A 72089-nucleotide genomic window follows, 5' to 3' on the forward strand; every position below is an offset into this window, starting at 1 on the left:
AAACTATTTAACATTTACATACGATGTAAAGAAATCAATAATTTCATCGCGGCTTAGAGGGTGGCCCAATGAGAAAGTTAGGAACATTGTCCGAGAATCTTCAGGGGCCTGTCCAGGATTAAATTCACTGGCATCAGGATTCAAGCTTGATTGCCTAGATTTCTCACCAATTACTTGACCACTAGCCCTACTAGAAGTCCCTGCAGCATACATTGCTATACCTTCATGTCCAGTACCAGACCCTTCTCCAAAGGGGTTAATTGCTGGCCTCAAACTTGACTCGTCAACTTCTACAGCCTTGGTCTCGCCAAAGATTTGATCACAAACCGTTTCCATGATGTGCATGTAGCGCTTGAACATGAATTCTCTGTTGTAGTAAAAGAACCTCGGGTTCATAGGCTCGTCAAAAAGGCCTGTAAAAATTGGAGTTTCATCTGATTCAAATGGTTGGGCCGAATTCGGGTGTATGCATAATAAGCACTGCAATGCCTCATAAAATAAGGATTCAATGGTGGTGTTATCGAAGGAGTTTATGGTTCGGATTAGATCATGGTAGCCAATTTCCTCGAGCATTAGCCAAAGGGCAATTGCTTTCTTGACTTGCTGGGAGTTTTGGCCCAGTGAGCATACCATTCTATTGTAAAGAATTCTCTCGAGTGTGTAGAAAAGTAATAGATCAACAAGACTACCAATTCCAGCCATGTTTTAAAGCATGTGCACAGCTTGTGTGATGAGAAGCAACAGATTGAAGAAAGCAGCGTAGGAGAGGGCTTTGAGGAGCTGTGCAGGGCTTGGCATTACATTTGAGGAATGAAGAGAAATGCAAGTGACTCTTGGCATTGGAATGCAACTCTTTGGGAAAGAAATGCGTTTGCATAGGAAGTGATGCCGAAGACCGGAGTCCTAGTGAATTGGTCAAGTTTTAATATCTAAAACTCTGCTGGTTTTCAACTTCCATAGTGAGATTTATTGAAGCGGCAAAACCCAGAAAGAAAAGGAAAGAATTCATGAAACAATGCGGTGCATTACATAGTGCAGTACACATAGAAAAAAAGGTAAATTAAACAAAATCATTTATTGCTTCGAATTAAATAGGAATACATAACTGTATACATTGTTGAAAACTAATAGCGCACCATTTTGAGATTGTTTTAATATGATAATGTTAAAAATAAATTTTAAAAAATAAAAAAATATATTATTTTGATGTATTTTCAAATAAAATTTATTTTAAAAAATAATAATTATTAAAATATCAATCGGACTTTAAAAAATGGATTGTTTTTGTATTTAAACTATATTTGGATGCGCTTCAAAAGAATATTTGACTTGAAAATGTATCAAATTAATTTATTATATTTATATTTTTTTGATAATTTTAGTATAATAATAATAAAAATAAATAAAAATTATTTTAATATATTTTTAAACTAAAAAAACTATTAAAAATATGCGAAACACCCAAATTTTTTTTTTCATTATTCTAGAATAATACCCATCGCTTCAGACTTCATCTATTTAAATTAGACTCATTTACTTACAGACGGTCATCATTAATGTTGATAGGATTTTCAGTTCCCTTTCCACTTTCCTAAATCACCTAAACAATATCGCCTTTTTTATTATTATTATTTGTTAACTGTAGATATTCGGATCGGTTTATATGTACATTGACTAATCCTTAAAACCTTAAAGTTAAATTTAATATATACTAAAATGGTAGTTTGAGTTACTTTGCAAGCTCGGCTAAATTTTTTTCATTTGTGTAAAAAGGATGTTAAGGTAATGTGAGAATTTCCAAAGAAGAAAAAAAAAATCAAGAATCGGGTCATTAACTTGGCTGGATTTAATAAACTTATATAATTTCAATAATTTTAATAAAAAAAAATACAATGACAAAAAAAAAAAACTGACAAAAAAAATCATGCAGAGAAAAAGGGTAAAAACCCAACTTGAGCCCATCCAAGCCAGCGTGCTAAATCTGTGACTTAATCGTGATACCAGCGTAACTCCATCGAAAGCTAATTGAATAAACCAATAAAACTCAATTATCAAACAAACCAATGTCAAAAGGCAAAAACAAAAAGAAAATTAATTTTTACAAAAAAAAACATGAAGATCAATTTTCAATAAATCAAATATTGAAAGATGAGATCATAAAAAAATCAAATTTAATAAAGAACCTAAAAAAACTGAAGTTAACCCGTGTAATATTTGGAACTTGTTACTATGGTCATGAGCCAGAGACTAACTTCATAGAAAGTAAAACCTAAAAATTAACAAGGTAAAATCTTCAATCACAAAATAATAAAGGATGAAATTAGAAGAAAAAAAAACAACCAAAAAAGGATTCAAAACAAAACAAAACACACAGTAATAAAAAGAAATGGGACAAAATTTGACATAAAAATAAATTGAAATCAAATGTTAAGGGATAAAATTGAAAACAAATTCATTTAGAAAAGGGATAAAAAAACACAATTAAAAAAATAAGGACTAAATTTAATATAAAAATTAAATGAAATTAAATAATGAGGAGCAAAATTGAAGAAGAAAAGAAGGAGATAAATTTGACATAAAAATAAATTGAAATCAAATATTGAGGGATGAGATTAAAAACAAAGTTAAATTAAGAAAATGATAAAATAAATAGCAATTAAAAGAATAGAGATCAAATTTGAAAAAAAAAATAAAATCAAATGATGAGGGGTGAAATTAAAAAAAAATTAACTTACAAAAAATAAAAGAAAAATAATAACAACAATAAGTAGTAATAAAAAAAATAAAGACTAAATTGTATAAAAAAATAAAATTTTTGTATTTTACCAATGAAAAAAGAGAGAAAAAAGAGATAAAGAGAAAAACAAATCCATTGAAGTCACACTGCTGGATGCCAACATGCTCCCCACCACCGGTAAGCCCTCATTGTATCGCTCCTAACACCACTATGGAAGGCAACATTTATACAACAAAAAAAGTGCATGTGTCATTCAAAAAGCATGGACTCTTCCACGTACTAGCATTGCATACGTTAACTATTTTTTTAAAAAAATATATTTTATATGTGTTAGAAGTCAATTGCACCCGTTCCATTTGATAATTACATAAAATCCATAATAAAATGATAAAAAAAAGACCTTGGAAGAAAGTTAAAAATGAAATAAAATCTAGTTAAGTAATTACATGGTGCAGAAGAAGACGAAAAGTAAAACAACTCCCTTGATTCCGGTTTATGTTTATTTTTTTAATGGGTAATTTAGTAATTTTAATGTGTAATAAAAATATGAAAAATCTAATTATCTCATTCAATTTTATAATGTCAATTCAATTATATGAAAAGACTATTTTGCCAATTATTTTGCTTTTATTTTACTTGCGCTGCGAAGAGCAAAAACATTCATTTTACCAAGGCCCGTCAGTGTTTTTATATATATATATATATACACACAGTAGTAGTTGTCAATTTGTACATGTCGTTCAAGTTAAGTGGATGGTGATCAGCTTAGTAAAACACATGGCATGTCAAAGTTGATAATAAGTTTAAAACTGTTAGATAGTGATGATAGCCATCTTAGTTAGTACCCTTATAAATTGTTGGCTGATGCTACTAATATTTATTCTTTTATATTAAACCTTAACTTTGTAGATTCACTTTTCATCCATCAATATCTGCAAATTACATACAAATTATGTTAAATCTTTAGTTGACTTATTGGGTTATGTTCGAAATTACAGAAACAAGGACTCATAGAGCTAACTAATTTGTGTTTCTCGTGCGTGCAAAACTATTATTAAGGGTTACCCTTTATTATTAAGGGTTACCCTTTATTATTCCTCCCTACTTATTTATTTATTTTTATAAGTATCCTTCAGGCTTCAATATTGTGAGCCTCCCCAGATTATGACTTGTATCAAATTGAACACCAAGGGACGTCCTATCAGTTAAAGATAGAGGTGAGTTAAGACTTGAGGGGTAATAGACTTGCACTAGATTTTTTTTGGTCTGTGTATGGTGGGGTTAATTTTTTTAATTTAAAGGATAATAACTGAATAATCTCGAGTTAACTTAATTAACCCACTATTCAGGATAACCTCATAAAATAAATAAATAAAAAGCTAAAAACTCAATAGCCTAAAATTAAATGATGAAATAAAAAAAATTAAAAAATAATAATTAAAGTTAAATCGGACCAATCTTCGAAACCATAAACTTTGGTTATGAAACTGAGATGACCATACAGAAGACCAAAAAACAAACCTTGAACAAAATTATTAACCATCAAAAAATTAAAAAAATAAATAGCAATCAAAACAATAATAATTAAATCTTATATAAAAATTAATGAAAAAAATAATTAGAAACTTAATCAGAAAATAAAATAAAAAATAACAATGATTAAAAAAAGAGTAATTAGAAGAATAGTAAGCAAAATTGGATTAAAACTGAAATAAAATGCTGAGAGACAAAATTAAAAGAAAAAAACAAATAAAAAAATAAGAATTAAATCCAAGAAAAAAATTAATGAAATGAAAAAACAAAGAAAAAAAAAAATTCAAGAGAATGAGTACTATATTTAACATAAATACAAAATCAAATCAAATAAAAAAGGATAAGACTTAAAAAAAACAATCTAAAAAAATTAAAACAAAGAAAGATTAATAAAAAAAAGGATTATAATTGATTTTTTATCAAAATAATATTAATTTTATTTTTTAACTAAATAAAAAATCAAGTAGTTAGTTATGAATGGATAGACAATTAGAGGAAGAAATTTGAATTCAACTCTATTAAATGTCCACTTCATTATACTCTTTAATTATGAAATGTGTGAATAGATTATCAAATGTCTCTTGATTTTGAAGTTGGCGCTCACGCGATTGGCGGCTCCTAAGATTTTCAAGTCTAGCATTTTTCAAATAAACAGAAGTCTATGATTCTCTAAATAAATCCCGAATTAATAACAAATACTAGTTTTTATCTAATATCAAAAATATTTATAATTTAATTTTCAACTCACGTAAACCAAGCTACCACACATATGTTGCCACACAATCTACAGTGGCTAACCTATATGCACCCACACGGTTCATATTTTGGTGGTAACTCAGCCCACACACTAACACAATATGTTTTTGAAAACACACATGACACTAGTATTTAAGAAAGAAAAAAAACTAAATACATCTAAAGCAAGACCAAGCTAGGAATAATGACAAGTCCTGTATCAAGTAGGAAACCAACACCTTCTAAAATATCAAATCATCGTAAGAAGATCAATACCTATTTGGTATATTTTCAAAAAGTGGCAATAAAAATTAAAGAATGCCTACAGGTTTACAGCAATATAATAGTAATCTGCTACACTAATGCATTAAATAAATAAATAAATAAAATCCTTGCAACCTCTTATAAACTCAGACTTCAGACAATAATGTAGTAAATAAACTTACTTGTAACCCACATCAAGCCTCCAGTCCAATAGATTTTCCGAGGTATTCCTTTGTTCGAATTTGCACTAGCAGTTAAAAAAAAAAAAACGAAACAGCAGCAGCAGTAAGAATGAAAGAACGTACAGTAAAATGTTCTCAAAAAAATAATGGGGCAGCTTTCAATAAAATGTTCAGCGATTTCTCTCATGGACTACTCCTCAATTTGGTAGTCCAAACCGAAGTAGGCAAAAGGCCGCTAATTCTTTCTTTTTTATGCGAGGAATTGCATCCTCTCTAGACCTGGGACGAGCTGCCGTCGTGAAATCCTACTTCGACGAAAACGCAAAATTTTCATTAAGTTATGTTTTCATTCATTAGGCCTATTCATCAAGAAGTTTGAATTCCGGCCTACAACACACGATTGGGAGAAACAAGTGTAAATCATGTCGTCCACGCACCATTCTCCCTCAAACCACTACAACAATGAGAGCAGCAAATACAAAGGAAAGAGGAAAGCTTGACCAGATTTGCTTGATCTGTAAACGGAAATTAACTATACTTTCTGATGGGGGAGTGATGAATCGTAATTTTAAAATTTAAAAGAGGGAAGAAGAGGCCAAGGAAAAAATGATGCGGAATGATAAAAGATGACAAGATCAACAAATCTTGCTAATATCCACGGCTCATTTGTCACAACCAGGAGCCGGAGAAAAATAAATATACCAACCATATTTTCTGTTGGATGATACAAATACAATAGCTTCTGACTAAGAAAATAAAGCCCAACCTTGACCTTCCTGGTGGTTACGGTCTAAGTAACCTTATTAGCTCTATCATTCATAACTTCAAAGCGTATGGAGCCAACAGCACAGCACTCACTTTTCAGAGTCTTGCATTACGGAGCTGTTGCTTCAGCATAGGGTGAACATATTCATGGTAGCCATCAGGCACAACCGAGTCATTCAGAGGATCCTTCCACGCTTCTTCATAAAGTTTGGGATACACATTTCCATCATAGCGGCCGAGAACCGAACCAAGGTAGTGATCAGTGTAATTAAATGCGTCGACAAGTGCAATTGCATTGGGACGGATCTAATCCATGACATCACTAATCAGAAATAGAGCTTAGAAAAAGGATAAATTGAATAAATCACTGGAAAATAACCTGGGAATACAAAGATCTCAGCTGATCATTTGCGAGTGAAGCCTGCTTTGGGGTAATGCAGCCAGTGGAGAGGAAATCACCCAGATATTTGTTAAGAAGGTTTAAAGCATAGATGTAGCATAGATTCTGCAACTGTTGATTCACCCCCTTTCCTGGTATATCTTGCTGTAATTTGTCAATGAACCTGGAAGAGAAGGAAAATGGAGAAAATATAAAGAATCAGGAAAAACCAAATCACCAAAAATTGCAGAAAGTAAAATATCATGGATTATATCAAGATTGGACTTCTCAGATCACGCTTTGCAGACAATATGATACAGAGAGCTCGCTAATTTGCTCAAAAATCAGAGCCATACATGCATCACTTTCTCAAACACCAGATATTGATACAGCACAAATGGTTAACAATGTATAGGCCTTTGGATCCATGGTAGTGGCCTCTTGGTATGTACCAAGAGGTCATGGGTTCAATTCCTAGGAGGAAACGAACTTGTTACACCCCATGCAAGAGGTGGTGGCCACGCTACCCCTCATCTTTGTTGTGGTGGTCAGATTCATCCCTTGCCATGGCAGGTGTTAAGTCAGGTTCCTCCTTCCTCCTACCACTAACAACCAACCACTGATGCATATTTGCTTGTTAAAAAAATGGTTAGGAAGGTAAATTCAGTAACAAGCTTCAGTTCTATTCATGTGTACCAGAGAGCCAAATGCCTATCGTCCATGGTTTGTTAAATCTGACATGACAAGTTTTAAGTGGCACATGAAGATGAATGAACTTACTTGGAAACAACAATTAATTGGCAATGAGCAACAGCAGCCTCAACTAGATCAGCGGAGAGTTCAGCAAAACCTGAAGCAAAAGGATGAATAAGGTTAAAGGTATGTAATCCATCAAAAAACATGTGACCTTGAAAGAACCAAAAAACTACTCTTTTGGTGCATGAGGGGAACATATAACCAGTAGAATGCAGCAATTTCAATTTCATAATCAAACTCCAGTATTTCTATCAGCTCAATCTAACACCAAAAATTGCAGGCCAAAAAATCTGTCGAATTAGCCGCCAGTAGGGGTTGATAAAATGTTGTCATGGACTCAAAAAAAAATTCCCTTTGTTCCAAACATCTTCAAGTGCTCATCTCACATATTTGGTAGAAACAAAGTAATAAATGAAGAGAAGAGAGTTGACAGGAAAATACTTCTACCTAAATCAAGGAATAGAAAACATACCATCTTCAGGATTTTCAAATTTGCTAAGATTTTGAGCACGAGCAACGCACATCCTGGCAGACCTGGCTTCAAATGCCTCCAGCACTACACTAGGCTTTAACCAATCCTCAGCTGCATTTATGGAATAAATAACACGTACTTCAGCACATGCATATAAGATTCCAAGAGAACTGCTCACTGGCCATCCAGTGAGTTGATATTTTGGAGAAAAATAGGTTGGATAAAATTGTGATCAAAGAGCAAGTCTATTTGGAAACCAACAAGCACCATCTAATCAAATATGTCCAAGAATTTAGATTCATTAAGCCTAAACTCCTATTGATTTAATATAATTAACTTATCGTTCAAAATAAAGAAAGCACAAGGAAACACATAATATAAAAGAAACTAATAAGACATTACCCGTTTGAACATCACAACAACACTGTAAGAGATCCTGGACTCGTCCCAAATAAGCTGTTGTTCCAACGGGCTTTTTTCCAGAACCAAGCTGAGAAACAGTCTTCATAAGAAACCTTGCAACCTACAGAAAATGTTTTTTTAAGTAGAATGTCAAAAACAGATCAAATTATTTTAGATGAATTACATATTTGAATATGTGAAGGCATGGCAGGAAAACTAAATTAGCCTAGAATATCATCTTTCAGAAAAGATGAATGACAAAGTCCAGCCACCAGTTCTCCATGTATCATGTTACAAACTTACAGCCCATCCTCTACTATCTCAGTATGGATGTGCATCATAAGCCTCCTAAATCAAATGTGTTAGATTCCCTGCATTTTATGAGTGGTAAGGGCCAAGTAATTTGGTCAGCAGTTTTGAGGGGTTTCAATTTGGCTGCCTTTCACTCAGAGAGTCTGGTGCTCAGTATCCAATTCAAGTTTCCTAGGCAAGCTTTTTAGTCGATAGTCCAGACCTAATTTCTTCTCTTCTTTTTTTTCCTGTATCCTATACAAGGATCTTTTCCTATCTGCTATGTGCTAGGACACAGAAAAGGATTCAGAGACAGTTCCCTGGGTGTATGGAGATTTTTAAGTGCAGCCATTGTTAATTCCCATCCTGGCTGTGAAATCTTCCCTTTCTATGCCCATGAACGTGCAGAGGTCAAATCATGTACATTATTACACGGGCGATTGATCTGTAATTTTTATTCTCCCATGTTTGTATATCAAGCTCAATCCAGGGTTTTATCATAAGAAAATAAATGGAATTAAAGCATAATCTGCCTTCTTCTATCAAAGAAATACTTTAACCATTACCTGTTGCCATATCTAAAATGAAAACACAGATATTATTAAATACGAGAATGATGATACCCCAGGTTCCATATACCTGTAAAAGGAGCACAACATTGTCTCCTTCATATGTACAGGCAGGGGCATACACTGCAAACAATTCAGGAAGCCCACTGGCACAAAGATAACCATGGCCACCACAAAGTTTCCTACATTCTTCAATAGCATCCTGCAGCCAAAGAGAACTTAAGTCTTAAAAAATTGGTGTGTAAGAGCAATCATAACAAATAAGAAACAGACAAAAAAGTGTCATGCTTGAAGCTAATACTAGGGAACTCTACCATCTGGACCTAGTTCAAGCACACACAAGAGTTTTGTGTGTACGAGGATAAAATAATTAAGCGCAAGAGCATAATTGAATAAGCAAGATAGAATAGCTAGAACAATGCAGGCCATCCTTCCAGAATAGTGTTATTCTGGGGAAACAATTCAACGAAGTATGCGGAAACAGCTAAAAATTGGGAGTCAAGTATGCTCAGAAGAGCATTGGGCCATGGGTTTAGTTTTAAATTAAGATTGCCAAGTTTAAACTCAATGAAAGGTCAAAAGCACATTAACTGCTTGGCTTGTGAAACCTCAGTATTGCCAATCCTTCAGAGAGCAACACCCAACCAAGTTTGAAGAAAAGGGAAACCAACTGATAGATTTTAGTAGAAAAATGCCAGTGATAGTTACATACAGCAGTGGCAGTAGTAGTCAAAGATTTCAAACCCGCAGTACATGCATGAGCCTCGGGTAATGTAGAAAAATCATTAGCTTGCAATCTCTGGGTCACATCCGTATAAAGCCATTTCAACCATTCACCAACGAATCTGAATGCATAAGCAGAAGCCAGCAAAGGAAATAGTCTACTTTGCTGAGTTTTGTAATCAATCACCTAAAACAAAGTAGATAGCAAGACAATTAGAAACATTCTCTGGGGGCAACTAAATACCAATATCCAATGAATAGTGGTGAGAGAGGGGGGCATGAACACTTTCTAACACAGTTTTCAAGATTATACTTTTTAGTTTGGATCATAGAAACAAAAGATACAGACACATTACCAAAATAGTCATTTCAACATAAGTTGTAACAGGGTATATACAGCCATTTCAACCTGTAAAAATAGAGAAACATGGACACCTTGTATTGGTTACATGCATATGTCATGAAATCTATATCCATGGCAGTCTTCACAATTGGGTATATCATCTAACAAATTTCTATTCTAACTAGGATACCAAAAGATCTGGGCAGGGGGTTTTTGCCTTCACTGCTTCACCCTCAATAGTGGCAGGTTCTATACCCTCAAATATGCATTTGTTTTCCTTTTTTGACATTTATTAATATATCAGTGCACAAATTTTGCGAGTAATGAAACATTGTAAATTAATAACATACATGGACATTATTAAAAAAAAAAGTTATGATAAATAGTTATTAAGGGGTTTGGGAGCTTGGCGGGTTGTGAGAAGACCTCCACGTCCCCCATCCCATGTCAGGTTGGTTTGGATTAAATAGCCAACCCCACTGCCAACTGGGCAGAGGTACTAAGATCTTCTCAGTAGCAATCTTCCAGCAATTACCAGCTTACCCTAAATTGAGCAAACAATAAATTAAATGGTACTCACCAACTACCAGTAAATTTATTGGAACAAAGTTGCCTCTGAGATATTTAACAAAAGCGTCCCAAGATGATGATAGCAACTAATAAAGAAAGGTTTTGAAGTATACCTGAGTCTCCATACCACCATCCTGTGAACCAAATTGTCTGCGAACAGCGCTATACCTTGTAGCAATACAAACTGCCCTAGATAAAGCAGTAGAAGCATCAGCTACAATTGTCTGCCGCACAAACACCATGGTGCCATAAATCAACTGCCGTGGAACATTGGATTGCGCACATTTCCCTTCCCTTGTGACCTGCAGCACTCTGCATTGTTCAAAGCAAACTTCAGAAGAAAAAAATCACAACATGTAAAATTCTGGTGTTATGAAAGATCATGATCTGAAACTCTCTTACACCTTTTAGAAAAGTGTCAAATTTCACTATTAATTAATGCAGAACAAAAAGAAGCCACCGATCATTTCGATGCAAATTCTAGAAGAGGGGTCGGTTCAAGATGGCCAATTATGATCCTACAAGAACCTTATGACATCTCAAAGCTCTATGAGGAAAGAGAGAAAGGGGAGAGGCATGTGAAGTACCAACCTCATCAGCATCTGGTTCCTTGGGATGCGTATGTGATCAAATTTCAATACACCGTTATCCATGGTGTTGTATGCCCCATTTCCGAATTTCATTCCAATATCACCAATGGTTATGCCTGGAAGAGGCATGTGATCATCCAGGCTCCTAAGCTGGACAATAAAACCTGAAATTTACATTTTAATACAACTAATTAATACTTTGTGGACCCTTTTCAGAAAGGGATTTAGAAAAAATGGTTTGGTGCTTACCATGCACTCCATGTTCTTGACCATTGGTTATAAGGCGTGCATAAACAATAGCATGTGTGGAAACTTTACCCAATCCTCCAGGCCACCACTGCAAAACAGGGTGAAGTAAGGATAGGATCCTTCTCAAATAAGAAGAATGAAAAATCTCAATCCTGTTTCAATTCAATATTTCACACTTGCAGCAAATTGATTTCCATGCATCACATGAATGTGCAACCACATTAGCATGAAAATATGAACACTTCTCTCCAGTCTCCATACATGATATTAGATCAGTCTCATACATAATCGATTAATCTATCTCAATGAAATTAAGTAGGCTCTTAATGACCAATTTACTTACTTTGGATGAAGTTAATGTAGGACTATGAATGACAAACTCATCCGTCTCAGGATCGAAGGTTGCAGTTGTTTCAAGCCCTTGAACATTGGATCCGTGACCAAGTTCAGTTTGTGCATAGCAGCCAATTATCTGCATCTTATATGCCAATGGCAACCACTTCTGTTGCTGCTCATCAGTGCCTTGTCCTTTAATAGCAGGTATAAACATTCCCTGCCCACAACACACACACACACACAAGGGAAAATAGAAAAGAAAAGAACTCAGAGACCTTGTTTATAATCATCAAGAAATGAGCATGGAAAAGAGCACCTTCAACTTTAATTATCAAATTAGCAAACATATCGAGAAAGCAACAATTGATGCAAAACAAGGTGTAGACTAGACTGTAAAGCTTACCCAATGAAGATCCGTAAAAGAAGGTTCATCCACAAAACTCCTTAGCCACCCAGCCTCTTCTTCTGTAATAACACAGCTTCCAAAGTTGGACCATAAGCCAAAAGATGAAATATAACAAAGAATTTAAGGGAGGGGAGGAGCAGCATTGCAAAACAATGTCAGCTCCCCAGTAAAAGACGGACGGACCAGTAAGGCGAAGCTCAAGGATACGTTTCCAAGCATGAGCTGCTTTTCTCAAAGTGTTTTTGAACAATTCCTTCCTCCCTAGCCGAGTTCTGCCATCCTTTTGAAACGCCTACAAACCCTCAACATAGTAAACTAATTAAATCATATCAGAGGAAAAAAATTTTATCACTATTAAATGAGCCTGAACAATATAATAATAATAATAATAATTGATCACTTGCAGCTGAAATAATTAATGCTAAAAATTAGTGTGAAGAAGCTTCAGTGAAACTCCAATTAGTCCAGCAGAGATCAACTCAAAAGGAGGGGGAAGAAGAATACCGGATCGGAGGCGACCAGACGAGCCATGCGGTCTGAGAGTTCAAAGGCGTGGCGAGAACCAGCCCACACGATCTTCATCGCATCCACATCGAACTCAGCCTTGTTCCTCTCGTGAGCCAAGTGATCCACTCCTTTCATTTTCTTTTGTTAAAACTACCAGACTCTACAAAATAGCAAAGAGAAAGGGAGAGGGCTGGACTTGGATGTTCTTCTGGTAAATAGATCGATAGGGATGCAGTTTGTTGAAGCTATAAAAGGGAAGGGAAGGAAATTAAGTTTGGTTTGGTGGTGGCTAGCAGCTTGCATACACGTAATAACAGGTAAGTGAGGTAGCGACATGGACATTTATAACTTCAATGGTTTTGTGCTTTTCAAGACGCTTTTCTCACGACTTTTTTTTATTTGGATTTTGAAAAGTCGTTCACATTGATTAAAGTGTTTTTTATTTATAAGTTTTTTAAAATAATATTTTTTAAATATAAAAACATTTAAAAATAATTTAAAATAAAAAAATGTTTTTTAACTGAAAAAAATAAATCAGTCTAAAATTATTTATATGCGTGTTCCGAATAATGACTTTTAAAGTATTTTTTAATTAGAAATATAATAAAATAATATTTTTTTTTGTTTTTTAAAATTTATTTTTATATTATCATATCAAAATAATTTAAAATTAAAAAAAAAATAAAAACATTTTATTACTGTATCCTCCGACGTGGGAATTTTCCAGATAATTTTGACTTAGCTTTTTCGGTGGGAGAGAAGTGAAATTATTCTTATTCGTTGTTTTTAATTTTAATTACAGGAGCTCTTTTTTTTTTGGGTAAATAAAAGGTATGGTTAAGAAATTAGCCAGAATTTAAAATTTTCTACTACTGTAATTCCCATTACATTAAATTAATGTGGTCAATATTTTAAACATTAAATTAGTTTTCAAATTATTTTATACACTGTGATTTGCGATTGCATGAATTTCCACCAAGGAAAAGTCTGCTGTGGCAATCTTTTGTTTCCTAACATTCCATTGGCCTGACGCAGGTAGTGGGCCCGATAAAATGTTAACGCTCTTCTTTATCAAGCAAATCGATTTCCTCGAACATCCAATTTGTAGAAGAATCAGAAACAAATCAAACAATGATAAGATAAGATAGAGAATATCCTTTTTCTTGTTGCATTTGACCCTGTTTGCGAGTAAAGTCACTTTTATCTATATAAGCTTTTTTTAAATGTGTTTGTTTTGAAAAAATATAGATTTATTTTTTTAATTAATTTGATGTACACGTATAAGAATAAAAAAAATATTTTAATATATTTTTAAATTAAAAATATTTTTAAAAAATATCATATATCTCAATATCAAACAAACATTTAATACTAATGAATATTACATCTATATAATGAATTTCTTGTTTGTTCCACGAATGAAGTATGACTTAGTGAAGATTAAAGAGGTTTGTTATAGGTGAGTTTTTTAAGAAAAAAATAAAAATAAATACATACATACATGTATATATATATATATATATATATAATTATAAGAAGATATTTAAGATTTAAGATTTGTATTTATTAAAATCTACTTGTTAAAAAACTATTGTAATAGATTAATCAAAAATATATTTAAGATATTATTTTATTAAATGCTATTTAGTTTTTACTTTTTTAATAAGATTATAGCATTTTATATATATATTAGCAAGCTCTTCTTTGCAAAGCCTTTCATAATTTTATTTTTTATATATAAAAGGCTTATCTACCTCCACTCCATATGCCTTCGCACGTGAGTTGTTTGTTCATTTCCTTCCATGGTCCCCGTTATATGATTACTTCTGCCATTGATGATTAAGTTTCATGGATTTCCTTTCTGTTTTAACTAGTTACATGACCCACGATTGCCGTGGAGTATTTTTTTTATATAAAATATATCAAAAAAAAATCTAAAAATATTAGGTCTTTCTGCAACGCTATACTCCAAGAATCTTGGGTTCGGCTGCAACGCCTAACCCAAAAGTAATATTAATAATATTAAAAATAACATTAAACTTGTATGACTCAAGTTTAAGTGGGTCTGGCTGTAATACCAAACTCAATAGCCTTGAATGTGGTTGTGGCTGCAAGGTCGTGTTATAAAAGTGTGATAATTAAATAGATTAATTAAAAAGAAAAAAACAAAGAAAAAAAACAACAGGAAAAAAAAACTAATGAAAAAAAGGAAAAAAAATCTGAATTAACTGGGTTAGCCCTTTAAATCAGGTTAACCCTTCAAACCTTGGATTCGTGTCGTGAAAGTTTGATAACTAAATAGGAAAAAAAATCGACGGGTTAACCCAGAATTAACTGGGTTAACCCGTCAAACCCGGGATCCGTGTCATGAATATTTGATAACTAAATAAAAAAAATTTAACATTAACAAACTAAATTAAACGAAAAAATTAATTAAAAAGGAAAAAAATAAAAATAAAAACAAACAAAATGCATCAGTCTTTTCACTGTGGACTACACTGTGAAGAAAAAGAAAACAAATCTGAATTAACTGGGTTAATCCTTCAAACCAGGTTAACCCGTCAAACCTAGGATTCGCATCATGAAAATTTGATAACTAAATAGAAAAAAAAAATCGACGGGTTAACCCAGAATTAATTGGGTTAACCCGTCAAACCCGAGATACATGTCATGAAGGTCTGATAATTAAATAGAAAGAAATTTAACATTAACAAACTAAAATAAACTAAAACAATTAATTAAAATAAAAAAAATTCCGGGTTAACTCGTCAAACTCGGGATTTGTGTCATGAAAGTCTGATAACTAAATAAAAAAAATTAACATTAACAAACTAAATTTAACCAAAAAAATTCACTAAAAGAAAAAAAAAGAAAAAAGCTAAAGAAAAAACCAAGAAAAAAAAACAAAGAAAAAAGCAAAAAAAAACCTGAAAGACATAAAAAATGAAATAAAAAAATGGGAAAAAAAAAAGAAAAAAAAAAAGACAGCTCAGCCTTCGGACTGTAGACTGCACTGTGCAGTCCAAAACCAGGTCAACCCATCAAACCCGGGATATGTGTCATAAAAGTCTTATAGTTAAATAGAAAGAAATTCAACATTAACAAACTAAACGAAAAAAATTAATTAAAATGAAAAAAAGCAAAATAAAAAATTAAAGTTAACTCGTCAAATCAGGTTAACCCGTTAAACCCGGGATCCATGTCTTGAGAGTCTTATAACTAAATAAAAAAATTTAACATTAACAAAAAAAAAATTAAAATAAAATCATTAAAATAAAAAATACAAAGGAAAAAAAACTCGAAAGACATTAAAAATGAAAAAAAAAAACAGAAATTTTTTTTTAAAAAAAACTAAAGACATAAGTGTAAAAAAAAACGAAAAAAAGAAGAAGAAGGCATCAGTGTTTTACTGTGCACTGCACTGTGCAATCCACAGTAAAACACTGATGTGTTTTAGTATATTTTATAATTTTTAATATTAGATAAGTCAAAGTGTGATTTTATAAAAATATTTTATTTTTTTATTAATTTATTTGTATCTTATAATCTAAATCATGAATTTAATACTTTAATCAAGGTTTTTAGATTGCGTTTTCCAATTAATTTTTTTTTTAATTTCATCATTCAATATTAGGTTGGTTGAAAATTGAGTTTCATAATTTTTTTATTTATTTTTTATAGAGTTATTCCGATCTCATGATCCAAATCACGAGTTTGGCAGGTTAGCCTCAGTGCCAGATTAAAAAAAATAAGAACCCCAATACATTGGCTCTTTTCAAATGGGATACTTTCCAAACATGCGACCTGGATTCTAAGGTCAGGATTGCACCATAAAAGACAAATAAAAAAAATTAAACCTTTCTAAGAACAATTTTTTTTTTATTGAATTCAGTGTTGCATTATGGCAGATATGAAAGGAGAGAAACCAACAAATTTTTGGTTCTATTGCTAATTCTTCCAATGGCACTATTCAGGTAATCAAGAGGCTAGTTGATGATATTGAACAATTTATGTCTTGTGCATCTGGAAATAGAAATAATATCAAGCATATGGAGTTTACAGGATGGAGATACCCTCCAACAGGTTGGGTGAAGATTGATGTGGATGGTTATAGCAAAGAAAACCCAATGATGGCTGGTGTAGGTGGAGTCATAAGGGATGATATGAGAATATGGATTGTTGGTTTTACTCTTAATATTGGGATCTGCACGTTAGTATGTGTAGAACTGTGGGCAGTTACTGATGGTTTGAATTTAGCTTGGTCTAGAGTGTAAATCCCAGAAAATAAATGTTTATGAAAATTACAAACTAAATAATAAAAAATAAAAACAAAGAAATTCATGTACAGATTTAAATAAAAACAGGACTTCAAAAATTTTCGGATATAAATTTTTGGATGAAATATTTTGAGACATTATAAATTAACCTGAAAATAGTAAGGGTTGGATTAAATTAAAGAAAATGAACTTAACTAAAAAGTTGAGGGGTGGAATTATAATAAATGAAAAGAGGTATAGCTTAATTATAAAAAGAAAAGAATGTGGGGGTAAAAGTAGTACACTTAAAGAAAATGGAGCCTAAGTGCAAATAAGAGAAATTATGGAGTATAAATATCCCTTTCCTTTGCTTATCAAAAATTTGCAACAATATTAAGAGAAAATGAGGGAGTTTTGAATTTATTCTTGTCAAATCAAGAGAAAAACACCAAAATTTTAAGAACTCATCCAAGATTAAGGGTTTATAAATAGAATAAACACTTATGTGCAAGAGATTAACAAGAAAATTTGAACAACGAAAGATGAAGGAGGGTCGGCTGCCGTTGAAAAAAAGGGGAGTCAAAAAATTTTGATTGGTTGAAGATCGAGACCTTGATTCTTACCAAGTAAGGAGTTCTAGACGTGGTCCTATAAGTCGTTTCAAATTCAATTATGAATTAATGCCTTAATGTTGAATTTTAGATTAGGGTTCATAGATTTGAATTAGGGGAAATGTATTAATTGTTAAAATTACGTTAATTTATGTGTTGTATGTGATTGGGGGTATGAAATCATGATGATTTATCAAAGAAAATGTACGAGTAATTAAGTAAAGGGTGGGCGGTCATATGAAGAGAAAAGAGGGGAATTGTGGTTTTTCCTTATTGAATCTATTATAATATATTGTTTTGTGAAGTGAATATGTGTGGAATCGAATGAAATAAGCATGAAAGAAATAAGGGAGCTCTTGGTTTCTTAAGGTCATGCTTTCAGCCAATTATGCATCAAAGAGGGAAGATGTTTAATTCGATATATTTAGCTTGATGACGTGTGTTTAATTATGCCGAAATAAGGAAAGATACATGTTGAAATAGCAGGGATTGTGTTTAAAAGAACATTATTTGGAAAGTTAGTAAATCAATGAAAATATTATATTTTAAGATAAGAGGGAAGATTGCAATAAATAGAGTAAATTGGCTCCTAAAAGATATTTTTAACACTCTTATATCGTATGTGATATGGTTAAGGGTCGAGATAAAAGAGAGGAGGTTGAATTATGGATGTTATGTGTAAATGAAAAGGTTGACGAATCTGGACATATTCGTCTCCAGACTTTTAGAGAGAATTTGAGTAGAAGGATAAGGAAAGTAGGTTCAGGTTCCTTCATAGAAATTGTGGTTTTGAATGTTGAATAATTTAGAAAATTGACCTTGCTCAATTTAGAGCTAAAGAACTCCAGTTATGGGTCACCAAACAAGACTGGGTCATGCTAGACCCTATAGAGTAGTATGTATGATTCATTGATGAGTAATTTTAAGTGTCATGGAGGTAGAACTGGATTCTCCTCCTTTCATGGGACTTGTAGCGCCATGTTTTAGTTTTCCAAAGAGACCAGTCTCACTTGAAACGGAGTCTTGAGCTTCGGATATAGTTAAAAATCTGAGGAGATGTCGGAATGTGACCTCTACTGGCAGATTTGAAAAGTCACTAAAACGACTATCTAGACGCATTAAGGGTGAAAATTGGGTCCTTCCACCTCGGGGAACATGTGATATTACATTTTAATTTCCAAAAGAAATGAGCCATATTCAAAATGGAAATTTGTAATAATAATTATGGTCGGAAAAGAATGACGATATTAATAGATGAATAGATAACATAAAATATAAAGAAATGAATAATTGAAAGAAAGACTTGTATTGGCAGTTAATATGGTTATTATGAAATGTATCCTTGAATGAGTATAATTTATGAGATATGCCTATGATTACATGAAGGATCTCAGGCGTGGTGCAGCAGAGGAGCACAAGTAGAGCTTCTTCTGCGTGTAGGTGATCCGCATCTATGCTTTTAAGATAAATTTCATGATTTAATATGTTATTGAGGTGAAATATGAATTAGAAAATGTTAGATATTATATAAAAAGATGAAAGTTTGCGTAAAGATATTATTATTTCGGATAATATCCCGAATGTATATGTCAAGGTGAATGATTTTTTTTCGTGTAAATTATCAAGTGATGGAAGTATCGCTGACATAGAAAATATGAGAAGTGTGATATAAGGCATGAACTAGTATACATTTAGTGTATATTAGAATCTCAGGTAAGGGGATCATAATGCATCGATGCTTATAGGGCATGGACTAGCATACATTTAGTGTATGTTAGGATCCCAAGTAAGGGGATCACTGTGCATCGATGCTTATGGGGCATAGACCATCATACATTTAGTGTATATTAGGATCCCGGGTAAGGGGATCACCATGTATCGACTATTATATATTTAGTGTATGTTAGGGTCCTGGGTAAGGAGATAACTATGCATTTACGCCTATAGGGTGATGATGATACCGGTGAAATTGATATCGATAATGAATGTGTTAAGTGGAAATAGATGTGGTTGATTTTATGGAATCTTAAATGGAAATTGGAAATAAAATATGAAACAATTTAGTAGTTGAATGGGAAAGAGTTCCCATGGAAACAAAAATGAAGAAGTGAATAGAATAAGAATATATGCCCACCTTTTTAAATTATTGGATATTTATGTTACTATGTTTATTGCAACATTCATGTTTCAATAATATGTATTTTATTTCAGGACCATCACATGCACGACATGAGTAGATTCTAGCTTTTGTTCACTTTTTATTATGTAGTCTAGGGAGTATAACCTTGTATTTTGTAAATATTGAAATATTTGATTAACTTATTTTGTATAATTAACGTTTAAACTTGAATAGATAAACTCCACTCTGTAATTCATATAATCATGTTCCCTATACGCGTGTTTATGTCATTCATCCCTCTATAATGATATTTGTTGTTCAATGTATGTTATAAATATTATAGTTGAGATGATGATGATGTTTGTGGGAATAAAACCCAAGATGATTGGATCATGATTGAGTTATGAGATGCAGGATATTAGAAGTGTAAACATGTTATATGTCGATAACTTGGGACTTCCTGGCATAGGAAAGACTCTGCTGAAATGTCGATAGATTTTTATATGAAAACTGTATGAAAAAAATAAAAATTGTCTAGTTTGCTTATGTGTTTGGAGGTGATTTCCGGAAAAATTAGGATTGTTACACAGAGGATTCCGGAAAAATGTTTTGAATTTTATCACTAAAGATAATTTTTGCATTGACAAGAATTCTAGTTTAACCATGCAGTTTAGAGATTTATTGTCAAGAGACAGGGAGGTGCAGGTGCTTCATGTCTATAAGGAAGCTAATTCAGTGGCTAATTGCTTGTCCAAAAAGTCAAATGAAAAGAATTAAAATTAGATTCAGGGACAGAAAGAGTTGAAAAGTTGGCGTTCAACAGTGTAATTATACAGAAAGAGTTGAAATTCGGTCACTGCTTTTGCGTCAAGCAGAAAGGCAGAATATGGATAAGGTGAAGCTAAAAATTTCATGGCAGGAAGTATTCAGTAATATTTTAATAGTTATTTTTTAGATTTATTTTAAAGAAAAAAACAAGAATTAAAAAAGTTAAAATTTATGATCCATAAAATATAATAAGAATATTTATATTTATAATTTTTCTTTTCTAGTTACATTATTTTTTAAAATAAATTCGTGAAATAAATATTACTGATTATTTTCTAATAACTATAAAATTTATTTGGTGATGCTGCCATTAGATGACCACTCGCAATCATTTTTCTTTTAACGGTTCAGATCGATTATAATGATCGAGTGGTTTTTTAACTAACCATTGACATGGTGACATGGTGGCACAGAAGAGGAAAATGGCTTTACCCTCTTTGTTTAAAATATCTGAATAACAGTTGTTTAAAATATCTGAATAACAGTGGTGTACTGTTTGAAAATATGGTTGTGATTGTTTTTAAAAATATTTTTTATACTGAAATATATTAAAATAATATTTTTTTTTATTTTTAAAAAATTATTTTTAAGATTAATACAACAAAATAATTTAAAATACATAAAAAAAAATTATTTTTTAACAAAACAAATTAAATTTTCGGTACATCATCATTTTACGGAAAATATACTTCTACTTATAATCAAAATATTGAAATAAAATTAAATGTATGTTTGGTGCAGGATGTCCTCAAATTTTGAATTTTTGTTTTTGCTGCAAGCTAATTTATTTTTTGTAATCTGAATTGTTTTTGTACATTAATATTAAAAATAAATTTTTAAAAATAAAAAATACTTTAAAAAGCAAATTTTATAACTATCCTAGACACCCATATAAAAAGAGCTTATAGGAAGAATAATGATAAATATTAAATAAAAAAATTAAAAATATATTTGAACGATTAGATTATTAGGATTTAGATTCAGCAGTGAATGTATATATTCTTGAATTATTTTTTAATTCTTACAAATATATTTTAATTTCAAGATTTTTTTCCTTTTCTTTTAAGTGACCTTTCTAGAAAAAAATATATTTATTTGTTAAATTTTTTAATTTACCTCTAAACAAAATTGTCATGTATTACCATTTTTAAGTAGTGAATCCATTATAAAAGACGTTTTTCGTGATTGTTTTTCTCCTGTTGAGTGACTAAAATGCTTCTTAATCATATAAAAAAAATCACAACCACATTTCTAAATAACAACTTTTAAAAAATATAAATACTATTGATTGCTTTTAAAATATTTTTAGTTTAAAAATATATAAAAATAATATTTTTTTATTTTTTTAAAATTATTTTTAACATTAATATATCATAATAATTTTAAAAAATAAAATAAAAATTATTTTTTTTCAAAGATATTTTAAAACACATCAAGCTAGAAAAAAAAAATCCACGGATTGCATAACGCTACAAGTGGAATGTGGGACCTAGCACAACGAAAAAGAGTGTAGGATAACTTTCTCAGAGCACCGAGGTCGTATAGGATTTTTATGCACGTTTTTGTAATTGCTGAGCTGCTTTTTTGTTGTGGTTAGAAACAAAAGAAGATCCATCCCGGTGTGTCATTTCCACCATTCTTTTCACCTTTTATTGATGGCTTTCCTGATCTTCTTTTTTAATAGTGCTATTTCACCAGAAAAAAAAAAAAACACGCAAGATATATTGAGAGCTATCCAATCACGTGAACAATATGGAAGCTAGGCTATTTTTCTTATTAGTACGATTTTTAAAACAAATTGTACATGTGATTAAAAAATATGAAATTCCAGCTTGGAACTATTTAGAAATACTGCATTTCAAATGATGTATCACAGATTACAATGAAAAAAAAAAAAAAAGAAAAAATTATTGACAAGATATCAAAGTTATGATTATAATATCATAGCATAATTAGAAAAACTTCAATAAGAAAAACTTCAATAAAATAAATTTAATAACACTAAAAAATGTCGTTAGTGATGATCAAGTGTGCTCCACTTGTCACCCAAAGATGTTTGGTGGCTCACTTGCTTTCTGTATATCGTTAAATTTATCTTTTTAAATTTTTTTTGATAGTATTAGTGATGTCATAATTAAAACTTTAATGCATATTTAATGTCTTTTTTATTTTATTTTTTTCTCTCCTCATTGTAAGTTGTGAAGAGAGAGGTGAGAAAAAAGAAAGAAAGAAAAAAAAGACTTTAAAAACACATCGAAGCTTTAGTTACAACACCACTGATATCATCAAAAAAATCTCGGCAACACGAATCCAAAGATACTAAAAAAAATCATCAATAATAAACAAAATATGTTACACTTGTCACCTAAAGCGAGTGAGTCATCTTTGCATGTCAAAAGTGACACACTCAAGTCACCATCGGTGATTTTTCTTTGATTGAATTTGTCCCATCAAGATCTTTTTAATAGTATTAATAGTATTATAATCGGAATTTCAATAAACCTTTAGGGGGCATTTGTTTGATGGAAAATGGTTTCTAGGAAACCATTTTCCAAACTTTCATATGTTTGTTTTTAATTATGAAAGTTGGTTAACGGAAAACACTTTCCAGTCAAAGAAAAATTTGGCTTGGTTTTCAGGGAAGTGTTTTCCTTTTATTTTGAGCGAAAAACACTTTCCAGAAGTTGTGAAAAATTAAAAATATCATATTATTTGCTGATTATATCTATTTGGTCCTCAAACTTTTGATTGCTATATATATTTTGTTTTGAATATTTTTTTTCAATTTCTTCCCTTAGAATTTAATTTTTATATTAACTTTGACCCTCATTTTTATAATTATTATTTGTTTTTCCCTTATCATTTTTTAATTGAAATTTTTTATCTAACAAATTTGGTCCTCATTCTTTTGATTGTTACTTATTTTATTTGAAATAATTTATGAAATGATAATTATTATTATTTTAATTTCTTCATCTTTCATTTTTTTATTTGTTTAGATTTGATCTCTATTATTTTGATTATTATTTATTTTATTTGAGATAATTTATGAAATTATATTTTTTTTCAATTTTATTCCTATTCAACTTTTTAATTTTTAAGATTTGTTCCTCATTATTTTAATAAACTTGAAAAAAATAAAACATTAAAAAGTTATTTTTCAGCTCATTTTCCATGACATAACCAAACACTGGAAAGTGTTTTCAACTTATTTACATTATACTATCAAATATCAAAAAATAATTCACTTTAAAAAAAAAAAAACTACTTTTCAGCAAATAAACAGGGTATGATCTTTTTTTCTCCCCACCCTCTTCATTGAAATTTATACCACCTCATTTAATTTATTTTTTTTAATAACAACAAGCTTGAATTTTACATTTCCCAATAATAAATACAAGCTATGTTATTTCACCCTTTCTTTTTAAAACTATTATTTTGCCATTTTTTTATATAAAAAAACATGCTATTTTTTTTTATAAACAAATCGGTTTTTTATCAGTTCAAAATAGGAGGGATCTTCTTCATCTAAACTGGTCAGGACTGTTTGCTCGACCATTTTCAACCATCATAGAGAACAGCGCACTGCGCTGGGTAATATTGAAATTGGACACCCAACTAATCCAACTTGCTCTCTTAAGTTACAACGACAAAGGATGACTTCATAGTCCAAAACTTTTACCAAAAGAAGCATATCAGTTCTCAACGCAGTAAAACTACCTGTCAAAATTTTCAAGCACCCCCTTTCCTTCTTGAATGACTCTCTTTTCTGAAAGCAATCAAACCAGCATAATTGAAACGCGATGCAGAAAAACCCTTCCCAAATAGGATGTTGAATCTCCATAGAAAAAGGTTTCTATTCCTGCGTGCACTCTGGATCGTTGAGAATCACAGGATAGAAGAAGGCTGCACAAGATTGGCACCAACACTTGTTTTGCTAAAAGTATACGAAGTGGAATCTCAGACTCATCAAGCTTGCGACACCGGGATCAAAACAAACTCGTCCTAGGCTTACATCAATGTAACGAGACCAGGACCAACTTTCATGTTGCAGTCAGACTATGACTTGAAACATGCAGCAGATTTCCTCATCAGTTCTATACTCTCGGCAATAGTTGACCCAGCAGTACCAACAAAACCAAAGGAAGCACAACTGCAAACACTTTCCTCTATGTACAGAAGTGTGTCAAGTAATCTCTGATGTGGACAATCCATCTTCATCTTCATCTTCCTCTCCCCATTAAGACTCCTCTGAACAGATCCAAACCGCAGGCCATGCCCAGCAACTGCAAGATTCATGGCTGTTTTCTTGACCAGTCCATCTTCTTCTCTCAGAAAGTCAGCTTAAAATGGTCCGAGTCACTAGCCAGGTCCCCCAAGAAACTTCCAGTTCAATTACGTCGAGGAAGATCAGTCATTTCAAAAATATGTACAAGTTGAGATCCACTCTGCTTTAAAACTTGTAACTATTTCTTTAAGCTCAGAAATGTGGCCTTCCAGTGGTTCTTAAACTGTCCGTCCAACAACCTGAGCTGGCACAAAGAAAAGGAGCCTTTATGGTCTCTAAAGTAAAGTTCTTTCCTGCACTTAGGATTTCAGGAACAAAGGGAAGAAATTCACTGTTTCCAATCAAAGATTGTATCCTTTGATCGCTTCGTTCTTTGTGGATATTATTATGTAGCTCTGAACCTTTGTAAGGAGCAGTGAAAAGGCTTCCAAATGTGAAGACAGTGGCTGATTGAGCTTCAGAACCAGGTCCAAGGGCCTTGTATACATCCTGGCGTCTCCTAACATATGAAATTTTCTTTTTGTTTTTAGTTGTTCATCAGGCTGGAATGAATCTAACACTCTGTCCTCATCACCATTCTTGTAAATCCAAACAGTGGTTCTGCAATCTTCATCTTAAGCATATAAACATTTATTAATATTACCATCAATCCCGGACAGTATAGATTCACACAGTTTGAGGCTATCAAACAAAGAAGATTTATCATTCAAATAATTTATACAGGTGAAATCCATATTCACATTGCACCATAGTGATGCAAAAACCCTGAAGTCTATAGCTCAAATAGAAGAAGGTACCGGCGACGAAATATTGATGACGTCGGCCATAGAGATGCACATGCTAAATAAAGAGTGAGTATTCAATGGAAGAAATATGATACACCTATTCTCCAAAACAACCAAAGGCAAGGCATATTAAAAAAAAAATTAAGCAATTTGGTATCCTTTATTAATTGATGTTAAAAAGCAGAGAGACATTAAAGCTCGTTAGGTATATTCTCCAATGCCCTGGCACTCAAAAAACAGCATGAAAATGATTTAAAAAATATCATGCAAGCTTACGTTTCTCAACAATTGAGATGAAAAAATAAGGCTATTACTCAACCTTAGCTGGTCTTCCATTGGGAATTATCTTTGCAAGTCTCAGAAATCTCAATTTGGGATTCTACTGAAATCTATCACAGTTTTAACAGTATTAGCTGAGCTAGACATTCCAATCCTCACAAGTCCAATAAATCCAATGTCCTTTCTGGTTTCTCCTACTACAGTTTTCTCACCAACCGAGAAAAATCATCAAATACCAGAGGAATTTATCTTCTTGGTTTGGTTTAGGGTTTAGAATTTAACTCAGGTTATTTTTTTAAGGGTTTTGGCAAGAAGTGAATTTGGGGTTACCTTAATAAAAAAAAAAAAAGGGAATGAATAGGAAAATAGTGAGGGGATGAGAGAGAGACAGAGCGAGAGAATACTATAAAGCAGAGATTTATGAGGGGCTGTGTGTTTTTTCTTGATCCATGATGATTTTGTTTTTTTTTTTTTTCTTGCCTGCCTTTCTTTTGCTGGAGGATGTTTGTTTCTAGCTTGTTTTTAATGTTGGAAGAGAGACCGTGGAAGGTATGGTAGTTGACCCATCGGGCCGATTAGTTTTTTTTATTTATTGCTTCGTTTTTTTTTTTTATGAAAACTACAGTGAGCAACAGAAATTATTTATTTAGAAGGATTAAAAATTCAAGAACTGCATTCTGTCATGCATGTAGATGGAGGCACATTCTGGACTTGTATTTTGATGTTGCATAGATTTTGCTGTCTGTCATCTTCAAGCAGCAGTGAAAAAATTGAGGAAGGTGCAGCAAACATAATAAAAATGGGCAGAGTGTGTTAAAAGATTCAATTAACTTTAGACAAGATGCTACAGCCTACAAAAATACTAGCTTGAACAAGTTGATCCTAATACTTAAAATAATGCTAATACTTATTACAATACTCCCACGAACGAATTTATACTGGAACCCAAACCAGCCTCCACATTATTAGTCTCGTATAGACAGTAAGCTGTGAAGCTCATCAGCACTTGGATAACCTACATTTTCAATCTCAGCAAAGCTACCTTTAAACTGCGTGGATCGGGCTGCTGCTTCTGTTGATGCCTGAACTGTTAGAGGCTGGATTAGCATGGAAAGCAGATTGTCTGGATGACCCTTCAAGTAATTTTAAGGAAAGAGAAGAGGAGCCATCATCGCCAATAGATTCTCCTAAACTCAGCTTTGACATGCCAACCAGCTCATCTACATTGATTGGGCTTTTTGAATGCACTGCCGTTGGCTTCAGAACCTCGTGTGTCTCTGTCTTTGAGGGTTCCGCACTGCATCCCGACCAAAATGGAAAAGAACATGGGAAGAACGGTGAGAGATAAGCTGGGTATACTACTGGATAAGCAGGCTGTGAGCTATCTGGCTTTGGAGGGAGGGGTTCTCCCTCGTTGGAGTTGGTAGAATCCATTGACTCGCATTCTTCATCCAATGGAGGAGGAGCAGGCAGTGGATTATCAGTTTGTGTATCAACCCTTGGATGGTTGGTAGACAAGAAGTCCTGTGATACCATTGGAGTGTCTAGCTGCTGCAAATACATAACATACATCAGACAACTTTGAGAGGAAGAATAAAAAAAAAGTTGTAAACTTGAATGCATGAAAAAAATGATCACATGGAAATAGGAGACGCATGGAGATTAATCGTGATTAAGTGTAAAGAAATAATTTGAATGTGGCATGGAGTATGAAACTGCACTAAAATGTGATTCATTACTCAGATATACAATAAAGAAAACACGGTGCTCACTTCATCAGCAACTATATCAAACAGGCTGGAGCGTCTCTTCCTCCTTGACACATTGCTTTGCCTGATGAAATATTTCTGCGCATGACTAGCCACCTGAGTAGGAGACCTCGATATAACATAATTACGAGCAATTCCTCGCCAGTCACCTTTACCAAGCTTCTGCAGACCAAGTAGAAACATCCTATGTTCCTCTTCAGTCCATGGAACACCTGCACCGCTTATTATTAGTCATTCAGGATTAAAAAGTGCATATGCCAATACAAGAAACATATAAATCTGACACCATACTTTCCTCAGAAACCTGCACGATTATTTGGCACAACAAACATCATTTATAGTTTGAAAAGCACACTGTTAATCAAAGCATTTCCTGTACGGAAATATTCATCCGTACTACCAGTGTATGGGGGGTTATGGGACTCCCATACTACCAGGGGAAGTTCAGGGTTTATTTTTATTTCAGCATTTTGAATGGCAGGGCTTTATTTTCTAAAGATTAATGTTTTTTTTCTTAAAAGAGGCAGACATTCTTACAAGAAACAAAACAATCAGTCAACTATTGCGACTTTAAATAACTAATCACTCCATGAGAGCCTAGCTAAAAACAAAATAGCAAAAACTTTAGAAGTTCTCATACTTCTATGTTCTTTTACGATAAGGCCTCGAAGGATTATAGTAATCTCAGTGAAAGATCCCACTCCAGTAAGGTTTCTTCCACATACATGGGGAATGGGACACAGAACAAATAAAGCAACACTAGAATGTGCCCAAGAACACTAGTTGCTTATTTACGCGAAGCCCATCACTTTCTGAAAAACATAGTAAAAAAGAAGCATCATATTCCAAGCATTATTTTCTTTCCTTGTCCTCGGCTATCCCAGCAACCAGACAAATGACTACAGACAATAATAACAAGCATAACACTAAACTAAAAAGATTCAACATCTCAACCTCTAATTTGTTTCCAGTAAACAAAACAAAATCCTAAAATCTCTTAAACAGAATAAGACTTTATTTCTCCGAAACTTCAATGAACTAAATTCTCTTTTTATACATAAAGCCTGCGTGTCTATATAAAATAATAATTAAAAAAAAAACCCTTGTTGCACATGTTTATCTCAACAAAATAAATAAAGAAAGGATGGTATTCTGTTTTTTTTTTTCATCTCATTTTGTACAGATCACTTGCTAGTGCTAAGGAGCTACTCTAATTATTCACTAAGTACCACCAGTTAAAAACCAACAGTAATTATGAAACGAAATTCAAATGTAAGCATAAAAGAACACAATTTTAAACATTTAAAATTAGAAAAACAATCTCATAAATCATAACCAGGTTCTAAACTAATTATCACAAAATCAAATCATGAAAAAAAAGAAACAATTAATTAGCCAAACAACTACTTCAAAAAATTAAAATAGAACCTTTCTTTCTCTCACGACTTGAAGAAGACCCAGGAACGAAATCCTCAGAAGCATAACCGTCGGCGGCGGCGGCGGCGCCGTGATCAGGAGTATCACCAGGGGATCCGGGATTGTTGGACCCGGAAGCATGGGGTCCACCCATATTAGAAGAACCTGTATAAAGACTTAAATTCCCCATACTGGCACTTTTCCTGATCGACCCGTCAGTCAATCGGACCCCAAACAACTTGACCACTCTGTTGGGGCAGGTCCGGGAGTTGTGCCCGTTGTGACTGCAATGCGAGCACCGTCTCGTCATCTATGAATCTGGTTCAGGTTATTAGAAATTGGTTTTATCCGGATCTAATAGGATTCGAATAGCATGACCCGAATAGAAAAGAGTGTTTTTTGTTTTTGTTTTTCCAGACTGTAGAGAGAGAGCGGGGATAAAAGAGAGGGAGAGAGACAATATCCTTAATATCCATAGTTTAGGTCTTCACTATTTTTAGATATAGGAGCACAAAGTTATTCCCTGCTTCGCAGGATGTTTTTGATTTTATGTTATTGGCCGTTGATCTGGTCAATAACTGGGACTTATTAGTTTACTTTGACCATGGTCTTTTCAGTGTAGTAGTTGTTTCTTTCTTTCTTGTAACTTGTAAGGGAGGATTTGTGAGTGGTGGTCAAAGAAGACTTAGCTAAAGTTGAATGGAGATATTTAGAATAATTATAAATGATATTTTTAAAAATATGTTTTTATTATTTTTTTGGATTTTGAGCAATTTTTATTTTTTATTTGTGTTTTTTTATTAAATGAGGATAATTTTAATTTTATAAAATATAATTAACAAATATATCTTACTTATTTTTATAGTTTTTTATTAAATGAAGATCTCGGGTCATTGTACAAGTTAACCATATATTCCAGCAGGTTCTCGATCAAAGAAAAGGGATGTAAACTACAAACGGCAAAAAAGGAGAAAAAAAAAGAATAGCAAATTCCGAATTTAATTGCGTGTTATTAAGTAGTAATCAATGATAGTAATGGACAATTAAAGACACACGTAAATAATTAAAATATATTTTATTGTTTGATGGTGAAAATTTTTCAGGATTTTTTTATTATTATTATTAACATGGATATTTGAATTAATTTGTCTATATCTCGATCAATTTTATAAATTTTAAAATTAATAATGATATAACCTTCCAATGGTACTGAGATTTATAAGATTCAAACAGGTAATTTTTAAAAAATAAACTCAAAATCTAACTAATTGAATTCCATCCTATAATATTGTAATTATTTGTGTATAAATTGAGAACATTTACTTTTTTTACCTTATACACTCTTAGTGTTGAGAAATTTTGTTTTCGATGGCTTGGGTTAAAATAATGCTTATTGTATTTATTTTGACGTTTTTCAATGGTTTTATTTTTCTAAATTTGTTATTTTATTAGAAGAAAAAACAAAAAAAAATCAGTTAAAAAGGATGAAAAATAAGAGCGACGAACATGACAATAGGTTCTATATATTGTGTTGGAATACGTTATATCTATATTATATTTATCAATTTCAAATAATTTTTTATTGATATGATAATCAACATGTTAAACATGTTAACAAATCAACCAAAAAACCATCAGCGAGGCACACTGACTTGATTGTTAATATTGTAATTAATTAATGAACACGTTAATCCATATTTAAAAACTTTAATTACAGCTTTTCATTCGATATATCCAATGTAGGTCAGCTAATATGAACGATGACGATCGATCCTATTCCGTGGTGATTTGTGCTGATCAAGATGGTTCGATGTATGAATAAAAAGAGAAAACTATGTTTAATTTTTTAATAAAAAATATTAAAAGAAAAAAAAAAGAATACTCCTAGAATATATGCTATGGTGAGAGTGTCAGTCCGCTAAAAGTTTTCTCTAAATGCTAGGATGATAGTATTTATTAGCGTGATAATATTATTTTTTAAAAATATTTTTTATTTAAAAATATATTAAAATAATATTTATTTTTTAAAATTTATTTTTAATACTAACCCGTTAAAAACATTAAAAATAATAAATGTTTTTTTAAAACAGGTGGACCATGTAAGCAATCCACACCCATTATCCGGGAGTCAACCTTGAATCAAAGCTAATGAAATGAAACGTCCGCGTGTTGCTACTGGCTTATAAAATAAATATATTTGATAGTGTTATAATTGTGAACCAGTGCTAGATAAGTAATAAAAATTAAAGGTATGATGGAGCAAATATTTCATGACGGAAAAAAAATTGTGTTGGTGATCAAAAACTTAGACACTGAACAAAATAATTTGTAACAATCTACAGTGTTTTGTGAGGAAAGATACAGTGCTTTAACCACATGATTTAGCTTTTCAGTTAATAAAAAGCAAAAAAAATTACAAAGCTAAATTCTCTACCAACTTAATATTAAAAAAACCAACAAAGATAATTTTGGAAGGAAAAAAATCCATGAGAAAAAACGTTGCAACAGTTGACAATGTTTTGTGAGGAAAACTATAGCGCTTTTTTCAATAAAATAAAATAAAAAACCATTTAGAGAAATATTGTAGCAATCCACAGTGTTTTGTGAGTAAAACTACAGCGTTTTCCTCATATGATTTAAAAAAAAATTGACAAATATAATTTTAAAAAATAAAGAAATAAATTAGAAAAACTATGTGGAAAAGCATTGCAGCAATCCACAGTATTTTAAAAAAAAATTACAAAGTAAAAATTTTAACCAGATCAATATTTAAAAAGTAAAATCAACAAAAATAATTTTGAAACAAAAAAAAGGAAAAAGTTTGCAAAAAAAAAATACTGTGAATTACTGTTATGATCTACGGTGAATTATGTGTGAGGAACAGTGATTCTCCCACACGATTTAGATATTGTTGTAATGTATTAAAATCTACCTATTATGTCTTCATAAAATATATTCAAAAAGACATCAGCTCTCATTTTTCTTCTCACTAGCTGGCTTTTTCGTAGAGTTTTTTTTTCTCAAAGAAGGAAGACCGTGTTCATCGATTTCCTTTTCCAGTTTTCCCTCTAGTAATTTCCGTCAATATATATATATATATATATATATATATATATATATATATATATATATATATATATATATGGGAGCTTCCAAAGAATTATCGTTGCCTAATAAACTACAAACCTGTTTGGCAACTAGGTGGTGGTCGTTGAAAAAATAAATTATTTTTAAAAAAAAATTATTTTTAAATTATTTTGATGTGTTAATATTAAAAATAAAATTTAAAAAATATATATATTTATAAATTAAAAATATTTTGAAAAACAATGAGTGATATCTACATGCTACGACTATTATTGCCGACACCAAAAAGGCAAAAGGCTAATCTCAAAATTATGTCAAGGTAGACGTGAAAGAACACGCCGTGGACCAATGTATTTTACATCTGCGCAGTGCCTTTTTGGTATAAAACTTGGAATATTATTCAAAGTCCCATGCGTAAATGGTTAAATAAAAGTGATTGAGTAAATAAAAAGAAATCTTGAATTATAGTTATATATTTTAAAAGGGATAATTGTGGTTTTGAACGCATTATCTTATATGATTTCATAGCTGAATATCTAATCTTTTTGTTTGTTCAGTTTTTAAATTCCGTACGATAAAGTGTCTGAATAAGTAAATGTGTTGGTCAAATATTAATATGCTTATGCTCATTAAGTAATCATATATATACACCGACCGACATCTAAGATCATATTTAAAATTAATGTCATTAATGAGATGCCATGTTAGTAAATAAATAAAATAAGAATACAAATTTCATTAAAAAAACAAAACCTTATTATTATTATTATTATATCAAATCCATACCAGAAGGGCTAAAAAATCTCGAGAAATTGTGAGCAAATAAAAATAAAAGGGACTGGTGTTATTTTAGAAGATAACAAAGTGACACGAATCACACGATTAACACGCGATTAAATATTGGGATTAGTGGCATTTAGCGGAAACTACATTATTTTTATTTAAATATTTAAATATTAAAATAATAATATATTAGATTAGTTTAAATTATAAAATTTACTATGGACTAAAATAGTTTTTTAAAAAATTATTTTTCAAATAATTTTTTATTTAATTATAAAATAATATAAATAAATTATTATGAAAATTAAGTGCCAATTAAATATTGGGATTTATTTGAGACCAAGATAGTTTTATAAAAAAAAATTAAAAGATCGATATAAAATTAATAAAATAATAAAAAATAAAACTGAAAGAAAATATTCGGAGGTAGAATTTTTAAAAAAAGAAAGGGAAAAGAGTTTGAATATTTTTTAAAAAATTTAATCACCATAATGGCATAATGTTTTCCATTTCTCTAGCAGAGAGGGTGATACACATGGACTTTAATTCAAGCCCGTTGTAATCTGCACCGCAAACACGAGGGGCGGATCTGGATGTACACGTGTGCAGAGAAGGATCGATCGTAAGATCCTAAAGTGATCTCAGTATCCCACGTGGACGTGGTAATTAAAGTGGGTTTGGGTACGGCATATTCTAGCGTGGAATCGCATATATAATATCTAAGATTAGGATCTTAATATAATAGAGTATTGTAATGCCTATCCATCACCTCCGTCCCTCCGTCCCTCCCTTATCCGCGGCCGCCGGCTTCTTTTGACCTGTGGGTCTCCACCCAAATTAAAACCTAAGGATATCCACACCACAGTGTGTTTTTCATGTTTTTTTATTGCAACTACTGAAACCATCCGGATTAGATTTTCTTTTTTTTTTCGAAATACAGCGGAGCAAGAATGGTATGACCAAACATAAAGCATTTTCTTAATCACAAACCAAGACCAAAACCAAAGACTCTTGCTTCGGTTTTGTGGGATCTAATCTCCATCATGGACTTGCTGTGCTGCTAGAACATTCCAAATGAATAAAATTCCTACCAGCAAAACAAACCGCTGCGTGATGGAAGTTAATCGCAGCACACCCAGATGACAGAATATCTGTCCCTCTCGAAATAAAAGATGCGGTTGTCTACAAGCAAGCTTAGGGTTTTGTCGGATTGCATTTAATTCCCTGGAACTATTCTTGTTACTCTGACACTGTTGTAGTAATTTCCTGCCAGACGCAAACACAAGCAAAATACCCTTTTCTGGTACAGAAGCCCCACTTGGAACAGAACATCCCCCCAAGGTGTATTTGTAGGCTAAATTCTCTTTCAAGTTTCACTCAGCAGCATGCACACTTAACATTATTTCACTTAAATCCCAGAACAAATTCAGAAGATTCTTCTAATATAATATTATTAAACTAATCTATGATCTCAGAAAATAAAAATAAAAACATCTAAATCGATCTGAAATAAAATTAAGTTTTTAAAAATTAAAGTGATAATTAATACAAGAGCAAAAAGAAAATGAGGGACAACAATAAACATTTAAAATAAATTTTAAAGTCATCATTTATTTCATCCGCTTTTTCACTCCAACTCTTTATTTTTCAATTCAACTATCCTTTCAAAAAACTATATGTACTTAAGTGCTAATTTGAATTCAAAATAATTAAATCATGCCAAATAAAAGTTTAAGGATAAAATTAATTTTTTAAAAAAATTCTTGAATTTAATCCACGATAATATGTAATATGATTAACATGTTAAGGAGAATTATTTTAAAAATAAGAATAAACTTAATATACATATTGATACAAACTCTTCTTGTTCATATCCATCCATATCAGTGTGAATATATGGGGTGTTTGACATAATTTTTGGTTTTTTAGATATTTTTTAAAAGTATTTTTAACTTGAAAAGTCAATTAATTTATACTTTTTTAATGTTTTTGAGACCACTATAAAAAATAAACTATTTTAAAAAGTATACATCACCGCAATCTTAAATATCCCAAAAAATAAGTTGCAGGGAATTCTCTCGTTAATTGTGACCTTCAGAGCACGTTTATTTATTTTTGTGTTTAAAAAAAACTTGATAAAATTTAAATTTTTTAAATTTTTTTATTTACTTTAAATTATTTTATTTTTGGTACGTAGGATCCTGAACCTCTATATTTATCCGTAGAGTTCCATCAGAAATCAAACGTATACAAAAATTTATTTCAAATTTTCATTAGACATAAAAAAAAAAATCGATTCTTGTGCTTTTCTGTTTCATGGGATATAAATCAAATAAGAGACCATTTTGAAGAAGTTTTTTACAAATATTTCTTTTTCAATAATAAAGAAATTCTTGGGTCACTTTTTTTTAGATTAAGTTTTTTCTCAAATAGTTTTAAGAACTATCACATTGGTTTAATATATTAAAATTTTTAATAAATTATCATGAATATTGATCTCAAAATTTAAACCCATAAAATTTAATAGAGTATGTTGCATTGATAACAAAATAAAAAATAAAATGACAAGAATAATTTGGAGGCAACTATACTATTTGGTTCATTAATTTTGAAAATAGTGTTTTTGAACAGTGAGTTTACGGTAAAAAAAAGTGACGTTTTTCGTGAATTTTCCATTTGCCGGTGGCTCTGGTAATGTGGCATTTTTTGTAATTTATTATTTTTTTATTTTTTAAAATTTTATTTTTTTTCAATTTCATTATACATTAATATGATTTTCATAAAGGAACCGAGGCAAATTTCACTCCAAACCTTGCCTCGTCAGAAACTCTTCTATTTTATTAATAAGATTTACCCAATCTGGTCCCTGTAATTTTTTTATTGAAACATCCTATTATTCCCTCTACTCTTTATTTTACCATGTAATGGTTCTTCAGCCATTAATTAATAAATCCTTTATAAATATTTTTTATTAATGGTTGGGTCCTCTGTCCTCTCTCCCCTGCTTCACCATAAATTTCCTTTATAAATCCGAGCATAGTCATGATTTATGAATCGCAAGAATACCTAAAACTCTTGACTACAGGGGCACAAATATTGCATATCTCAAAAAAGGAAAAAACAAGAGAGAGAGAGAGAGAGAGAGAGAGAGAGAGAGAGAGAGAGTATCACTTTTTAGAATGCACTATTTCCCGGGTACAAAAGGCTTTATGAAATATTGATAGTTTTCAAGGAAGGAAAGGAGGGAAGGAATGCCTCAAATTAAAGGAATATTAAATTAAGGGGCCAGTATATAGTAACAAGAGGGTGTTTGTAAGAGCTTAGGTTGTTTTTTTTTTAATATTTTTAACTTGAAAATATATAAAAATATTTTTTTATTATTTTATAAAATTTATTTTTGATATCAACATATCAAAATAATTCAAAAATATAAAATAAATTAATTTGAAGCAAAAAAATCAATTTTTTTTAAAACTAACATAATTTCTAAATAATTAAGAGAAAATGACACAGTTTTAAAAATTTTCAGGGAAATAACATAGTTTTTACGTACTCGTTATTTTGAATCATGGTTATTAAAGAGCCGTTATCCATAAAAATAGTTTAAATAAAAAATAATATTCTGAATCGCGATTTCATAAGAAAACTACAATTCTGAATCGTAATTATGATATATATATATATAAACACAACTTTTTTTTTTCATGGTCGCCACTCCTAATATAATAAAACCCTAGAACCCGAAAAAAAAAACCATGAGAAAACAACCTCTAAATCCCCCAAAACATTGTCTAATCCTTCATTAAAACACCAAAATCACCCTCCTCGTCTCTACCAGTATTTCTACCGTTAAAACACCAAAATCACCCCCCCAGAACATTCTTAAATGACACCAGAGGCATGTCATTTAAAGATACTAAAAGAGTTATACGTGAAAAACTTGAGTTGAATTATAATGATGTTAAAATAGATATAACTAGAAGATGTCTTATTGAGGAACATTAATATCTTTTAATACCGATTGTTTATGATGTTGATTTTAGAAATATGATAGAAACATTCATCCAAAATGGAATGAAGATTACGAAGTTGTATGTGAGTAGCCTTTTCATGGATCTTAGTTGGATGCATGTATCCTTGTTCCACCTACCATTACTAGAAGGTTTCTAGTCTATTCTACTATTTAGTTGGGGTTTAGGCTTCTTTACATATTTGTATAGGTATTTATGTCAAGTTAGATCGAAGAAATCAAAGCAAATTGAAGGATATTTTTTTATATAAGTAAAATAAATATAATAAGTCTGTTATTTTTATATTACATTAAAACGTGGCAAAAATAGAAAATAAGAGTTGTGAGAGAAAGGAGAGGAAATGAAGACCTGAGTCACCTGACGGATTGAAATGGCTGCAGATATGCGATCGGGTGAGGAGAGGTCTCGTGCCGCCGTCTCTCTCTTGCTCTCCTGCTTTGACCAAACGCCTTTTCTTGCAGGGCCAAAATGATAGCAGAATCCATTATAGCGCAAGAGTCAGAGAGCCTTTACCACATCATATAAATATAACTAAACAATTTTGAATTTTAACCATCTAATTTAATAGTTTTGCAAAAACCACACAGAATTCAATCATGGTATGAGAGCGATAGCTAAGAAAAAGGTGAAATTGCTTCCTTTTATTTTTGGCAGAATTCAGTGAAATCTTTGCAAAAATCACACTGCATTCTGCAAAAGGTGAAGAGAAAAAGAAGTAAATCTTCCCTTCTTGAAAGACTCTAGTTTGTAAAAGCCACCTGTAAAATTGAGTGTTTTTCAAAATCTAAGAGTAACTGTCAGAGATATCTCCCTTGACATTTTGAGTACATGAAGCAGAACCTGAATTACTTCTCAAGATACAAAAATGTGGCCAACACCAAAAAATCATACTTGATCAACACAACAGAAAGAAGCAAAGAAGATGGCATGAATCTCATACTCCATGTCCAAAAACTATGAATCAGTATACTGTAGGCTTATATACCTCATCAAAACCAGGAAATCTTAGCAGTGCAGCCCCTCAAAATAAAAAAATAAAATTCATGGCTTCATTTCACTGCTACTTCTTGCACTTCCTGCTTATCCCATATCCTGAGATGCCACCATATAAGGTTGGGGGCACCTGTACGTTACAAAAAGAAAGAACAACAATGTTCATCTTCTGGAAAATCTACTTTTTCTAACTCTCCTTGCAGTTGCTGTATAAGAACCAACTCCAACAACTCTCTCTGGAACATGCTCTTCTTCCTCGTCACTGGTTTCATCAGTTCTCCATCTCAGCCCATCATTCACCTCCCTTTCATCAACAATGAACTCCTCTCTACCACTGAAATATAAGGGAAACATAGATACAGCAGAATGAGAACAGAGCATTGCACTGCAATTAAATAAAGCTTTTTAAGGATGAGAATGGGTATTTTTGAACTAGAATAATTTCACAAGGAAGCATTAGAAGAGAGTAAGAAGAGGCAAAGGGAAAAAAAATTGTTTACCTCCAAGCTATGTCCATCAGATCATCTTTAGAGCTCTTAGTTCTAGGTCCACCGTTTGTATCATTAGGTAAACCATTATTGCTGCCAAACAAAGGCACTGGATTAGCTGTAATCCTATGGGAATATGGAGGACTGGTATTTCGTAATTGCTTAACGAACCCATTTTGTTCCCTCTCTGGTGACATTTTGTCGAATAAATTGTGAAGCAGGTTACTGTTTGGAAGCACTTCTAATGAAGTTCTGCTGGTCTCTTTTAATGGTGTGGTATTCATGTGACTACCATGATGCATCATAGGAGTTGAGATGCCATCAAATTTGAAATTTTTGTTGACACTAACTCGACGCTTCTGAGTTCTTTCTGGACTGCTAGATAACCTTTGATGGAGAACTGATGAGGAGCCATGGTTACCCAGTTCCATGTGAGGATTCTTGATAGATGCACCAAATCTTGGTGGAGTTTCAAGAGATGATGGTTTGAGCATAATGTTATGATTTGTCAGCGAAACAAAAGAAGAACTCGCAGGCAATGAAACCAATAAACTGCTTGACTTTGGCTCTTGCACCAGGGGAAGATCAGCCCTTTCTTGAATTTCAACTTCTTCTCTAGATGTCCTATGGACCTCAGGTGGCAATTTTCCAGTCTTAACTTGTTCCTGTTGAACTTTTGGCAGCAACTGAATGGATTGGACCTGTTTAATGAATGTATCATGGTCAATTACTTTAAAGGGTGTTTGAGGTTGTAGTAGTGGTTACTTTTCAAATTATTTTTTTATTTTATTTTTTAAAATTCATTTTTGACATACAGTACATCAAAACAATTCAAAAACAGTAAAAAAATATTATTTTGAAGCAAAAAAAAAAAAAAACAAATTCAAATTTTGACGAAATACAGGTTGAAACTCACTCCCAAACACCCCCTAATATGATTTCTTCCCAGACAATAGTAATGCAGGTAAGTTATATTACAATTTGCATTAATAGACAATGATTTCACTCTAAGAAACCTAGTATCAGTTAGGCACTCCTAGCTGGTCCAACACCGCAGCACCTAAAACTTAGCCCTTAAGAGTTCCCATAGAGTTGCTTTAATTTTGTGCTTCTGAGTGAGTGCTTTTGGAAAAATTAATTGACCGCTATTCTGGTTTTGAAGATTAGATTAAAAAAAATAAGACTTGAAATCAATAACAACCTCATATTTAACGCTCCTTTCAACAGAATAAACCTGAACCGATCAAAAGCATACTTCTTTTTGGCAAAAATACAGAAGGCACACATAATTTCTACATGATTTTAACCACTTACAACAAGTTCTTCTCTGCGATGACTAGCTGATCTTATTCTGGATAAAGCTTCTCCACTGACAGAATTTTGTGAAATGAACTCCTGCTCCATGCTCTCAAGTTTAGAATGAACATGGTATGCCTCTGCATATCTGTATCGCTGGAACAGAGAAATATATATGTGATAGCAGGTTGTCGAGTAGTCTAGAAGTAATAAGAAATTGGATAAATAGAAGTGGAACTTTATAGCAAAATCATTCACAAAATTACAAGTTACAGCATCAATTTATTTGATATAGCATTCCCTGTGGAGGATTGCTCTAGAGCACTAACCACTAGCATTCCAGGTTTTAAAATCCAGATCTTAAAACAAACATTAGATGAGATATAATTGTCTTCCATCAGTATTCATTTAATTTTCAACCTTACTCCTGCTTTCATTTCAGTACCAGAGGTCAAGAAACGCTAACAGTTGGTAATAGATAGTAGGGGCATTTTGCAAATAATTTTATTTATGTAAAGTCATCATTTTCAAAAATAAAAGGATATTGAGATGAATTTGTCAAATCATTTGCAGCAAGTGACTTCGCTTGGTTGATGAGCTGTAGGAGGAACTTTGCTTTCAATTTATAACCAAAATTTCTCCGTGAGAACATTTTGATTAAACATGAACACATGAAAAGGAAAATGATAACTTTTGAATTGTACCTGATATGGAGTTTGGTGAGCCAGTGCCAATACTAGGACTATATAGCACACATGATTGCAATACAACAACTCAGTAACATACAGTTAAATCTCTCATCAACAGTTCGACCAAACAAAAATATCATTGATCCTAGAATAGTCTCCAACCTAAAAATCCATTATTGTTAAGCAAGAGTAAAAGCAAAGTTAAGGGAACATTGAAAATTAACCAAGTTGGTCACAAAACTAAACATATCAAACATTCAGTTCAACATCTTCTTTTCTTTTCCCTTTTTAAGTGACAAATTCATCAACAAAAGAGCCAATCTTGTTTCAAACCCTGACTCAAAGTTGATTAAGATCGGTGAAGTTACCTGAAGATAAAATACAACAAGAAGGCTTCCAATAGTAGTTGAAGGGTCATGGAAAGCATAATCCAAGAGACACTTATGAAGATATTTCTCTTCATCCAAATTCCATGGCAACCCTATCATTCGATCTACCAGATTATTCTTGATACAGAGACAACAAATTTCTGTCACCAATATCTCCACCCAGTTTTCCCAGGTCCTGCATTCACCTTTAAGATCATCGGAAGCATCTCGAGGTGGTCCAGCCTTGAACTTATTTTCCCTGACTTTGGTGCAGAGCATTCTCTGATGCATAAATGCTTCAGTCAACAGTCCACACTCCACCCTAACCTGAATTGCAGTAACAGCATCACTAAGTGAAACCATTTGAGATCCATCATGCCCAGACCATCTTAAGACCATCAATGCTGTTTCAGGATTCTCCCTTTCCAATAGCACTTGAGCAATCTTAGGATGAGTTGATGGGCCTGAAATCTCAGGAAGAAGGTTGCAAGCTTCCTGAGGAACATAAATCAATGAGCAGCTGTCAGCATCTAAAAAAGAACTTGGAAAGCACATATTTCATTTCATGAGAGGATTAGAAAAAGTGCTGCAGTCATTCCCAAAATGTAGCTACAACACACAAGTATAACAATACAGAATATCTGCCACCACAAGTTATTGAATATGAAGAGTTTTATGCATTTTAAGCAATAGCATAAAGAATGCACTGATGGATCTCAATAGGACATTTTCAAACACAGAGTATAATTTTCTTGTAACAGAGTTTTACCTGTTACCAATGAAATCTCTGAATCTTTTACTTTAGAAGAATACAAAATAAAAACTTTGAATAATGTAGGAATTAAATAGAGCCTCATTCAGATACTTGTAGCTTCAACAAGCTGTATTATTAACAACACATTAAGTGAAAAATATATATACTTGTGAACTTAAATTAAAAGATTTCACTTGTTTGTTATATTTCTGTATCCTTAAACTGTCAGACTCCATAATTCATATACAAATAACAAGAACTCCTAACAAGAATTGTAGCCTGATGCAGTTTTTCAATGCTATATCCATTGTCTTGATCAGAAATAAAACAGATGATTAGATTAATTCAATAATTCAGTATCAGAATAAGTAGACATTCAATTACTTGCAGAGCTTCTTCGTTGTTATCGTCCAGAAGATAGAAGGTAAGTGATTCCAATAATGAATGCCTGGTTATACCAAATGTAGCTGAAAAGTCATCTACAATGTGTCGCCAACTTTCATCTGGCATCGTCCAATGTCGATCAAAAAGATAATATAGAAACTGTTTTTTATGTTAAGAAAACAAAGGATGACATTACGTTCCGCAAGATGAGAATATATAATTGTCAGAAACATATTTAAGAAGGATCAAAGAGATAAAGGATACAATCGCTTGCTTTGCAAGCACCAAATCTGAACTCCCATGTAAAAAGAGTACATCAACAGCAGCTCGAAGATTTTCAAATGGATAGCATGCTTCCAAACCCTCTAGCTTAGACTTGCAAAACAACCCTCCATCCTTCTGCAATGGTGCAAGTTCTGACTCTTCTCCCATCTCCTGCGTATGATTCTGCTCTATCTTGAGATTGGCCAGAGCATCTTCAATGAACAAAGAACCAGCTAGCATGCTGGACTTGGCAGATTGATTTGCTACATCAGGCCATGAACGCTTAATTGCAGCTGATTTCCTTTGATGGACAACAGAACGCCATGACGATAAATTGGTATAACGAGACCTCACATTCTCCAGAAAGTGATGTCTTGCACACCATGCTATAATCTCCATATGCTGAAAATCAAGAATCAGCAGATAAAATGGGTTAAGAATCGCATGCAGCAATAGAAGACATGAAATGGCATGTTATGGTTTCTATAACACTTGTGGAAGAAGAAGAAAAGCTATTCTCAGTTCAATAGAAATCATCAAGTCAGTATTATTATTACAACAATGATGATGATGATAAAAATACAGGCAATAAGAATTCTACATGTTCAGGACATTTCTGAACTCCAAGCTCCAGTTTATTGCATGGTGGGCTTTTCAAAAGTTCAACTTATAGATCATGGGATTCTAAAAATACTGGAAGAGAATATCACAAAATATTCACAAGGGGAAATGAAAGGATGGAACTAGGTGACATTATGTACAATGGAACAACAACATATAGGAAAGCAAGAACTACAGAAAAAGTTCTAAGTTTAGAACCTATAAACACTTGAAGGTAGCATTCTGTTAACAACTCAATCCTTTAAGCAACCAAACCTGTTTCGCCTTTGAAATGCTCTCTTGAAGGAGCTGCAAGTCATGAAGTCGTGCTGAAAGACTATCCTTAAATGATGATTCCAAAACTTCAAGGACATTGGATATTCCAGCCAAATGCAGAGAAAGTTTAAGAAGTAAACTCAACCTAGTTTTCATTTCTTCTGCTTCAAGATTATCTAACAAAATGTTAAGACTATTACACTTTGGTGATCACCCAAACAATATAAATGCAATTACACAAAGTAATAACAACCCTTAGAATATCAAATTTGAAAAGTTTTGAGGATACATATTACTTGAAGTTCCGCTGTGATTTTTTTAAATGTCCGCTTGCACCAATCCTTGACAACCACTTCATCCAACAAGAAAGCAATGACAGGATCGCTAGACACAGCACTTTCATCCATACAAATATCTGTAACATCTGTTAAATTTATGTTAAGGATATTCATAAGTTCAAGCATGGAGCCTTTTATCTTTTTTCCGAATTTTATTTCAGAAATGACAATAGATCATCTATAAAGCATGAATGCCTAGACAGTCACACAGTAATAAAAGTATTAGGCTGCTCACATTTCAAATATCACTTTTACAGTTCAAATGCTTCCATTTAGAAACAAAGGAAAAAAAGTGAAGAAATAATATTTTAGGGAATTGCCTCTGCCAGAATTTTAAAAATACTAGAAATGAATCAAATGCACCGATTTTTTAAAAGTGAATAAACATAGATGCGGCTAAGGTAGATGCAGCAAAGGGATACAGTGACAAATCAAAGAAACCAAGTTATTTTCCAAGGCAACATCAAATAAAGAATAAAGCCGTTGGACGTCAGCAGTTAATTCATTGTCCACATCTTCTTTCTCCTGAAATCTTTCATCACATCTTTTGGAAATAAGGCCAGCCTCTATGCACTCGTAGTAAAGGCGAGGATTGAGCCTAATTCCTGTCTTTGGAATAGGTATTCTACAAATTGGGCAAAGATCACACCGTTGACTACACTCAGAGCATAAGGAAGCATGGCCACATGAGTTCAACACATGCTGAACATAGCGCCCACAACTTCTCAAATCTCTAGCTGCCCGGCAACGCTCGACTTTCGCTTCGCTGCACAACTCAATTAAATCAATAGATGCCAAGTGTTCCAATGCTTCCTGTGATAAGAATCAACACAAAAATAAAATTTCTCATTGACCAAGCAACTGATGAATATACAGCAAGAGGTGTGTCATATCCCTGTTCTGAAGTGCAAAAAACCAAACCACAAATACTTAAATCCCCAAGCATGGACTGGTTACAATTGGACAAGAAGAGAACTTTAACGCCAAACATTCTATACACCCATGATTTAGATCTAATATCCAATCAGGTCAATTCATAGCATTACTCGTGTAAGCAAAATTGGTCCCCGCAAAACATCCTTTTGAAATAATAACGGGTCTTAACCTTTACTAGCTTAGTCAAAACAAACAGCCAGCAGCTCATACAATTGCTATCAAATCCAGTTTCAAGAAGCATGCCCGTTAAGCAAAAAAACAACTAGAGACACAATGTATGAAGTAGCAGACCACTAACAATCCTCGTTGTACTACAATTTCACTTCTTCCTCATCGTATTAGGGGTATATCTAAAATAAATAAATTGATTAGCAAACGATAACATTTTATTGTTCTCTAATCCTACCGAGGAAAGTTCAGTTGTCACTTGTCAATGATGGTTCAAAACCTAAATTTCCGTTCACTGGTTTCTCGATCCCACCCTCTACAACAAAAATGAAAATACCCTAATCCGCTGTATAATTGAAAATTAACGTGGAATGAGGTCCATTGGACTAACTATAAGCAGATAAATACATAATCACAAGCAGCTACTACTTGAATAAAAAAGCTTACTTAAATTCAATGACGCTTCAAACAACAATACCATAAAAAAAAGAGAGAGCTGAGGTTAACTCTATCTGTTACAGTGAGTTTGTGAAGCAATAATGATCCTAAAACCCTAAAAAATAGTAGTAGGACAATAGCTAGGAAGGGCTTCAGGGTTTTATAAAGTAATTGAGAAAGAGTTTCACGCACTTGAACAGCTCGGCTGCTGTAGTTAGGTAGACGAGACAAAGCAGTGGATCTTGCAGTGCCTCCACCGCAGTCGGCGGAGCTGGAAGGTGAAACCCGACCGTTCATTTGGTTTCGCTCCATTTTCTCTCGGAGAAGAATTCGTGATTCAAGAGACACAAATTAGAAGGGTGGAAATGACTCGAAAAAAAAAAAGGGAAGATGGGGGAGGGGCGCTTCAAGAGAACGGTGCCATTGGTAGCTAGTTAAGCCTCTGAGAAAATAATTCAAATTTTTCGCAAATAATTTTTGGTGTTGGAAGGGAAGGAAGATGCGTTCGTTTTTCCAAAAAAGAGAGGTCCGGGTCGAGTCCAGTGGGAAAACTGGGCCTTTTAGACCACGGTAATGTAGCTTACACCAGCTATGACACTGGGCCAATAGTCCAAAGCCTGATGGGCAAGCTTGCATGTTATTCGCCCCTTGAATACGACGCCGCTCAAGTTTTGGACCTCTCCTCCTTCCAAGAGAAAACATTCTCTGGGCTCTTTGTTTCACATAGCGTTTGTTTTGCTGTGGTTGAAACTAGCTACGAAGCGCCGGTTTTTTTTTTCCAAGGGAAAAATAAACATGGAGCTCTCCAGAAATTTTTTTGGATATGTGCCGATAAAATCAAGAAAAAAAATCCATGCAACAACAGGGCATAATAAATGCAGTAGTATAATGTAACAATATCATTAATGATAATATGAGAGAAAATGGTAGTGAAGAGAGAGAATGAAGGTTGGGTTACTCGGGCATGAACCACAAGTCTACGATGATGTTACATTGATCCAAAGGTTACGTGGAGGGTAAATTAATGTCACCTTTTTTAAAATGTCACGATAAATAAAATGTCACCTTTTTTTAAAAAATTAGTTAAATTAGTCATTATCTTGAATCTAGAATTCAACAATAAGAAAAGTGGTTGAGAAATCGAGGCTGGTAAATTTTTGGCCTAAAAAGGGATTTTCAACATATTTTCACTCATTAACACCTTTATAATTTCAAAAAGCTAATCTATAAGCTCAAAATATACTTTAATTGATCCAAAAACAAAATCAAGTTGTGGAAAAAAAAAACTCCAAGCCCGGTCTTTTTTTTTGTCAAGATAAAGAGAGAAAATATCTAAATGAAACTCCTCTCGTTAATTGAAACTCATTGACACCAAAAACGATCGATTTTTTCATAAATATCAGACATTTTCAACTTTCTCTCTTCTATTTCAGCAACTCCCCTCTCTCTCTTTCTCTCTCTTATATGCTCAATTGAAAATAAATTTTTAGATCAAAATATTCAATTGAAAAACTAAATAGGCCAAAAAGAAATTTGACAAAACTAGTCATGATCTCGCAAAACTAGTCATCATATATTTTAAAGTCAAATTTGAACCTGCTTGGTTCGTATTACATTTTGTCTAAGACCAAGACATTGTTAGTTTAATATGCCTTGTATCCAATCAGTTGGTTACACGTGATATTATTACACTTGTGTAGATACATATTTGTTACATAGTTATTATTAATAAAGGTTTAATTTATTTTTAAAATTCATACAATATTATATTAATGAATCTAATATTTGATTTATAAATCAAGAGTAAAGATAAAGTTCATGGGATAAAAATATTTTGCAAAGAAAATTACAAAGTTATAATTATGGGATTCATATTGCATCAAAGCATTGTTCCTAAAATGTTTATGGTCGATGCTTTATTAAATACTGGACAATTATTAAAGCCATAGAGATTGATACATTTTATATTCTTTTCTTTATAAAAAAAGCAGTTGTTCTTATAATTTGAGGAATAAGAAATACTTAGAATTAATAAATAGGTGTTTGTCATAAGATATATACACTAAACTAGCTCACATAAGAATTTTATATGGAGAGATTACTTATATCTATGGAAATGCTCATGTAACGGTTGAGTAAGTGCTATGCAGACTTGAGATCACTAAGTTATTTTATATAGAGAATGTTATGTTTTAATCATGTAACATGTTATCTTAATCAAGGTAACAAAGGGGTGTACATTGGGCATAGCATAAACTATATAAAGGTATTTGAATAATCAATAGAGGATTCATCACCTTGGGTGAATTAAAAAATATATTTCATCTATTCTCAAATAGTACTGACTAAGAAATCCTTGGCCAAAGTGGAATGAATTTTGAAAAAAGTTTCAAGTCTTATTCAAGCGATCAATTACTATTATGTAGAGAGCAACCATGATTTAACATGACAGACATATTTCATACTTTAATGTTAAATCAAAACATTATTGATGAGAGGATATTAATTACACTAAAAAATCATTCACTTAAAGGTTAAGTCAAATCACTAATGATTTTTATAATATTTTGGGGATTATAACACATTGCTAGACGATGTATCTAATCTTCAAATATAAATTAATCAATTATTGAGTTGATAATAAATTAAATTATTTAATTTATTTAATTAGAATTAAAATTTATATTTGAGCCAACATATTAAAAACCTAATGGGTCACACACATTAAGAACCATTAGTCATAAAATAAACTAAGATGATTTAATTAAGTATGACTTGATCAAAATATATTTTATAAATTATAGACTAGAATATAATCAATACAGAAATTATATTTATAGACCTAGAAAAATCAAGTTGGGACTTGACTGGATTAATTTCTATATTTTCCTAAATTAATATATGGATATTATTCAGGTGGCGAATTGATATTTTGCCAATTTATAAGGTTTTTTATATTTTCTTATAAATAGTAAGCTATGCTTTTTTTTTTTTATTTTAAGTGCTTGTTTATTAAACAAAAAAAATTACATAAGTCACAAAATAAAAATCTAACATTCTAATCATAACAATCTCTCTCTCTTAAATTGAGATTTAAGAGATTTCTCACTAGTGATTCGTGTGGATTATCATTAGAAACTAGACAATTGGATGACTTGTGGTTTACGACGACTCGACCTTTAAAGAATTATTCAAAGTCAAAGAAGATCAAATCTTCAGGTAATAAATCCCTAAACAACTTTAGATCTATCTAATATGATCTTATTGGCTCTAGAATAATTTTGTTTTATTGTTTCCATATATAATATTTAGAAATCCAACAAACACATCAATGAATGAAGGATACTAACCCCATTACAAACCGTGGTCTACTTACTTATTAGTGTGACCAGCAACAAGATGTGTGAATACTTATTGTTGGCATGTGAATGTGATGCTTGTTATGCCAAGCTATTGTGTCCTCCATTTGGGCAATATGTTGGTACATCAATATGGAGTCAAGAGTTACAATGTGAGATTATGCGTAAGGAGGAACTATATAAGGTATTAGGTCTTACATGGAGGACTATCTTTTTTATTGGACCATGCAACCTGACATTTCAGGATTGCAATGTCTGTACCAGAGAATTTCATTTCTTAATAGTGATTTAGCTCACTTAGAGTTAAATAATGATTTTTGTTGGGAAATCCTTGTTCTTAGTTGGAGTTAATTCCTTGCATAACATGACAAGCCAACATCCTTCCTGATCATACTTAAAAAATCTACACGGCGTATTGCATATTCTTATTTCACTTTCAATCTTGGACGAATCACGAACTTTTTTTCTCTCAATTATGAATGGTTTAAGAACGCCTTATCCGGTAATAAAAATACAATGCGAAACTCGTCGTCATCAACATCTTCATCACCTTACTTTCTCGCCCATATAAAGACGTATATTAGAATGTGTTGTGGCTAAAATAAAAAAGAAATGATGTATTTGGAGTGGATTACAAGGCTAGAATTCCTCTTACTGATTTTGTTAGAGATATATTCCTTAACTATAAAACATATGTGAGCAAGCCTCACACTAACGACTGGGTGATACTTGCATCATTGGATTGGTTTATACAACATTTGTGAAGGTGTCGATGAAATGTGATGTCTTATGGCCAACATTGCGCTCAATTTATGTCGTGGCGGACTTCAATAGGTTGGGTAGGCCGAGCGTCTTGAAGAGGTATTACCGGAAGATGAGATTGTTTATCGGTAGTGTTTTAGGGATACTGGTTTGTCTATGAGTTAGGGTAATGTTAGTCCTCCTCACACTTGCATGGATATTACAGATTCGCCCTCGAGTTGGGGTGATGCGCCAAACTCATCCACGAGTGCTCCAGGTCTTCCACGAGATGAGGCAATTATGAGATATAGTTACATGTTATTATGGGTTATAACAATTATGATTAGATGTATAATTAGTTCGATTTTAGTGAAATGTTATGTTAATCGTCGGTCTAACTTTATTGCTTATAATCAAGGTTGTCAATTCCATTCTGTTTCGTCCAAAATGGCCAAAACATTTCATACCAATTCAAAAAACGGAACAATTTTCATCTCATTTTAAATCTTGGCCTGTTCCGGATTTTTTAGCTAAATTTCAATTGGAACGTTTCAATTTTATTCTATATATTTCATTCCGCTCTTGAAAAGTCATTAAATCAAATTGATTCTTGTTCGTACACCAAACAAGAAAAGCTGGCTTTTTAACCCTTTGAAGTTTGAACTTTCTTTTCCTGGTTAATGGTTGCGCGTGCACGTGTGGGAAATCCCGTGACGAGCGGCTTGTATTGTCTTGCGTATAATCTAACGGCTGGGAGAAGTCCGTACTTGTGGTCACCGATTGTGCCAGTGAAGAAGGGAAATGATTTGTTGGGGGTTTGAGCGTTGAATAGATCTAGCAAGGACACGGTAACTTTGACCGAAAGTGCACGTGCGGATTTTTAGGATACACGTGTGCTTTGCTGTCTTTAGGCTGTACAGGGAATTGTGCGCCACATAGGATCCACATGAGTGGTAATAATGGAATCACAAGGCGGTTGTGGGAGCCCGAGATTGGCTAATTGTTATCTAATTTCTGTCAATAAACTTTAAATTGCGTGCTGCTGCTGCTTATCATCCTCCATGGATTTTATTTTTTTTAAGAATTAGCAGCTTCCATGAATTCATTCTCACGCACCATTTATTGTTAAGAGATTTCGTTTCACTTTTAGATTTTATACACTTTATATCTCCGGAACTTGAGACTAAATGAATCGTGTCATTGGCAAGAAAACTAACGAGGATGATTTCCAAAGAATGCTAATATTGATACTGACAACCTATTTCTTTTTACATTTTAAAAATATTTAAAAAAAAAGTTAATTTTTTTTACTGTAAATTATTTTTTTTATGTTTTTGAATTATTTTTGATTTGTTAATGTTAAAAATAAATTTTAAAAAATAAAAATAAATATTATTTCAAAACATTTTAAAATACAACTATTATCATAATACAAAACGAACTATTATTCAATATTTTCAACAAAAAAATGAATGGGAAAAGAGAAAGGGAGTTGAGAAATTTGTATTTTTCGTTCTCTTGTTTGGATGAGGGTGGAAAATGAAAAGATAAAAGGGAAGAAGGGAAAAAATTTCTAAATAGGAAAGAGAGAAGGAAAGTAATTGTAAAAACAATTAAATTAATAGGATGCTCTTATTTAAATAGACCTGGTTTTGCGTTTTAAAAATTTTTGAAAAAATATTGAAATTATTTTATTTTTTTCTTTACTTTAAATTAATATTTTTTTTAATTTTTTTAGATTATTTTTATAAATTAATATCAAAAATAATTTTTAAAAATTAAAAAATATTATTTTAATAAATTTTTAAATAAAAAATATTTTAAAAAATAATCACAAATGTTTGAAAGCGATAGGGAATCTTTACTCTACCTTTTCCTTCCTGTTACCAAAACAAGGGAAAATATCTTGGGACTTGCAGTCTCCGGTCTCCACTCTCTCATTTGCCTTCCCTCCACTCTCTACTATTTCCAAACACGAAGTAAAACTAAAACACCCTCTTCTCATCGAATCTCATAAATTTAAAATAATTTGTTTATCAATTAATGTGTGTAATTGATGTGAATTTCACTATTTTTCTTTTAGAATGATTTTTAAAAGGATATTCAAGACAACTTAAGTTCAATTAACTAAAACACAGTTAAGAATATAAAACAAAAAAAATCCAATAAAAAAATGAATTATAGAGTTCAGAACCTAATAACTTAATATTAAAAATAAAAACAAAAATAAAAATTCAAAAAATACAATGTTGAATAAGAAAACTCGAGTAAGCTCGAGGTAACTTGATGAACCAACAACCCGTGATAAAAAATCAAAAGGATAACATGGTAAAAAAAAAACCTCTGCCAATTTGATTTAACTTTACCAACTCGCTCTAAAAATCACCAAACAATAACAAAAGTGAAAAAATAACAAAGTTCAAGGGCAAATAATTTAATGCAGAATAATAAAATTGAAAAACAAATCATAAAAAATCGAGGGGACAAATTTAAGTAAAACCGGGTTAACTCGACTAACTCGGCACACACGACATGAAATTCAGATAAGAAAAATAGACCTCCAAAATAAGGGCCTAACAGAAAAAGCACAATTAAATAAAAAAATATTGTGAACGAAAAATACAAGTTGTCCTGGGGTAGCTTGATTAACCCGCTTTTAAAACAACAAAATAGAAAGAGAAGTAAAAAATGACAAAACTCAAGGGTAAATAATTTAATACAAAGTCAAGAAATTGTAAAAACAAAAAGTCATAAAAAATTGAGGAAAAAAACCAAGTCAACCAGTTTACTCGACTGATCCGCCACTCGTGATATGAGATTAAAATAAAAAGAAATTAGACTTCCAGGAGAAGGACCTAGCAAAAAAAGCTGAAGTCAAATAAAAAAAACATTGAATAAGAAAATGCAAACTAACTCGGGTTAACTTGACTAACTCGCACTCTGGATAACCCAACAAAAAGAAAAAAAATCACGCAACTCAAGAGTCAATAATTTAACGTCAAAGTATGAAATTATTAAAAAATCAATTTTATAAAAATAACCGAGGGAAACAGATTTGAGGCAACCATAACTAACTTGACTAATCTATTACCCTGAGATATGAGATTGTGATAAAACAACAAAAAAAAAAACATAAAAAACAATGAAGCCAAGGTCCTAACAACCAAATGTCAAATGATAATTTGAAAAAAAAAAATCAATTTTTAGTAAAGGACTACTCCATTGGAAGGCAACCACAGAAAAATAACAAAGTAAAATATTCAACCATAAAACAATTTAAAACCCAAACAATGCAGACTAAACATGGTATAAAAAAAATAAAAGAAAATAATTAGGGGCTAAATTGGAAAAAAAAACTAGGAAAATTATTTTAAAAAAAAAGTTATTGAAGGAATGAGGGCCAAAATTGAATAAAAAAACCAAATAAAATTAAATGTTGAGGGACAAAATTTAAAAAAAAAATCAAGAAAAGGATAAGAATATAGCAATCAAAAGAATAATGATAAAAAATGAATTAAAAAACAAATGCAAGAATTGCGAAAAACAAATAATCAAGAAAAGTACAGGAACTAAATAGAGCAATAAAAGTACATGGACTAAATTGAAGAAGAGATCAAATTGAATGAAATGCCCAGAGACAAATTTTTTTAATAAATATCCAAACTTCGAAAGGCATCGAAAATCAAATAAACAGTAATTAAAAGAAGAATGACCAAAATTAAAAAGATTACAAAGTGGATGACACAATTGTCTTTTTGGAATTTCATCAGCATTTTTTATAGGCAATGAGAGAGAAGAAAAAAAACCTCCATCACAACCCAACCTGACCTCCTCCGTGACCACACGCCACACCGCTGGAAAAAGGATGACGCACTGCTCCCAACACCATGGCAAAATCAGAACTTTAGCCACCGCGCGGTCCCTAATGCGCTACTTGAATGTCGCGGAGGCCTTGATGCACTAACGTGTCCATCACCGACTCTTTTTGTTTAAAAATATTTAAAAACTTAAAATTACCAATCTGTTACTGACATAACCTAAACATAACAACAAAACCAATAAAAAACAACAAAAACACCTCGCAAATAACCTTTGGTTTTTTTAATTGCAAGGTTAGTTATGTTATTTTATTGTTTTTAAAAAAGAAAAAGACGGAAAAGCCTTTCTATGCATGTATATTTTTTTTTCTCTTTCAAGGGCATGACCATAACTCTATTGTTTATTTTTTTTTTAAAAAGACAAAAGAAATCCTTACTCAAAGATTTTTTTTCTTTTGAGGAAAAAATAGTCAATATACTGTAAAAAGATATTTTTATTTCCAATAGTAGACTTAATCAGTTTTTTATGTATATAATGATAAAATTGTGTTTATACTATTAAAATGCACAATTTTTTATGTCTAGAGGCATAAGAAAAGAATAATGTCATTTAGTTTTTGTGAAATGTATATGAATAGGAGATGCACCTTCCTTTCTAGAGATAAAGGAAGAAAAGAATCTTGACATGGAGAAAAGTCAGGATCCATTAAAATAAACGAAGAGGCCGGCTCCAAATTTAAATGAAAAGGCAGAGGATCACATCAAATTAAAGCTTATTGGGTATTTGAAATTTAATTTGAGAATATATTTCAGATATGTATTTAAAAACTCAATTGTTTGGGACAAGGTCTAGAAAAAAAAATATCAATTATCACCCAATAGTTGATGTTAGGCATTATTTAGGAACGCAATGCAAACCGCGTTTTAAAAAAATTTATATTGTTTTTATTTTTACTAAAAATTAATTTTTTTATATGTTTTGGATTGTTTTGATGTACTAATCTCATAAATAATTTTAAAAAAATAAAAAAATTATCATTTTAATATATTTCAACATAAAAAATATTTAAAAAATTAACCACAAACACATTTTCATATAAAAATTCAAAAGAGATGCATGCCACGCTCGGTAGAGGATGCCTAAAATAATTGAGGAGGATGAGTCAGAAATAATAGAACTTCAAAGAAAAAAAAAATTCAGAGGTGTCGAATCAGAAAGTAATAGTACCAATATGAAACATGGTTGGCTCACCATCTGGTGTTTAGAATTATGATGTAGTGTGATTATTAAAGTATTTTTTATTTATAAATATATTAAAATAATATTTTTATTTTTAATATTAGTATATTAAAATGATAAAAAAAACATTAAAAAGCATTATTTTAAATTTTTTTATAAAAATATTAAAATTAAAAAAATATTTTAATCATACTCTCTCAAATTCTCAATAAGATTTATTAGATAAATAAGAAGAGTTAAGAAAACATTTTTCAAGAGTATAATTTTCATGGACACAAAACGATTTCACTTGATTGTTTAATAAAATGATTATATTTTTAATTTTTGTTTCAGGAAAAAAAAAGGGCGCTATTTTCATAATAATATCGAAAACAACAATAACATAAGAGCTCCGTGCATTAAACTTCTCCCTCCGTTGTTAGTGAACCGAACAATTACTTCTGCACTCTAGTTTTAATTTATTCTCTAACCACCATTATTCCATTAATTAATTAATTAAATTGTCGAATCAAACCTCAATAATTCTCAAATTTCTAAAACAAGTTGGCACGCGATTTATTCATAATACACATTCTGTTACGTTATTTCTGGGGGCATGACTACCAATCAAAATACCAACACTTTAATTAATTAATTAATTAATTAATATCAAATGATAATGACAGCCATCTATCATCTGGCCAACTTGCCTTAATATCTTTGATTTTTATGTTTTGAAAAAACTATAAATAAATGATTTTCAATGTCCTTCTATTGTCTTAATTTGCAGATGTTTAAAATAAAATAAAATATAACTTGAAAAAGTAATTTAACTGGTCATGTTTTGAATTTATCCCATAATAGTCATGACTTCGAGGTTTTTTAGAGCCACTTGAACATGATCATTAACTTCATGGTCGGTAAAATTAGTCAAGATTTGCGTAAATTAGTTTAGATACTGATATTAATAAAAAATATATTATATAATATATTTTTAAATAAAAAACATTTTAAAAAAATTCTCATTCTAAAGACAAGATAAGCACGAGAAAACACAGAATATATCTTGGAAGCTGGAATTATCTAAATATCATGATGAAAAAGGTTTCCTTCTTTCCTAATAAATGAAGCACTTTTATTTTATACGTGTGTGGGTGAGAGAGGGGGGAGGAGATGAATGATGAGAAAAGGAAAGGCCGCAGAAGTAACTAACCCACATAATGCGGTTGGTGGGTAGCAGAGAAGATCAAGAAAAGGCTAAGATTCTGCATGATCAGGACCTGACCAAGCCCAACTGTGAAGTCTAATCAAATTAAATGGGACCCACTAAGAAGGGACCTGGAACTCTAGCCATGAACCACAAATGATTGAACAAAACAGGATTGCATGTCGCAAGACGAGGAGGAGGACATGGTACTTGTGCGATAGGAACCACCAGAGGGTCCGGTTTCACGTGAGAATCACATGGACAGCAGCCTCGTAGGCTCGTTCGAGCAAGAAGGATATGAAGGAGAGCGGTGGGATTGTCTTGTGCTTGACAGAAATTCAATCATTCAAAGCCTTGAAATTACGGGGACCATTTGGATTTAGTAGGGTTGGAGAGATTTTGCAATTTCATTTGAATTATCTCAGGTCAAGATTTGAAGTTTTGTTGATTTCTTTGGAGAGTGACTAGGAAAGTGAATGAGATTATGATAATTATAATTATAATGGTTGTTTTTAAAGTATTTTTATTTGAAAGTATATTAAAATAATATTTTTAAAATTAATTTTAATATCAGCACATCAAAACGATGTAGAAATAAAATAAAATAAAATATATTTTTAAAAAACACTTTTAAAATATAAAAACAAACAAGATCTAAATCAGAGTTACATGAATTTATTCTTTAACAATAAATCTGACTCCTAATTAATCAATGCAAACATTATGGCACACTATAAATTCATTGCTTATAAAATGCCACTGGACTTTATAATATATTTCTTTTTAGATTATTAAATGAATTGATCTATCATAGCAAAAGTTTGGTACGGGCTTAAGTAGCTATTTTTTTTATAAAAAAAACAACCTAAATTTAGAATTGTATTTTTTGAGGATTATGTTTTCCTATAAAATAAATTGTTTTTTAATGCTTGATTATTTTAACTAAAAAATCATTTATCGGTGTTTGGTATGCATGAGAAAATAAAATAAATGTTTTTTAAAAAAAACATGTTTTTGTTAAACCCAAGTTTTTTATTTTATTTTATGAAATTCATGCTCAAATTAAAATATTTTTATTTTTAAAAAAATCAACACAATATAGTTTAAAAACTAATTCAAGATACACACAACTTGAGCCTGGCTAAACCTCTACCGTGTTATATAACTATTTTTTTTCCACTGATCTAGGCAATTAGAAATTTACAATTGAGCCCTGTTAAGTAGAGCTGGTAGATTTTTTCTTAAATTTAGCGAGGACCCGTACCCGACAAGGAGGTAGAATCTAGGCATGCACGGGTACAATTGATCCGCTACTCCAATGTGAGAGATAAATAATTGGCTGATAAACAAGAAGGAAGAGACCAAGAGAAAAAAAAGGAAAAGAAAAGGCTAAACAAGGAAGTGGTTAGAAAATGGAAGTTATGGAAGCAACGACTAGCATTCTACAAGGGGCCAAGTTCACGTGCATATCACATGGAGAATGGGTCTCGTACGGCCAGAATGATTCCTTCGGGGGAGGGGCCCATTGGGGGAGATATAGAAGGATTTATTTATTATTGGAGATTGTTTGAAAAGAACACGTGGGACCACTCTATCACTCACCAGTGGGGACACCCACGATCATCACCCGACATCCTGTCGCTCATCATCATCATCGTATCATCACCCCTGACCATCCCCGTCAAATAAAATACATCACTTTCCATCATGCCCCGTGCGCCACACGGACGGTCATGATTTTGTCTAGGGGTATGATTCCTTGTGAGACGGAGAGTGCTGGGCTGTTTTGAGATTTTTTTTTGTACATTTACCGATTCCAGGTATGGGGATTTTTGGGTCAATGCATGCATTTCCCCCCTATGGCCTGTATAACATTAGCCTATTTCCTGGTGCTGTTTTAGGGGATTCCCTGGCTAATGGTTCATGAAGCTAAAATTAAACTCATCTAAACTAACATAAACAATCATATTTAAAGGGTGTTTGATATTGTGGTAATAATTATTTTTTAAAGTATTACAATAGTATTTTTTAAATGATTTCAAAAATTAAAAAAATATTAATTTGAAACAAAATAAAAAAAATCAATTTTTTTAAATATTTTTAAAATATAGAAACAAACAGGCAAAGAGAAATCGGAAAATGTCGGCACCGGTAAACGCTTTTATTGCAAGGTGATAAAGCCCAGCTTCAAAATCAAGATCGAGGAGTAGATTTTCCTCCTCTTGTTGTTGGAATACAGAGCCTGGAGTGGTAGTGGACTTGGTTAAAAGACAAAGAGCCCCTCGGTCTCTAGACAGGTTGATTGTGTTTCCAATTCCCTATAAAGTGCGAGTTGATTTCTCTAAAAAAGGAAACGGTAAAAGTCAAATACAAATGATGGCCTATTTTACCATTGGAACATGATGATGACTGCCATGATTTATGGACTATGCATTTTGTATTTTTTTTTTCAAAACGTGACGTCGCTAACTTTATTTGAGTTTTTTTCCATACAAAAATATATAAATTTAAAAAATAAATCTCATTTTAGTACAAAAACAGTGCTTTTGTATGGACAGCATGCACCGTTTATAGGTTGCGCAATTATTACATGTGCAATCAGTTATTGCTTCATTTACTACAAGCGTAACTATGAATTTTAGGAGGGAGTGTATACAGTGCATGTACGATTAATAAGTTATGTATTTATTATATGCACAACCAATATTTCAATTGCATTGAAATCTGAAAGTCAAGGACAGCGCGTTGTGTGCAAAACTTTACCGTGTAAAATGTAGTTTTCGATCAGGTTAGATTTTTATCTAAGAAAAGTAATTAAATCAAAATATTTTTTAAAAATAAAATTAAAATCGAATCAAAATCAGTTCAAACTGATCAGTTTTAGTTTGGTTTTTTGGATAAAAACTGGTTCAAATCAGTTTGACTAGGTTTTAGGTTGATTTTTTTGGTTTGACTCGATTTTTTTCTGATTTTTTTCAGTTTGGATTCGGTTCGGTTTTTTCGGTTTCAGACTTATAAAACTGAAACCGAACCGAACCGGTCAATTTTTTTAAAAGAATTCAATTAGACAACATAAGAGAGGGAGTTTTGGGAACTTATTAGAATGTTCTTAAAATGCAAGGGACAAGATGCTACTTGAAATCTTAATAATTGCTAATATTGTAATTAACGACTTTGTGTTTGTTCGATAATTTCAATGTTTATATTTATCATTTTTATCCGAGTCTTGCATGATGACAATGTATTGTTGTTTATACCAACGAGATTGTATTTATCTATAAATATAAACTTATTGTTTTGAAAAATAACTAGGAAGATGGAACTATACTAGGAGGTGCTTGGAGTGTGGTAACGATTGATTTTTAAAGTGTTTTTTGCTCGAAAATATATCAAAATAATATTTTTTTAATTATTTTTAAAAAATTATTTTAACATAAACACATCAAAACTATATAAAAATAATAAAATAATAATTTTAAATTATTTTTTAATTTTTTATAAAATACCTATTGAAACACGACATGACGGTAAAGGATTGAAGCTGTTGGAATAATACTTGCAAAATAAGCCCGTCTATTGGGTCATAGGACACTCATAAAATTAAAGAGGATATACAGAAAGTGTGTTTGGTATTGTGGTAGTTGTTGTGGTTATGGTTTAAAAAAAGTTGTTTTATAAAAAGTACTTTTAGTTGAGGTTGATTTGAAAAAATAGGTGTTTGGTTAAAACTGTGGTTGAAATTGAGGTTGAAGAAAAAGTAGTTTCAAGTGTTTGGTTAAGAATGTCTTTGAAATTGAGGTTATAAAATAATTTTAAAAAATATATATTAATATTGATGGTTTTTAATTTAAATATTATGGATTTAACTATTGCTATTACATCATGAAATAAATCATACTTTATATATATAAAAAATTTATTGTTCCATTAAACTATCTACAATTCCATTATGTACAAAATTCATCCGACAAAAACTACAAAATTAGATAAAATATTATCAGGAATAAAATTGAGATTATAGTACAAGTAAATTTAATTCACCTTAAACTAATTTTAAAAAAAAATTATTAAGTGAAATCAATTAACTGCACTGATTTTTTTTAAAAAAAACTGTTCAGTGAACAGTGAATACATGTCTTCACTGTTCAGTGAACAGTGAAGCACGCTTCATCAATTTAACATGCAAGAAGCTAGCTGCTTCTTTTTTTTTTTTTGCATTTCAAACACAGCAAACCGTAAATTCATAAATAATAACAGGCGTTTATTAATTAACTAAATAGTTTATAAAATAAAACCGCAGAAAACATATACACTACCACGTAGCCAAACGGGTTTAGAGAGGGAAAGTGATTGCAGATGCTAATTAGATAGTGCAAGAATGAGGTAGAAGAAAAGAATATCTACTGAAACCCCAAGTCTATTATACAATTGCACACGTCTTATTGCATGGTAATAAGGGTAAGATTGTACATTCCCATGTCACCAAACTGTACCAGATTCTTAAACGTGGACAAGATATTATTGAGCTTAATATTATGACAACATGGTTATATATTGTCTTTAATTTAGGAAAAAAATAAGTTGGAGCGAGTGCTTGTATTTAATGAACATACTGTTTATACTTGTGGTTAGGCTTTTTAGATTTTGACAGGATACACTTGTAAACTTATTGGGTGTTATTTTCAGTTTTTTCTATGGATCAAGTGACATATTCTTACAATTTATTTTAATTTAACTGTTTTTATTTTTTCCTATGCTTCTGATAATTATGGATGCTGTGTTGATTTTATCTTCCCTCGTAATGATTCGGCTGGGATAATTACCAAGCATGTGTTTAATTAGAATGTGATATATATATATATATATATACACACACACGCACATTAAAACCATTCAGAATAACAATAATAATAATAAATATCTAGTAAATGATCCAGTAGTAAAAGCTTGAAACTAAAAGATTTGTTCCCTTTATAATTTCAAGTTTAAACCATGTGGTTGTTAATATAATGGTCACTGGAAACTTACATGGTTGTTAATTTCAGAATCCGTGAGATTAATCGAGATACACGCAAGTTAACTCAGACACCCACATTAATAATAATAATAAAAAAATAAAAATAATAAACTCATATATATTTAAAAAAATATTTTCGAACATGGTGAAAATGCATTAATGGACGGTGCCTAACTTTCTTATTCTTACATTTTTTTCTATTCAAGGAAAATTTACAAGCCAAGGAACTACGTTATCCATGTTGCGTGAAAGAGGACACCAAATTTTGTACTCATCGATAATCATCTGACATCTCTAGAACTGAAAATTAATGAGAATTCAAATTCAGTATAGTCATAGAAAGTGTTTCACAAACTAGCATATTTAAAAGAAAAAAAAATAGAAATTAGCATAATTAATTTAGTTGGTTGTGTTAATGAGAGTAGCTTAACAAGAAAAATTTTTGTTGGTTGTCCTCCTTCCAATAGTGAAATCAAAGTACTTCACAAACTAATATGAGTGTGTTAAGGTTATTTTTTATAGTATATTTTTTTAAAAATTATATTAAAATAATAATAATAATATTATTATTATTAAAAACATTTTTGATACCAGCATATTAAAATAATAAAAAACATAAAATATAATTTTAAATAAAAATAATATTCTTTTAAAAAATATATATATAATTTTAAACCCATTTCCAAACAAACCAAATAATAATAAGAGTGGGTCCAAACAAAGAAAGGCACATTCCTAAACCTGATGATTTTAGTCATTTTCCTTTTCAAGTGCCATTTTAAAAGGGCCGACAGGAGATGAGAAAATATATAGGTGCGAGACCGTTTCATTGCTCCTTCACTAAAGATTAAAGCATACTACTTACTTTCTAATTACCAATTATTGGTAATTTAATCATTCTTTTTTCCTACTCTAATTTAGCTGTTATTCCTGTGTTCATTAAGAACATACTGTACGGTATGCCACGTGAAGAGTTTTGGTTAAGCAAGTGACTTTTAAACCCTTTTTTTGTGTATTTGATATGGTGATCAAAATACTGTTTTTTCAAAATTTAATTTTTAATTTTTTTATTATTTTAGTATACTGATAATGAAAATTATTTTATAATATTTAAAAATAAAAAATATTTTAAAAAGTAATTTTTATTCCAATATTAAACTAGCTCATAATCCAACACCAATTGCAATTAGAGGACGTAATTAAAACTTGTTGTTTTGAGTCACGATGTGAATTACTGATTATTTATTTTTTAGTTGATTGTTCATTTTTTTTTATCTGAATTTGTTTTACACCCAGTCGTTGGGTGATTTAAATTTATCACCTATTATTTTTTTATTTTATAAACAAAAAAAATACAATTAATTAAACAAAATCTGGCTAAGATAAGTTACAAACCATGAGTCATGACTATTTATAAAATATAATTCGGATAAGCCAAACTTTTTCAACACAACTCGGAAAAAATCACGAGTAAATAGTCATATTATACGTTTTTTAAAAATCTTGTTATCTAAAGTAATTTAAATAATTAAATGCCTTTTTAATAGTGATAACTCCTGGAAAATAATCAAAAACCAGTCAGTATATGATAGAACACTTGTAAAATAAATCACTCCGTTCCCTTGTGATGTGTGCCATAATCAGAAATTGATTTCAATTGCTTTCCTTCTTCTCTTTCAAACATAGGATTGAAAAGAAAAAAATTAATTTTTTGAATCTAAATAAAAATTTAAAATTGACCATGTATATTTTTGTGTATTTTACATGATAATCCTCTCATTTTTAATTTTATATTTATGCTATAATTTAAAATTAATCTTATAAAATTAGGAAATAAAAAGATTAAATAAAACATAAGTCCGGCGATAAAATTTTAAGAAAAATTGACGAGAATAAAAAAGAAGAAGAGTGGCTTTGGTGTTTATTATGAAACACAATTATAAAAACAAATGATATAGTGTATTTGAGTGTGTAATAGTAGTTATTTTTTATTTTAAAAAAAATTAAAAAAAAGAGTGGCTTCGATGTTTATTATGAAACACAATTACAAAAACAAATGATATAATGTGTTTGAGTATTTGATGATGGTTATTTTTTATTTTAAAATATATTAAATAATATATATTTTTTATTTTTTAAAAATTATTTTTGATATCAGTACATGAAAATAATCTGAAAATACTAAAAATATATTAATTTAAAGTAAATAAAAAAATTTAAATTTTTTAAAAGAGTTTTTAAAATATAAAAACAAAGAGGACCTAGGACGGTGTTCTACACGCACCGAGAAATGAGATGATGTGAACGAAGCTGATTTAAGGAGGAGTTCAAATGATTGTGAAGAAGTGAGTGTCGGGACGTGAAGGGACAAGATGACACACACGACTTTGTTGTTCGGATGGAGTAGTGGGGTCCACGGATATACAGCAAAGCAGAGACAGTGGGAACCACAAGGGGGCGTGAGGGCACGTGTCCCCAGGCAAGACATGTTGGTCCACGTGAGTTCGAGAGGGAGGCCTAAAGAAAGGAGGTGTTTTCTTACACGCTTTCCTTTATTTCGCGCACCCTCTCATCCCACGTTAACTCCACTCTCCCTTGTCTCTCTCTCTCTCTCTCTCTCTCTCTCTCCCCTCACATCTGAAAAGTACAAAATTCAGTTGTTCGCTTTCATTGCTCGGACTCTATCTACTTGGCTCATCAGCTCCGAGCCTTTCTTTAAGCTCCATTTCTAATAATTTTTCATGAAGCACGAATCTGAGTTATACATGAATGTGATAACGTTATTTTTTAAATTATTTTTTATTTAAAAATTATTTAGAAATCAATACATTAAAATAATAATAAAATAATTTTTAAAAAAACACTGTTGTAATCTCAAACTATATCTCTATGATGTATGAATTTTTTAAAATTATTTTTAGTGGTAGTATTGTTAGTATATATTCATTTACGAGATAAAACAAGTATTAATATTGTGTATTCAACATGGAAAAAAAATATTTTTTTTTTGAAAACAGCATCATGCCATCATCAATCAAAATATGGAATATTTTATATTATTAGTATATGATATTAGATTGTACAACTCTCTAGTCACTAAATTATAACATGTTAGATACAGACGGCTTTAACAGAATCATTCTGGCACGAAGTCATGATTTGAAGCCGCCCAAGGGTTTCAGCTCCAAGCCATCTCGATAAATTAAAAACTTATTAGACCCTGTAGTGCACGAACTCTCCCCTGTGCTACGTCAACTACACGTTCTGCCCAGTTTGAGAGTGCGGTTGCACTGGAATTTCCAAATGTTTTTTTTTAATTTTAAATTAATATTTTTTATTTTAATATGTTAATATTAAAAATAAAAAATAATATTTATTAAATAAAAAACACTTCAAAAAACATCAACACTACCATTTTAAACAGATTTTAAGACTTTGTTTATTTTTATATTTAAAAAACATTTTGAATTTGTTTTTTAATTTTTTCCTTATTAAATTAATATTTTTTAATGTTTTTTGTTTAAATATGCTGATATTAAAAATATAAAAATAATCTTTTAATATATTTTTAAATTTAAAACAGTTAAAAAAATAAATATTACTATCTAAAACGGGTTTTAAAACCAAGTTTGTTTTTATATTTTAAAAGTATTTTGAAAAAAAATAAAATTTTTATTATTTTATTTTTAAAAAAAATTATATTTTTTAATAATTTTAAATCATTTTTCATATATTAATATAAAAAAATAAAAATAATTTTTTTAAAATATATTTTTAAATAAAAAGCATTATTAAAAAGAACCCATGCAGATAAGCTTATTATGGCCACGAGTGTGGAACACGTGCACTAACACGATGGCGGATAGGTTTCAAGCAAATGAAAAAAGCGCTAACAGTATTATTAGAAAAGTGCATGAAAGCGACGCTTTTGTCAGGTACACCTTCCTCGTGCCTGGCGCATGAGGAAATGGTTTTTTATTAAAAAAAAATAGAGGAAAATGTAGGCCCCACGTGTGATGATCAATATAAAAGTTGATCTGTCTCTTCCAATCATCACCATCCAACCTTTGATTTGATGGTTGTCTAGCTAGCTCAACTGGCTTGGCCTAATTATGTAATGAGCACAGGCTAAGATGATCAAGTTTGGTATATTGACCATTGGATTTTTACCCTTATTTGATCACAACCGCTGGTTAATTGGAAGGAATGTGATTAGTGTGAGATGTGTTCAGGTGTGAAGTGGACCCACTTTGCTAATGCTGTAGATTCATGAGATATGCACAGGTGTCTTTGTGTCGCCTCTAACAGTGCTTTTTAAATTCTTTAAATTTTAAATTATTATTTTTTAATTCTTTTAATATACTGTTATTCAAAATAAATTTTTTTTAAAATATTTTTAATGTATTTTTAAATAAAAAATAATTTCTATTACACTTCCAAATAGTATCTACTTTTATTAATTTAGGGTTTGTTGGGTTGATAAAGTTTAATTTTTTATATTATTTTGATGTGTTGATATCAAAAATAAATTTTAAATAAAAATTATTTTAAAAAATAATTATTATTCCAACATCAAACTAGCTAGAAATCATCCAGGTTATTTCACTGTAGTGACATATAGGAGGACATTTACTTCACGAGATGTTTGCGTTGAATGTGCTTGGCAAATTTTGTTTGTCAAATATATCATGCTTTGCCGGTATTTTTTTTGTCATAATTAAGGGAGGAGATGGTTGCATCGAGTCAATTTCTCAACGGTGCTGATTTAAGAATTTAAATCTGAGTACGATGTAATGAAAGGGCAGTAAGATTTATGAGGGTTCTGTCCGCCAAGGCTATCATTTCTTGGTTCGTATCTATTTCATTTATGGTGTGAAGGACTCTTGAACCGCACCGCACCGCACCCATCATTTATTATTATTTTATATTTCAAAAGATGTTCATCTCTTGATGTCTCCGGGAATTAAATGTCCGCAATTCAACTTTAAAAAAAAAATTAGCTTTTTTTATATTTTTAATTGTTTTAATATTTTAATATTTAAAATAACTTTTTTAAAATATTATTTTAATATATTTATAATAAAACTATTACCACACCCGTAAATACCCTGCAGCCCCATCAAGCGTTTATACTTGATTTTTTGAAATAAATTTAAAATATTTCGTGGATGTATTTTAGTTTTACTGCCAACTAAATGATTTGTTTTTAAGTTTTATTAATAATAAAGTGAATTGGATTGGTACGGAACAAGATACATTCAAATCCACCATTAATTAATAGCATTAAAAATAACCTAATCGATAATATAAATGTTTTTGGCAGGGACGAAGTTTTAGGTCAAGCTAAAGCCGAAGATAAACACTGAAGCAAATATTAATGGTAATCTATTCACCATGCCCACAAATCCATTCTTTTTTCTACCAATTAAATTTTTAATATTAACACATTAAAATAATAATAAAAAATATATATTCAGCCAAATACTAAATAGAATGTTAACCATGGTATGGAAAAGAAGCAAACTAGAGTTTAGGTAAATCGCATTATTATATTATATACGGAGGCAAAAGCCATGATTGAGATAATTGGACTTACTGACAAGAAGTCATGATTGAACTGAGACACACCACCACTCCCCCTTCCTCTCTTCCTCTCTCTTTTCTATATAATCACCCACACGCACTCTCTTCCAAACCCCATCCTCCTCCTTCACATGTATCCATCAGCTCTCTCTCTCTGATAACCAAAACAAAGAGACCTGAACCTTAAGCTTTCTTTCCTGCCCATTTGTATACAGAAGTAGGTTATATAAATACCAGGTTTCTGGTTTTTTTGTTGGCAAAGGAAGAAGATGATGGCTGGGAAGGAAGATTTGGGTTTGAGTTTGAGTCTTAGTGTTCCTCAAAATCAACATTCTCTGCAGTTGAATCTCATGCCTTCACTGGTTCCATCCACTGCTTCTTCTTCTCTCTCTGGGTTCCATCCTCAAAAACCCTCATGGAATGTGACCTTCCCTTCTTCAGGTATGCCCTTTTCTTTTTGTAAAACAACCCCCCCCCCCTGTTGAATAAATTCAAGATCCGCATGGCCTCAAGTTTCAGATCCAGATTTGTATCTTCTTTTCTCAACTATCTTCTCTTTCCTTTTCCCTCACTTTCCCAAGAAACAAACACATTATAAAGCGTTTTTTTTATATAGAAAAACTATTCTCCTTTCTCTCTTTTTCAAATAAAGAAAATTAAGTGTTCTTTTTTCTGTTCTGCTTTTTTTTCTTCATGTTCTATTAGCTTTTATCAATCGCTTTCACTCAACTTTTCTTCTATTCACACAACACAAAACCCTTAGTCTATTTTTTTCTCAAGATCCTAACCCACAAAATATGTAACTTTTGATCTCTGACAAATTCAAGCACCATTTCAAACTCAATTCATCTCTCCCATGCAGATCCAAACTCTAATTCATACCGGGCCGAGACAAGATCGTTGCTACGAGGAATCGACGTGAACAGGTTACCATCAACGGCTGATTGTGAAGAGGAAGCGGGGGTTTCATCTCCAAACAGCACGATATCGAGTATTAGTGGGAAGAGAAGTGAAAGAGAAGGTATTAATGGAGATGAGCATGAGATGGAGAGAGCTTCTTCTCAAGGAATCAGTGATGAAGAAGATGGTGAAACCTCAAGAAAGAAGCTCAGGCTGTCTAAAGATCAGGCCGCTATTCTTGAAGAGAGCTTCAAAGAACACAACACTCTCAACCCAGTAAGTGCTCTTTTTTTTTCCTTCCTGAAACCCAGTCTCACTGTTTTATTGTTGAGAAATGGAGGAAAATACACAAAAACGAGTTTTTTCCCCTTTACTCTCGTTAGTCAGGAATAGATTATTGTTTGGGAGGGTATTTTGGTAATTGAAACTGACAATCGGTTGTTCCGGTTCCGGCAGAAGCAAAAGATTGCTTTGGCTAAGCAGTTAGGACTCAGACCTAGACAAGTGGAGGTGTGGTTTCAGAACAGGAGGGCAAGGTAGGATAATTTGCTATCTTATCAAGGGTATTTCTGGCCTTTCCTACATATTTTTGTTGATGTCTTGTTATGGCCTTCTCGAGTGGTTTTATCAACGCAAGAGTGTTAAATTTTTGCAGAACCAAGCTGAAGCAAACCGAGGTTGACTGTGAGTTCTTGAAGAGATGCTGCGAGAACTTGACAGAAGAGAACAGGAGGTTGCAGAAGGAGGTTCAGGAGCTTAGAGCTCTCAAACTTTCACCACAGTTCTACATGCAAATGACCCCACCAACCACCCTCACCATGTGCCCATCTTGTGAGCGTGTAGCAGCCCCCCCCACCGCATCATCCACCGTTGATGCCAGGCCCCATCCCCATATAGGCCCTACCCGTCATAGGCCCGTCCCCATGAACCCATGGGCTCCGGCCGCTCCAGTCACACGTGGACCAACACCGTTTGATGCCATCCGTCCTCGATCGTAATTACAACACGAAACCACAGGCATCCCGGTCATTTGATTCATCACCATCTTCAGCTAATTTGGGAAGAAAGGTAGCTGGTAATGTGTACGAAATGGAGGGGGCCAAGGAACAGGTGGAAGCGTCGCACCATTCTTCTCGTGTTCAAAGTCGTAGGTCTAAGATATGGCTGTTGCCCAGGGCGATTCGGTGTGGGTCTTTTCTCGTTTTGTATTACTGACCTAGCAGTCTCTTGAAAAGATGGTTTGACATAATTAGATTATAGTGTGTTTCTAGGGGGTAGCTAAATGATTACTCATACACTTCTTTTCCTTTCATAGATAGAAAGAGCTTTGAAAGGGTAGGAAGAGGACTTTGGATGTAAAGAGCAGCCAGCAGTATTCTCTTATTTATTTTAACCAAGTTGTGTTCTTGACTCTTTGTAATTGAATATTACAAGAATTTTCCTAGTATTGATTATGTTTTGCACAGAGTCTTATCTCTTTTCTGTTTTTTTGTTTAATCCTTGTAGTGAGATTTGGAGGGGACAATCTCAATGTTTCTTTTTTAGTTTTAGTATTGCAATTATTATTTTTTTGTATATATTATTCCTTACTTAAGCCATGGAGAGTTTCTTCCCATCCAAAAATTCTTCACCAATCTTGCTTCCGAAACCCTAAACAAGTAAGAAAGAATTAGAAGGGGGGGTTCATCGAACGAAAAGAAGCCAGCCCAAATGTCCATCTAATAAAGGGAAAAAATAAAATCAGGAAACTCGTCTCGATCAAAATGTCTACTCGCGTTTACAGTGGGCTTCCATTTTTCCTCTCACTCATCCCCACTTTGCTAAGCCGGGTACTGATCAATCGCGCTGGTTTTGAAGGGGAAACATTCCCCACTTGCCCTCGAGGATCTTTTTTTTTTCTTTCCCCACAAGTTTTTGGATGGTAGAAAAACATTTTATTTAATAATCGATATGCTACTATGCTATCAGCATCTGTTAAAAGAATCGTGATATGGTTTAATACCGATAACTGAGTGCATTTTAAAATGAACTACTCATATTTATTTTTAAAATATTTTTTATTTAAAAAACATTAAAATAATATTTTTTATTTTATTTTTTAAACTCATTTTTATATTAACACGTCAAAATGATTTAAAAATACAATAAATAATAAATTTGAAGCAATTTCTTTTTTAAAATTAACAAAAAACAGGTTGAAACTCACTCCTAAACACCTCATACATCAAGTTTTAAAACTATATTGACCCTCTCAATTTATGACATTGGCCTTGTCCTGGTCGACCTCCGAGTCAGATTTTAAAACTATAATAATAACTTTTATTGTTACACTAACTTGAGTTAACCCGAGTTGACCTTCCTAATCCATGACCCAAGCCTTACCTTGGTTTGACCCCTGAATCAAGTTTTAAAACTTTGATAATAATTACTTTTATTTTATGCTAATTCAAGTCAACCTGGATTGACCCTTCTGACACATAACTCAAATCTTATCCCAGATCACCTTCTTTGTTTGATTTTAAAAATATGATAATAATTATTTTTATTCTTATATTAATCTAGTTCAAAGATCAACCCCACTTGTGATTTGGGGTTTGTCTTGGATCGACTTTTAAATCAAGTTTAAAAATATAATAATTAATTTTATTCTAATGTTGACTCGGGTCAACCTGACCCATGAAATGGATCTTGACCAGTGACCCTAGTTTTGCTTGCTTTAGATCGACCCCCAAATTGGATTTTAAAACTATAATAATAATCATTTTTATCTTTACATGTCTTGGTTGAACAATTATAGAATTGAGAGTTTTTTATAAGGATATTTTAAAAATAAAAAATAATAAATATTATCTATGAAGATAGATCTTCTCCATATCTTCTATTTTAAAAGTATAAAAATTTACTTTAATTTTTTTAAAAAAACAAATTTTTTTTATATTTTTATCTCTTTAACTAAATACATTTTTATCTTTAATGTGTCTATATTACTTCTGTCCCTAACTAAATGCTATCTAAAATCTGAGTTTTTTTTTTTTAAAAAAAAAAGCCATAATGCACAGTGGCCCGGATCACGACAAAAGGATAACACAAATCTTCGGTTTTTCCGAGAAAAAAGAAGGCTTCCATGTCCCTGGAACTTCAAAACAAGCCATACTCAAAGGGTAGGGTAACCTAAGAAGAAAGAAAAACAGCAGCACAATAATCAAAATTAAGAGACGAGTTGGACCCCTTCAATAATTGCGAAGCAATTCAATATGGGTAATCAACGAACAGTGACGCTATGCTATCCTTTCAGCAACTGAGAAAGTTTTTGTCAACCAAATTGACAGGAACCTAAGCTCCTATTCTTCTTGTAGTAGCTCTGCTAGGCTCGACAAGATAAGAAAAGGTTGATAGAACTCTTGTCTCTTTCGACTTTACATACCCTTCTTTCTCTTCACCTTCAAACATTGTTATTGAACCTGGTCTGCAAGTTGACCCGGTTAAAAAATTCAGAATCAGGTTTTATAGATCAACCCAGATTAATTTGAATTAACTTAAAAAAATTAAAAAAAATTAAAATTTTAATATTTTATATAAAAAAATCAAGGAAAAATTCATGTAAATATAGATTATACATATTGTAAACAATAAAATTTAAAAGAATATTTTAAAAAGTTTTTTATCTCACATTAAGAGTGTGTTCGGTATTGCAGTAGCTGTTGTGGTTGTGATTTGAAAAAAGTTGTTTTATAAAAAGTACTTTTAGTTCAGGTTGGTTTGAAAAAAATAGGCGTTTGGTTAAAACTGTGGTTGAAATTGAGGTTATAAAATAATTTTTAAAAATATATATTAATATTGATAGTTTTAAATTTAAATATTGTAGAATTAATTACTCCTATTACATTATGAAATAAAAAATATTTTATATTATTCCATTAAACTATTTATAATTTCATTACGTACAAAATTCATCCGATAAGAACTACAGTTTTCATAATTTTTTGAGCGTAGATAAAATATTATCAGGTACAGAATTGATATTACAATGCGAGTGAATTTAATTCACTTTATACTAGTTTTTCAAGAAAAAAAATATTATTCATATCACAGTGTGAGTGAATTTAATTCACTCTAAACTAGTTTTTTTTTTAAAAAAAAAAACCAGTTAAAAAAATTAACACACTAAAAAAAAAGTCACGTGAACAGTGTAAAGAGAATTGCAATGTTCATTATTTTTTAAGTGAACAGTGGCACTGTTCACGTTAACAGTGTTCCGTATACGCTGTTCATGCTAATTGCACTGTTCAGTGAACAGTGCAATTAACATGCACAGTAAGCAAGAAGCAGCATTTTGCTGCTTTTCCTTTCCTGCGTATCAAACGCAAAAACTATGCAGGCACCATACACAATAAACTGTGTATTTTCTTTTACCAAACGGCTGTAAACTGTATTTTAATTAAAACGCAGCCACAACCACGTAGCCAAACAGGCTCTAAAAAGATATTATGTTAAACTTTTAACTTAAAGTATTTAAACAAAAAAAGTTTCTTATCCCACATTGAAAAAACATAACTTTTTTCTTGTGAACATAGAGTATATACTAATGAGTTTCAAATTCTACATTGAAAAAACATAACCTTTTTTTGGAACATAGAGTATATATACTAATGAGTTTCAAATTCCACATTGAAAACACATAGTTTTTTTTTCTTGTGAACATAGAGTATATATACTAATAAGTTTCCAATCCCACATTGAAAAAAGATAACTTTTTTTTTTAGAATACAAAGTATATATACTAATGGGTTTTGAATCCCACATTAAAAAGATACTATGTTATCCTTTTAAGTTGAAGTATTTAAACAAAAAAGTTTTATCCCATATTGAAAAAAAATATTTTTTTTGGAACATAGAGTATATATACCAATAGATTTCAAATCCCACATTTGAAAAAAAAAACCAGGTCTTGGCCGGGTCTCGCCCGGGTCACTGGTTGACCCACGGGGTCGTCCAGGTTTGACCGGGGTCATTGCACTAACCGGTCTTTTGACAAACCCAGATTGGTCCAGCCATAGAGTTAACCGGGTCCCAGGTCATCCCACCGAGCCGGTTCGGTTTTAATAAATATGCCTGCAAATGCCAATGCCATGCTCCTTCTTTCATTTTCCACATTTTGGGTAAACAATATAAATGTCGATAACAATTTGCTC

At 31.7% G+C, this 72089-nt stretch overlaps 5 protein-coding genes across 6 annotated transcripts in view; 1 reads left to right on the forward strand and 4 right to left on the reverse strand.

Annotated features, from left to right (window-relative positions):
* LOC133691191 (uncharacterized) overlaps positions 1-900 on the reverse strand; it is a 1328-nt gene extending 428 nt beyond the window's left edge. The window contains exon 1 of the mRNA XM_062111592.1: positions 23-900. Coding sequence (XP_061967576.1) covers positions 23-702 — 680 coding nt within the window. The 5' untranslated portion in view covers positions 703-900. The remainder of the gene's footprint in view (positions 1-22) is intronic.
* Positions 901-6051: 5151 nt separating this feature from the next.
* On the reverse strand, positions 6052-13138 carry LOC133673534 (peroxisomal acyl-coenzyme A oxidase 1-like). The gene is made up of 14 exons (XM_062094399.1): positions 12807-13138; positions 12486-12594; positions 12300-12361; positions 11904-12113; positions 11561-11648; positions 11313-11475; positions 10835-11033; positions 9798-9995; positions 9156-9287; positions 8226-8346; positions 7824-7934; positions 7376-7445; positions 6596-6779; positions 6052-6522 (listed from the first exon to the last, which is right to left on the reverse strand). Exons 1-14 carry the CDS (start codon positions 12942-12944, stop codon positions 6313-6315), a joined length of 1995 nt encoding a protein of 664 aa, XP_061950383.1. The 5' UTR covers positions 12945-13138; the 3' UTR covers positions 6052-6312.
* A 13628-nt stretch (positions 13139-26766) lies between these two features.
* LOC133705598 (transcription factor KUA1) lies at positions 26767-29641 on the reverse strand. 2 transcript variants are annotated; one of them, XM_062131006.1, is made up of 3 exons: positions 29173-29641; positions 27748-27956; positions 26767-27523 (listed from the first exon to the last, which is right to left on the reverse strand). In XM_062131006.1, exons 1-3 carry the CDS (start codon positions 29468-29470, stop codon positions 27020-27022), a joined length of 1011 nt encoding a protein of 336 aa, XP_061986990.1. In that variant the 5' UTR covers positions 29471-29641; the 3' UTR covers positions 26767-27019. The 2 variants fall into 2 exon arrangements, with proteins under 2 accessions (XP_061986990.1, XP_061986910.1); XM_062130926.1 differs by having other exon boundaries at positions 26767-27526; positions 29173-29640.
* An 8330-nt stretch (positions 29642-37971) lies between these two features.
* On the reverse strand, positions 37972-45547 carry LOC133673542 (E3 ubiquitin-protein ligase HOS1-like). The gene is made up of 10 exons (XM_062094411.1): positions 45246-45547; positions 43934-44324; positions 43463-43597; positions 43174-43349; positions 42298-42699; positions 42034-42192; positions 40896-41390; positions 39857-39994; positions 38555-39243; positions 37972-38388 (listed from the first exon to the last, which is right to left on the reverse strand). The coding sequence occupies exons 1-10, from the start codon at positions 45363-45365 to the stop codon at positions 38217-38219; spliced, it is 2877 nt and encodes a 958-aa protein (XP_061950395.1). The 5' UTR covers positions 45366-45547; the 3' UTR covers positions 37972-38216.
* A 20472-nt stretch (positions 45548-66019) lies between these two features.
* Positions 66020-68362, forward strand: LOC133690109 (homeobox-leucine zipper protein HAT4). The gene is made up of 4 exons (XM_062110300.1): positions 66020-66438; positions 66860-67173; positions 67354-67433; positions 67553-68362. Exons 1-4 carry the CDS (start codon positions 66267-66269, stop codon positions 67893-67895), a joined length of 909 nt encoding a protein of 302 aa, XP_061966284.1. The 5' UTR covers positions 66020-66266; the 3' UTR covers positions 67896-68362.
* Positions 68363-72089: the final 3727 nt, after the last annotated feature.

The sequence above is a fragment of the Populus nigra genome, chromosome 1 (assembly GCF_951802175.1).
Source record: "Populus nigra chromosome 1, ddPopNigr1.1, whole genome shotgun sequence".
In the NCBI taxonomy this organism is placed as follows: domain Eukaryota; kingdom Viridiplantae; phylum Streptophyta; class Magnoliopsida; order Malpighiales; family Salicaceae; genus Populus; species Populus nigra.

What these genes read in the sequence shown, in the direction of transcription:
- LOC133673542 (XM_062094411.1), bottom strand. Translation starts at nt 45,365, where the DNA reads ATGGAGCGAAACCAAATGAACGGTCGGGTTTCACCTTCCAGCTCCGCC. An exon ending in GCATTTCAAAGGCGAAACAG is followed by an intron (nt 42,700 to 43,173) that starts GTTTGGTTGCTT and finishes CTTGATTTTCAG; the next exon opens with CATATGGAGATTATAGCATG. An exon ending in TGCTTGCAAAGCAAGCGATT is followed by an intron (nt 42,193 to 42,297) that starts GTATCCTTTATC and finishes CATAAAAAACAG; the next exon opens with TTTCTATATTATCTTTTTGA.
- LOC133673534 (XM_062094399.1), bottom strand. Translation starts at nt 12,944, where the DNA reads ATGAAAGGAGTGGATCACTTGGCTCACGAGAGGAACAAGGCTGAGTTC. An exon ending in AGGAACCAGATGCTGATGAG is followed by an intron (nt 11,034 to 11,312) that starts GTTGGTACTTCA and finishes TGAACAATGCAG; the next exon opens with AGTGCTGCAGGTCACAAGGG. An exon ending in ATTTGAAAATCCTGAAGATG is followed by an intron (nt 7,446 to 7,823) that starts GTATGTTTTCTA and finishes CTTTTGCTTCAG; the next exon opens with GTTTTGCTGAACTCTCCGCT.
- LOC133690109 (XM_062110300.1), top strand. Translation starts at nt 66,267, where the DNA reads ATGATGGCTGGGAAGGAAGATTTGGGTTTGAGTTTGAGTCTTAGTGTT. An exon ending in TGTGACCTTCCCTTCTTCAG is followed by an intron (nt 66,439 to 66,859) that starts GTATGCCCTTTT and finishes TCTCCCATGCAG; the next exon opens with ATCCAAACTCTAATTCATAC. An exon ending in TTTCAGAACAGGAGGGCAAG is followed by an intron (nt 67,434 to 67,552) that starts GTAGGATAATTT and finishes AAATTTTTGCAG; the next exon opens with AACCAAGCTGAAGCAAACCG.
- LOC133705598 (XM_062130926.1), bottom strand. Translation starts at nt 29,470, where the DNA reads ATGACGAGACGGTGCTCGCATTGCAGTCACAACGGGCACAACTCCCGG. An exon ending in AAGTCGTGAGAGAAAGAAAG is followed by an intron (nt 27,957 to 29,172) that starts GTTCTATTTTAA and finishes TAAGCGGTGCAG; the next exon opens with GTGTTCCATGGACTGAAGAG. An exon ending in TTGATATAGTTGCTGATGAA is followed by an intron (nt 27,527 to 27,747) that starts GTGAGCACCGTG and finishes ATGTATTTGCAG; the next exon opens with CAGCTAGACACTCCAATGGT.